The following is a 72,089-nucleotide window of genomic DNA, read 5'->3' on the forward strand; positions in this document are numbered from 1 at the left end:
AAAATTAGAATCATGCGAAATAGTTTCTTCTTGAATCCCTTGTTCGTCGCATAACCTGTTTATCGTATGAATAACCTGCCAGATACACCTATGCAACACCTTTCCTCCTGACCCACCACCATGTCAAAGCTTGTTTCATGCAAATGGCAACCTTCTAATATTTCTGACACCACACTTCAGCAGTATATGACTTTAGGGGTTTTGTCACGAAAAGAAAAGATTTGTTGGCGAGCCGCCTTTGGGGAGGAACATCCACAACCAGGCGAAGGAGAAGTAGTAGTCTTCACAGATCGGCTTGAGCGAGGCTTTACACCTCCCTCATCAAAATTCTTTCGAGATGCCCTACACTTCTACAACCTCCACCCTCAAGATCCAGGCCCTAACTCTATCAACAAGTTATGTAAATTCCATGTCGTCTCTGAGGTGTACTTGGGAATATAGCCCACAATTATTTTGTTTAGGGAATTCTTTTACCTCAACTGCCAAACAGAGTTTGCTAATGGGCCCAGTTTGGAGCTTGGTGGAGTGACAATTCAGAGGTAAAGAGATTGTGGTTTTCCCGCTGTCGCCTTGCCCAGTCACCCTAAAGGTTGGGGAAAGACTTGGTTTTACTGCAAGAACATTACTGATGAGAACCCTGTGTAGGGTTTTAGAGTGGAACGCCTTCCTAAGTATTTCGTCCTCCTCGACTCACTAACTTCGGAAGAACGTGCCACCATGGCCCCCATATTTCCCAAACTCAGAGCCCTAAAAGTGAATGGTTTAACCGGGATTGATCTGACCCGGTGTTGTGTGGATTGGCGGATCATGCCCCTGATTCATTATGGCGCCTTGATGTGTGAATATGATGGCGACTTGAACAATACGCAACGCTTCAAAAACATCATAATTGAGTTGGATGAAGTCAACAAAATTGTAAAGAAGCTATCGGGTGAACCCAAAGAAATCTGCAATAAAATTGGACTGAAACCGTTCTATACTCAAAATCCGGCTCCTGAGGTAAATAACTTTTAACATCTTTCTGCTTCGCTCATGCATTCCTTTAGTGCTTTAAAACTCGTCTTTGTTTGTCAATGCTGTTGCAGAAGAAATCGTCCTCCTGGAAATGGAGGCCCAAAATGTGACTACCGAGAAAACCAAAGCTGCCTCAAAAAAGAAGAAGAACAAGGCAGTCATTGAAGAGTCATCAGCCATGGGCGAGTCACAAACCGTTGATGACCACTCTGAGCTAAACCATTATCTTCACTCTGTTTCTAACTTATACTTACTAATCACTTATTTAGTCTTAGGATGATGATGCTGATAGCCAAGACGAAGATGCTGAGGTAATTTCAGTCCCCTCCGATTCATATATGTCCTTTCCAAGGCCACCAAGGTGGGTTGTTAGGAAAATTCCATTGTCTCACCCGGAAGCTTATTTGGCTCCCGATTTCCTTTTGAAGAAGACTTTACTTTACCCAAGGCACGTTTACCTGAGATACCCTCCACTCGTAAATGACGAACAAAGGTACATGATAACTCATTCCTTTCTTTTAAGATAAACTTATTCAATAGCCTCTGGAATCTCTTGTATGAATTTACCAAGAGTTGCCACATTCATAGGACGGCTCAACTGTGTCAAAATTGCCACCTCTTGTTTGCCTTCCAGGGTAACTTTGCTTTTTTGTGTCTAATACTTTCCTTAGCACTCTTAATCCATTGTATATGTCTAAACTTCGATTTTTCAGGGACAAGGCTAAATGCAAGAAGAGGAAAATTGGCGTGTCAGCAAATAATTCTGAAGCACCTGAACATGAAGAATTGGATTATTCTATTCCCGAGACTCATGTTGAGCCGGTTGACACACATGTTGATCTTCCTGAAACTCATCAAGGCACCGTTGGTGATCTTGCTATTGTTCATGCTAGTCTGGCAGGTGCTAATAACACAACCATGGAGACAAGTCTGAAGGCCAACCCTAACCCGCCCAGTCCTTAGAAAACAACCAATGATGCTACATCTGACGGGGAAAGGGTTGTTATTACGGGGACGGGTTACACGAAACCAGTCTTCGCTGTGTTAGCTATGCATACTGCCAAAGGTGCAGCACCGGACTTAGACAAAGGGAAAGCTAAGATGGAGATTCCAAATATTGAAAAACTTAGGTTCAAAGAATTGCATTCTGGATATCTAAGCTGCCTAACTATGAGCCGGGATATGGAGGCCAGCCTAGTTGGCATGATGAAGAAAAGATACGAGGTATATTGAACTCAGTCATGTACTCCATATATCCTTATGTAGCCCCCAAGGGTTGGTTCATATTTTTGAAGATGAGTCGGGTCTTGATGATTTTGTAAAAAAGCAACTTGTAGCCCCCAAGGACCGAGTCATCTTCTTGAAGATGAGTCGGGTCTTGATGAATTTGTGAAGAAGCAACCTGTAGCCCCCAAGGGCTGAGTCATCTTCTTAAAGATGAGTCGGGTATTCTTGAATTTGTGAAGAAGTAACATGTAGCCCCCAAGGGACGAGTTGTGGGGACCCCGACTTACGGGTCGAGATCGCCATGCTTAGTGATCCCAAAGATCAATGCTCACCGAACACAGATATCGAATAAAAGAGTCTTACGTCCAAGTACCAATTATTACAACACATGACCGAACGGTCAAGTTCAAAAGGCAGGGCCTAAGGCCAAACCACTTTGATACAACTAGTAGCGGAAATCATAGGGGCTAAGCTGGTGCCCATGCCATCAAGCCTACACGGACAGGCATTCTGACTCGGAAGCATCCTAGTTCGCAGGGGCGTCTCCGAAGATGTACTCATCTCCAAACTCTAGTCCTTCCATGTCTCGTCAATAACATAACCTGTGGCAAGCCAGTGAGTACATTGAATGTACTTGCAAAGAGCCCATGACAGGATAACAATAACATGCATCTTCGGTGGAATTCATCTTGGTGGAATTATAATGAATATACATCAAGTTAAAGAATTACTTTTGAAGAACATGTTACAGATATCAATATATCTGTCGAGGGCGGAACCATCCGGGCTCACCCTATATGCCAAGTCACCAAACTTGGTCATATAATTACTTTCATAACGACACCTTTTTGAACACCACACACACACACACTTGGTTTGTGCAGAAACAAGTGGACATAGTTTAAGCAGGACTACCCAAATGTCCTTGACTGTGGACATGGCTATTCGAATAGTTTTGCACTCTGAAGAGGTAGTACGCTGGACCCATAAGATCCGGGAAACTTCCATGTCATCCACGACTCGCGATATATAACTTACCCGAGGTAAGTACCCGATCAATGCCTTTCCCCTGACGATACTAGACAAAGAGGTCCACTTGATTGGTACCCAGCCCACAAGTTGTACGCCTTACGAGCACCGAGTCTAGACAGTAACAACCATGCGGGGACCAACGGTGTGCCTGGAACTCATAAAAATGGCATAGTCGTCCTACCTTGCACGACCCCATCATGAGAGTGACCATACATCACTCCCGCCACTAGTAATGTGGCTCTTTGCTAGCACCGACCAGAGTAATCAACATAGCCCTGTCCCGTAAGGGGTAACATGGTCGTATTGGTAAGGTTGGGATGGTCGACACATCACAAATCAAATCCCATTTCTGAAACCATACCCACACAAATACCGTGTGCACCACTTCACCAAAAGTGGCCACCTAACTCATCATCACCCTCGGGCATTAGTGGCACCCGACGGGGCTTTCATAAACTCTAGATTTATACCAACAACATGCTCATGATAATACTACTTCTAACTTTACTTGTCAACACGATATTAGCATGACCCTCAAGCGGTAGGGTCAAGCTCAATCATGTGCTCCGAGGGAGCCATCGATAAAATCATATCAACTGATTACCGACATTTATGATCATATGCAACAGAAATACTTTCTATCTTAACATGCAAAGTAACATATGCTCAGTCATGGTCAAAGGGCTACTTGCCTTGGTCAGCTAGGTATCCGGGGTCTTCGAGGTCTTCCGTTCCGATTCCCTCGTCACACGGATTTTCTATCGTCCATAAAACAATAAATAAGAAATAGCTCACATAGAAACAGATCACAAATTCATTTTAAATTTTTTTCTTGATTACTGATAAATCTAAGTTGTCATTTTGAAAAATATTTGCCACAAATTCTCTTGAAGGAACATTTTTAAAATTAACCAAAGAGAAGCAAAACTATTCCAATTTAGTTCTTTTTATTATTGTAAAACAGAATAATTGGAGAAAAATTCATCCAATCATATTATTAAATACTACATATTTTTAGAAGAATAAAAGTGGAAAAATATTTTTTTACACTGGCTAAATATTTTTATAAAAATCTTTAAAATCAACTTAAAAAAAAGAAAAATGGGCTAAGCCCCTGGCCTGGCTCGGCCTGGAGTTGGGTTGGCCCAAGGCCAGCTGACAGCCTGCCCAGGTGCGCGCGCCGTCAGGTTTGAACCTGACGTGCGGGGCCCTGCAGTCAGTGGCTGTGGACAGCGCGGGGGAGGAGGCTCGGCCATCGTCAGGTGGGGCACACCTGTCGGGGTCGTCTCCTACCTCTGGCTAGAGAGGAGGAGGATCACGCCGGCGAGGCTGCCAACGCTCTCAAGACCCAACATGGACTGGAATGGGTTCTCCATGACGTCGCCTACCTGCTGGTGTTCGGAACAACGTTGGAGAGGTAGAGGTTCGTCGGCGACGAGGAGGCCATGGCGGAGGAGTTTCGGGAGGTTGTCGAGGAGGTGGCTAGAGACACGGAAATGCTTGGGTGAGTTGGGGGAAAGCTTCCTGGGGTTGAGGGGATCAGTTTGGTGGGTCGAGGGGCGCATGAGCCGTCGTGTAGCCGGAGATCAACCGGAGCTCCGAGGCGGAGGGGCCTCGGTCGATCTCGAGCACCGGGGCTCTGCTGATTTGCTGGGGTGGTTAGGGAGGTGCTAGTGGTTGTGGTGAAGGTATCTAAGGGGTGTAGGAGAGAGGGGGAGGGCTATTTATAGGTTCGCGACGGTGAGCCGATTCGGGAGCGCCGGTGACTCACCCTGGCGCGCATGGGGGTGCAGAGAGGGGCTGGGGTCGAAACCACGGTCTCATGACATGGTTTTGGACTGCCAGAACCATCTGCTGCAGAGGGAGAGTGGGAGGAGTCGAGCATCCGTGGTCGCGCAACCTTGACCGGTTCTGGTACGCGCGGGCACGCGTCACACGAGCTCTAGTGCGGGGAAGGAGGGGCCCTGAGGGTTTCACGATGCAGAGCGGTTGTCGGGGAAGAGGTTGGACACCTCGGGGGAGGCTGGAACTGGCCGAGAGCGTCGCCCCCACCTTGGTGGCTTCATGTAGCGCGCACAGAGCGCAGTTTTGGCATGCCATGGCATGCTGGTGCGTTCTGAGGCACTTTGGACGTATCTAGCATGTCCTGGCACTGGCAGGGAGTGTGGCTAGCCGTTGGGGTCTCGTGGAGCTTCGGTTGCTCAAGGGAGACAAGAAATACTGGTGTTGTCAGCCTTGAGCTGAAGCCTAAATTGGAGTTTTTGGCCTTTCCACTTTGAACCACTGAGGGGCCAGTTGACTGGGGTTAGATAGGGATCCTGGCCACCTAATCTATGAGTTTGGAGCAAAGGGTTTGGGTTTAGCTATGGCTAAGGTGGCTTTCCCCTATCTGTTAGAATGTGCTCGAAAGTGGCTTGAGGGGGTTGCAGCCCACCATTGGTGCTGCACTTAACAGGTTTGGGTTTGTGCTAAAACATGGGATTTCACCAAGGTTGAGCTCCATTGGACAAGTTTAGCTTTGTAAACTTGAAAACTCTTCAATTTGACCAGATCTGTCCCTTCCAAAGAGAGTGTGGGCAAACTAAGTCCCACAAATCCCATTTTTGGTGTGGAACCCTCATTTGAGGTATTAGGCACTCCTGCAATGTTTCAGCATCATTGGATAAAATTTGCTATGTAGAGTTCCTCTAACTTCAATCTGGACAGAAGGGGTTTTGAGGTTGTTTGGAGACCTTAATCCCGTTCGATCAAGGTGAAACTTTATGTGGACACCAAATATGGCTTAGGGATACTACTAGAATTTTCTAGGATTTTAATGAGAATATTTCCTTTGGAAATATTTCAAAAGCTCAAAACAAACAAAAATGGCTTTCAGGGTTTTATTCAAATAATTATAATATAAATAGGGGCTTTAAACCTTATGTATAGAAAATATATCTCCTTGTGATCATCTCCAAATTTAATCAGATTTTTCTAAGGCAGAAAAGTATTTTTCCATGTAGGAATACCAATTCTGGCCTCAAAAATGGACATGCAATTTAATGAGGAAAATAATTATAAAAATAATTATTTTTGTGGTTTTGGAAAATAAAGACAAGTTAAAATCAGATCACCAACTTCGAGTAGAAGCACTCCTTGCCATCAAGGGCATGTAGTGCATCTCAAGGTAGGGTTTTACCTTGATCAGAAACAAGTAAAGGTTCCTAGAAACAATTCAATATTGTGAAATGGGTTTTTATCATCTCATGATCACACACACAAGCATACAATGACAATTATGACACTCGCATCATTAGTTTTGAAAAAGTTTTAACAAGCTCAGATTTTCACAATACAAAGAATGGGGTAGTAAAAACACGGTGTGACACGAGTCATCTTCTTGAAGATGGGTCGAGTCTTCATCACTCATATTTGTGCAATTTCGACTTGTGCCCCCAAGGGCCGAGTCATCATTTTGAAGATGAGTCGGGTCTTCGTCAATGTTTATTTCTGAAATTTCGACCTGTAGCCCCCAAGGGCCGAGACATCTTCTTTTAAGATGAGTTGGGTCTTCACATAGTATATATGGTTTGAAAAACTGATATGCACTAACCCCCAAGTGTCAAGTATATTGCTTGCAATCTTCTTGAGACTTGATAACAATCTTGTTGGCACCCTTAAAAATCCTTGGCGACTTAGAGCTTGACTAATATCCACAATGTCATTTTATTGTATAGGAAACTTTAAACCAAGCCGATGATGATTTAAGGGAGATAAAGAAAAGTTTCCTTAGAAGAAATTTGAATTTCCTTAGAAGAAATTGAGAAGATCAAAACTGAGTTCAAATCATATAAGGAAGCTGCCGAAAGTGAAAAAGACGAGTTGGTTAAAGGTGTAGAAGACACCGAGGGTCAATTGAAGCTGGTTACTGAAGAGTTAACTAGCCTCAAAGGTCATATTTCCAGGATGAACACAATTGTTTTGGTAAGCCTTTGTTTGCAAGACTTTCATTCTTAACCTTTGTAGGAGACATGACCCATCGAGCGACTCATATTCTCGATTTATGTGCAGGCCCTCGATCTGCCAACCTTCAAGACAATTGTGTACAAAATATGAAATCTTTGTATACTTTAAGAGAGAAACTTTATGCCCGAGGTTTGTTCACCATCAAGGTTGTGATGGGAGAAACGAACCGCTGAAATTCAGCAGTGATATGCTAAGGCACCTCTCAACCACGTCTAACCAAATTAAAGAGTTGAAGGAATCATCTGCTCGTAAAGGGGTGATCACTGCTCTGAGTCAGGCTCTCGCTTATGCACCAGAACTTAACCTAGAGGAGATAGCTGGCAGTTTTCCTGAATATAAAGGCGATGGATCAGCGTTCACCCAGGAAGACTACGCCCGTTGCATGAGGGCGGCTCATCTACCGGCTAGTCAATTTGCTCAAGGTGTTGATCTGATGAAATATTAGGCGGCTTATGATGAGAACAACAAACGTGTGCCTCCACCCACTTTTGAACCTGTGGATCTAACTCCTCGGCGTGTTAAGCATATTTTTGCCCCTGATGTTAACTCGTTGCCCATCTTGAATGAAGAATCTGAATTCCACGCTTTAACCCGGATACGGGCGACCTCCAGATCCAGGATCCAGAAGTCTCGGCGCAGGATAACCTCGGGGCATCTTGAACAAGAAATCTGCCCAAGATTGACCCGGAAGATTCTAACTCGGATGAATTGTCAACCTGGTTAATATATCGATTATTGAAAGACTTTAGCCCCATGCAGCCATGTAATACCTTTAGATGTAAAGACTATTATTTTGTGTCATCCCTTCGTGCATGATGAGCCTTTTTGTATCACGTTATTATAAGCCGCCTTTCTAAAATTTGTCATCTTGCAACTTATTTTCCTTTTGTAAGGCAATGGCGTGATAGCCCAAATACTCTGCATGAGCCGGTATAGAATATTGAATCCTTCCATGAAAAGGAAATACCATAGTATGGAACCAAGTTATTTTCAATAAGCCGGCTCAGTGAGACATAGCAGGGATACAAGCTCGCAAGTCTCCAGTCGTACCCTAAGATAGGTTTTTGCAATAACCTTTATAATTTAGAATAGCGGATCAAGCTCAAGTTAGGCTTCAGTGAAGCGTGTTCTATCAACCCATGGTTTCTGTATTTTCCATATGCCGGCTCTCACACGAAACCTCAATGTTTTAATCTTGGTAAGTTCAGGGTCCATGATGGATTGACTCACCAAGAGTACACGGGGTTAATACGGGGAGTTTCTCAAACATACAGTCCAGTATAACCATTGTAATCTAGTAATTTTCACAGACCAAGAGGGTGAGAAAGCTAAACACGGTGAGCTGGAAGCCCCCAAGTGACCTATGATCAGGAAAAAGCCAAGCATAGGATTGTATAATACAATGCTATTACCACTAAACAATACAGGGACTAGTAGCCCCTAGATAAGTCGGCTTGATACTCCTGAACACAATTGGCGTCTATGTTTGAATCATGCATCATGGCAACTGGTCTTCTTTGGCTTATCAGCATCCATGTTTGAACGATTGCAGCGTGATGGCTAATACTCTTTGATCCTAATAGTGTCCATGTTTGAATGACTTCCTCACGACGGTTCATCCTCTTTAGCAGCTTACGAGAAAACAATAATGACTCATGGTTATCATATAGGTTGAAACGGCATAGACCCTGAATTTTTTGGGCGCCTTCTTTATTGTCTTAAATAAAAGGGTACAAAAAATTGAACTATGTACATAAATAAGGAGCCAATGGCTTTGAGTATAATAAGGCCGAAGGTGAGCAATGTTCAATGTCGGGTTGTCTCCTCCTCCAAAGTTGTCTTATCTAGACGAAGGTCTACCAGATAGTATGAGCCATTATGAAGACTTTTCCTCACGACGAAGAACCTTCCCATGGTGGTGACAGCTTGTGCATGCATGTATGATCCTAAATCAATCAAAGCACTAAGTCGCCCTCCTAAAAGACCCGACTTTTAACCCTACGGCTGTGATAGCGACGTAGGTCTTGTTGATATATAGCTGATCGTGATGCTACCAAATCACGCTCTTCCTCTAAGGCATCCAAGGAATCCTGACGTGCCTGCTCGTTGTCAACTTCAAGATAAGCGGTGACTCGAGGAGAATCATGCCTTATTTCACTTTATCAAACTACCTTGGCTTCGTAAATGAGGAAAAAGGGCATGTAACTAGTGGATCTGTTTAGCGTCGTCCTGATGCTCCAAAGCACCGTGGGGAACTCCTCAACCCAGCAACCCAGAGTATGCTATAAGAGAACCATGAGCAGGGGCTTGATCCCATGCAAAATCTCCTGATTAGCTCGATCGGCTTGTCCATTGGACTATGGATGCGGTACTGCGGACACATCAAGTCAGATATATTCCTGCTGGCAAAACTGCTTCATGGTGCCTATTGATAAATTGTTGCCATTATCAGTGATAATAGTGTGAGGATATCCAAATAAAAAAATTAGCTTTTTTAGAAACTTGACTGCTGTCTCTGCTTCACAATTCCCGAGAGGCTCTGCCTCCACCCACTTGGTAAACATTCAACCGCCACCAGCAGATGAGTCTTTTTATCGGAAGACATCTTGAACGGGCCGACCATATTAAGCCCCCAGACCGCAAAAGGCCACGTCATTGGGATCCTACACAATTCCTGAGTCGGCACATGAGCCTGACGGTCGAACTTTTGACACCCATCACACTTGCGCACTATGTCCACTGCGTCTGGATGAGCGGTCAACCAATAAAAACAAGGTCGAAAGGCTTTGGACACAAAAGATTGTGAGCCAGCATTGTGGCCACAGTCGCCAGCGCGAATCTCATTAAGGATCTATCGACCTAACTCAAGGGAAACACAACATTGAAAAAACCCGCTAACACTCCTCTTATGCAACTCACCCTAATGAATATCCATGTATTTGCATCATCGTATTATCTGGCGAGCAAAATTTTTTTCAGCCCGAAGCTCCCCTCGAGTGAGATAAGAAAAATATGACGTCGTCCAATCATGGGTCGTGTGGAGAGACGCCACCAACAATAGTTCAGGGTAACGGATTGATATATCTTCCTAAGTTGGTAACTTGACCGATGGGTTGTGAAGGACATCGAGGAAAACATTAGGCGGAACCGGCTTGCGTTGAGATCCAAGTCGTGACAATGCACCAATCGCCTCATTTTGCCATCGATCAATGTGATCAACCTGATAGCCATGAAAGTGAGCCACCACGGTATAGACTTCCCGTGTGTAAGACTCCATCTAGGGGTCCTTTGAGTCCCAGGTTGCAAACACCTGTTGAGCCACCAAGTTTGAGTCGCCCAAGCACCTGACCCGGCTAAGGTTCATCTCCTTAGCTATCCTAAGCCCATGTAAGAGAACCTCATACTCATCTGCATTGTTGGTACAGGGGAACATATGCCATAGAACATAAGAGAACTTGTCACCCTTTGGAAAAGATAAAACTACTCCAACCCCTGAGCCTTCCAATTGCCTGGAGCCATCAAAATGTATAGTCTAGTAGGTGTTGTCTGGCCTATTGATACGTCTCCAATGTATGTATAATTTTTTATTATTCCATGATGTTTTATATGCATTTATATGTTGTTTTATATTATTTTTGGGACTAACCTATTAATCTAGAGCCTAGTGCCCGTTTCTGTTTTTTCCACGTTTTTGAATATTGCAGATAAGGAATATTAAACGAAGTCCAAACGGAATAAGATATCTAGAAAGCTTTTTTTCTTGGACCAGAGGACACACAACATACTTGGAGTATGGGGCACAACATACTTGTAGCATGTCTTCTAACCCTTATTCTTGGCCTATAAATTCCCAAATATTCCAATATCACAAAAGAGAACAACGAAAATATTTTTGTGCCGCTGGGAGCCGCTGGTCCCGAGAGATCCAATGTGGGAGCCTTTTCCGTGAATCTTCCAGAGAGGGAATTTATCACGGAGGGCATCTACATCAACTCCATTTCCCCTCCGATGATGTGTGAGTAGTTTACAACAAACCTAAGGGTCCATAGCTAGTAGCTAGATGGCTTCTTCTCTCTCTTTGATCTTCAATGCCATGTTCTTCATGATCTTCTTGGAGATCTATCTGATGTAATACTCTTTTGCAGTGTGTTTGTCGAGATCCGATGAATTGTGAGTTTAGGTTCAGATTAGCCATGAATATTATTTGAGTCTCTTCTGAATTCTTGTATGCATGATTTCATATCTTTGCAAGTCTTTTCCAATTATTTGTTTGGTTCGGCCAACTAGATTGGTAATTCTTGCAATGGGAGAAGTGCTTAGTTTTGGGCAAAATCTTGCGGTGTACTCACCCAGTGACAGTAGGGGTAGCGAGGCACGTATTGTATTGTTGATAACAAGGGTAAAAGATGGGGCTTTCATCATATTGCTTGAGTTTATCCCTCTAGATCATGTCATCTTAACGCGTTACTTTGTTCTTCATGAACTTAATACTCTAGATGCACGCATGAGTCGGTCGATGTCTGGAGTAATAGTAGTGGATTCAGAATCGTTTCGGTCGACTTGACACAGATGTGATGCCTATATGCATAATCATTGCCTTGGATATATTCATAATTATTTGCTTTTCTATCAATTGCTCGACAGTCATTTGTTCACCCACTGTATTATTTTCCTTTATGAGAGAAGCCTCTAGTGAAACCTATGCCCCCAGGTCTATTTTCCTATTATATTTTCAGATCTATAAACCAAAAATACTAAAAATACTTTACTACAATTTATTTGCTTTAGTTTTACATTCAGATTCATCAATATTTTATATCTATTTCTATCAGATCTCATCCTTGCAAATAACTCTGAAGGGATTGACAACCCCTTTATAGCGTTGGGTGTAGGTGTTTGATTATTTGTGTAGGTACTACTATTGGAGACTTGCTTGTTCCTCCTACTGGATTGATACCTTGGTTCTCAACAAATTGAGGGAAATACTTATCTACTTCGTTGCATCACCCTTTCCTATTCAACGGAAGACCAACACAAGCTCTAGAGGTAGCACCTATCTTCCGGGCGATGAAGCTCGGTCCAATCATTGATGAAATCCACTAGCTCTTGGGACTTGATGGATGTGCGAGGCACGTACTTCACATGATGGGGGCCAAGTTTGATTGCCCACTTAGTAATACAACCCTTGGCTCTCTGTTTTGTATGATGTCCCCAATCGGAGCTGAGCTAACCATAGAGATTGGATGCTCCTGGAAATAGTGATTCAGTTTCGTTTTGCAATAAAAATTCCACGGACAAGTTTTTGCCAATGTGGAAACCGCTGCTTGGACTAGGTTACCACTTCACTAACCAAATATACTGCCCGCTGAACCAGATATTCCTTACCCTCTTACCTGCGCTCAACAACTGCCACACTTACCTCCTTGGAATTAGCATCGACGTAGAGGATCATGGGCTCTTTGCCAAATAACGGGCGGCTCAGCCAATTGTTTTTTGAGAGATTCGAAAGCTTCATCGGCCGCCTCTGTCCACACGAAATCGTCGGTCTTACTGAGAAGTTGATAAAGAGGAATCTCCTTCTCACGAAGTGTAGTATTGAAGGTATGTCTAGAGGGGGATGATTGGACTACTTGACAAGATAGTTTTTTGCCGTTTCCCAATTTTAGTTGCGAGGCAGCTATGGAAGTTACAGCAAGTCAAGTACACCCTACACATGCAGTTCTAAGAGAATAGCAGCGGAATGTAAAACATGCAAGTGTAAAGTAGAGGAGTAAGGTAAGGAGATCAAACGCATGAGGTTGACATGGCTATTTTTGGCATGGTTTCGATAGGTGGCGCTATCGTACGTCCATGTTAGTGGATACTTCAACCCATGGAGGGTAACGGTTGTGAGTGTCGTCGGAGGGCTCCACCCACGGAGGGTCCACAAAGAAGCGGCCTTGTCTACCCCCCCCCCACGGCTTCCATCCACGGAGGACTAGCCTTACTCACGGTAGATCTTCATGAAGTAGGCGATCTCCTTGCCATTACAAATATCTTAGTTCAACTCCACAACACGAAGTAGGAGGCTCCCAAGCGACACCTAACCAATCTAGGAGGCACCACCCTCCAAAATGTAATAGATGTCGTAGATCAATGAACTCCTTGCTCTCGTGCTTCTAAAGATAGTCTCCTCAACACAAAATTACTCTCTCGCAGAATGTGCATGGGTAGGAGAGGTTGATTTGGTGGAAAGATGTTTGGGGGAGTCTAGAGATCAAGTTTCAAATGATTGGATTGGAATATCTTGGTCTCAACACATGACTAGGAGGTTCTCTCTCAAGAAATGTATCTGGCAATGAAGTGTGTGTTCTGAGTGCTTCTCCCACGAATGAGAGGTGGGTGAAGGGCTATATATAGACAGCAGACAAAATCCAAGCGTTATACAGAAAGTGGCAAACTCGGTGACACCAAAGAGAAAAACTTGGTGGTACCGATTAGCACAATGGTACCACCTTTTGAATCTCAGTGACACCGATATATGAAACTCGGTGGTACCGAAAAGGTGTCTAATGGTCAGATGGCCAAACTCGGTGGCACCGACAGCGAACTCGGAAATTTCCGATTTGTGTACCGAGGCATCCGAAAGTTGGTCACGCAAACTCGGTAGCACTAATATGGATTCACTTGAACCGATTTTGTGGGAATGTCTAGGGTTTCTGTCTGAGGTCAAACCTGGTGGGTCCGAAATATGAAAGTTGGTGACACCGAAGTTTTGTATATGGAATTTGAAAGAGTGGATATGTGGAAAAAATGACTGAGTTTGGTAGCTAACTTTGAACATTTTGAGCAATCAATTCATTTTACTACCTCACCCCCTTTTAATAGTATTGGCTTTCCTATGGAATCAAAAGTGATTTCTCAAAAATATAAAATTAAGAGTCTTCTATCTTGTTGAGCCAATACTATTCCTTTCTTGCTTGAGGGGGAATCTCCACATAAGCCTTTAGCCATAGCATGTTTTGAACTTTTCTGAAATATACAGGGAAAACATATTAGTCCAATGATGCTTATGATATTGCTCGATTTACTAAGTGAAGTGATTTCCTTGATCTTATCAGTGTTAGCCTCGATGCTTTGCTTAGACACCAGAAAACCTAGTACCTTGCCTGCAGGAACACCAAAAACACACTTGGTCGGGTTAAGCTTCATCTGGTACACTCGAAAACTATCAAAGTCTCCTTAAGATCCCCCAAGAGCTTCTCCTTCTGAGATTTCACCACAATATCATCAACATAGGCACGAACATTGCGCCCAATCTGACCGTGCACACAGTTCCGGATGCAGCGTTGATTAGTCATGCCTGCGCTCTTAAGGCCAAAGGGCATAGAGACATAGCAGAAAGCGCTAAAAGGGGTTATGAAAGCCGTCTTCTACGGATCCTCCTTAGCCATCTTGATCTGGTGGTAACCCGAGTATGCATCCAGAAAACATAAGTTCTCACAACCCACCGTAGAATCAATGATTTGATCGATACAGGGAAGAGCAAAAGGATTCTTAGGACAACCTTTGTTGAGATCGGTGTAATCGATACACATACGGAAGGTGTCGTTCTTTTTCGAAACTAAGAACGGGTTAGCCAACCATTCCAGATGGAAAAATTCAATGATGAACCCGGGAGCTAGGAGCCGGGCAACTTCTTGTCCAACAGCCTTGTGTCTCTCCTTGTTAAAAAGAAGGTGGTACTGCCGAACTAGTTTCATCTTTGGATCCACATTAAGGTGGTGCTCAGCAAATTCTCTCGGTACTCCAGGCATGTCAGAAGTCTTACACCCGAAGATGTCCCGATTCTCACGGATGAATTCGATGAGTGTGCTTTCCTATTTGGGATCCAAGTCAGTCCTAATAGTGAATTGCTTAGAAGATTCGCCCGGGGTGAAGTAGACTTCCTTGGTATCGCCCGTCGGCTGGAACTTGAGAGGCGCCTCGGCATCAATATTATGTTTCTTGAGAGGTCTCATGTAGGCCGGGTCAACATTGGCTCTGCAAAAATTCAACTCTTTTGCCGCACATGCCGATTTAGCATATGCAGCGTCTCCTTCCTCGCACTCTTGAGCTATCTTTCGATTCCCATCAACCGTGATGGTACCATTGAGACCCGGCATTTTGACCTTGATATATACATAGCTAGGTCGGGCCATTAAACAGTTGTAAGCCGGCCATCCAAACAAAGCATGGTAGGGACTCTTGATTTTGATCACCTAAAACATCAAAGCCTCACTCCGATAGTTGGACTCGTCACCGAAAGCAACATTTAACTTAATTCTCCCAACTGGATATGCCGACTTGCCTCGGACTATGCCATAAAAAACCATCGTCGAAGGCATCAGGTCATCCTCAAAAAAATGCATTGGCCGAAAGGTGTCATAGTATAGGATATTAATGTTGCTCCCCTCATCCATGAGAACCTTAGAAAGGGTGTACCACCCCAACCTAAGGTGCCACTACCAGCACCAAGTCGCCGGGGTTATCAACTCGGGGCGGGTGATCGTCCCAACTCCAAGTGATGGGTTGTTCTGGCCAATTGAGATATCTCGGAACTGGCGGCTCTGCACTATTGGGTTCCCTCTCTCTGACCTTCTTATCCCGGCTGCAGGTGTTGGTGGTGAAGATGTTGTACTGACCACTCCTTAGTTGCTTAGGATTGCTCTGGAAACCGCCTTGGTTATTATGATGTTGATTACTTTTGCTAGAGTGTTGTCCATTATCGTTTCTCGAGCCGCCCTGCCCATGAGATACAAATACTTGGAACCCATCAGATGAGCCCCCGTGTGACCCGCCAGAAGCAAACTAAACTGGGTGTCCTCCGTCGTAACCCCCTTGGTGATCCCTAGTGGCGTGTAGATGAAACTCCTGCATCACATATCAATTTTCCGAAGCATGAATAGACGGGGCATCTGGGGTGCTATGATTAGGGAAATGTACATTGAGCATCTCCTCGTAATTATGCGGTTTCTTTTCACTCAAGCCTCGAACCGGACCAGTATTCCGGCACTGATTTCTGAACCTCGTGTTGGAGTTAGCAACAAAATCTGACCCGCCATCTTGCTGCCTTCTCTTTACTTGACTTCCCAAGTTAACATTGCATCCAGGGGTTTGAGAATGGCCCTTGCTACCATTTCCCTTTTTATTCACGGTGGGTTTGTCCTCGTCCGAGGCGGCAACCTTCGTGCCATCCGACTCAGCATATTTGGTGAGGGTGTCCATCAACCCACCCATGTCTTCCACCTTTGGTTTCAAATGGCCAACTTTTAAAACCAGAGGTTGAAAGTGGCAATTCTTCTCCAAGATTAGCACGGCTTGAGCCGCCATGATGCTATCCGACGAATGGATAATTTCTGCAACCCGGCAGGTCCAGTGGTGTGTTGACCCATCGCTGCGTTAAACGCAATGATGTAGATCCAGAATCGTCATTGGGCGCTTGCAGGTTCTTCAAAAAAATATTGTAAACCACCCCTTCAACTCCACCCAAGTGTTGATAGAATTGGGAGGTAGGTTCTTCAACTCTGTTCGAGCCGGCCCTTCCAACATCATCGTGAGATATTTGGAGCATATTGCATCCCTCACATCGAGCATATCCATAGCAAGCTCATAACTCTCAATCCACGTGGCCAACTCTAGATCTGCTATGTAGTTGGGCACCTTGCAAGGTCCTTTGAAATCTTTAGGCATGCGCTCGTTGCGTAGAGGGAAAGACAAGTAGGGGACCCCTACGATCCTGCCACCCGATTCACTGTATGCGGGCGTTGGCTAGGTGTCATACCCTGTGTTTTAACTCTCCTGACAAATTAGCATTTCTCATAAATTAGGACCAATTGATTTTTTGTGAATGCTTGTGATGCTTGATGTGATGGTTGCTTGCTTGCCTATTGATTGTGTTTGAATCCACTGTTCGTGCAACTCTCCAAACTCATATCTTTGACCCAAATCCTTGCCTTATGATCATGCCCTGTGTTTAGGACCAGAAACTATTTTTACCAAACATTAGTTCGACGAAAAATCATTTCCTTGATTTAAGCTTTCAAAAAAAAACTGAGTTGGGATTTCTACTACAAGTCCCCAAATTAGGGACCTTGTTTTGCACCAAATATTTTATTTCAATCCCATTATCAAAATGGCTTCCCAAAACCACAATTTTATTATTTTAAAAGTTATTTTACTATTTTATTCAAATACCTATCTCTGAGGCCAGGAATGGTCCCTTATAAAGGAAAGTTATTTTTATTGCTTTCAAAATATTTGGAAGAATTTAGGGAAACTGGGTGGACATATATTTTCCACATATATGAGTTTTGGCACATGGTCATGTTCAGAATTCTGGACAAAACCCTTCAAAACCCTTCCTGCCTATTTCAAGCTTTCGAAATATTTCTATAAGAAATTTTCTCAATAAATCCGTGTAAAGTTTTAGCATGTCACATATGATATATGTGATGGTCTTGCCAAGTTTCATCTCAATCCAAGTTGATTTGTTTCACTTAATTATTCTAAAACCCTATCTGTCCAGATCCAAATTTGAGCAACTCTACATTGCGAGTGTCTCCAATTATGCTCAAATTTGTTGGACATGTTGTGATACTCCAATAATGCATCCACACCAAGTGGTGCATCAAGGAGATTAGAACAACTTGTCCCAAACCCCTCAAAACCTTCTGTGTTGATTTCTAACTTTGGGAAACTTTACATTATAGATTTTTTTCAAAAATCCAAAAAGCCTTCCATTCTAGATTTTTTTCAAAAATCCAAAAAGCCTTTTCTATTTATCCATTTTAATTTCATCATTAAATAGAAACACTTTTGGATTTTTTTTTCATTGTATTGAAAGAATTTTTATAATTTAAATGGTAAATTAATTAGAAATATTAGTTTCTCCAATGAATCCCAAACTTTTTGGGCATGCTTTAATGCTCAAATAATGCCCCTACACCAAATTGTGGATCTGTGGGAATTTATGTGCATGGTTTTGTATGCAGAAAGTCATTTCTGACCATTTCATGGGGTTTTCAAGTCTACAATGGAAACTTTCTCCACCAAATCCAAAATTTGGTGTCCAAGCTTATTTTCAACTATTCTGTGATCCGGTTAAGTTTCATATCAATTGGAATCCATCTGGTAGCCCTAACATCAATCAAACACCTTTTGTGCATATACAAAAGTTGCTGCTTTGGTCCCTTCCACTATTTCCCTTGATCTTAAATATTTACCACATCCTTCCTTAGTTACCTTTTACCTCGAGTAACCTTTCCATGACCACAGGCAATTATTGGAGGATAACTCCATGTATCTACCTCTCAATTTCTACCTTGGCAGCATTGTTTTACCCTCTTGCTATACTTCTGCTTAATCCAAAGCCCCAAGTTTCTTCCAGGGCATCTCTAGCATGCTAATGCACCATTAAAATCAAAATATAGCATGCTCATGTGGGAAAAATGACCAGCACATCTAAAACTTGCTTTTTGGTAGAATTGTAGCCTTGCACTACAACTACTAGCTAAACTCATCCCCGTGAGCTAAAACTTTGCAGATCTGTAGTCCTTCCATGCCTAAGACTACTAGAAATCGTTTCACCCCATTATCTCTCCACTAAGTGCCCTCATTATTAGCCATAAGTTTGCTGATCCAAACTAAACAGCAGCCAAAACCAATTCAAACCAGCCCCACTTGGGGCCAAACTCCACCAGTGCTTCGTGGCTTGCAAGCCTTGCATACTTGAAACCTTACTCTACCAAGGGGTGGCTTTAGAAACATAGAGGGGTGGTGACCACCACCCTAGCGTGCAGAAATGGTTCGCTGCACCTTGTCTTCTTCATCCAGTCCTTTTCCAGCCGTTGCAGCGTGTCTCAGCGCGCCACAAAGCTCCCTTTGACCAGTCTTGCCCCTCCTCTATGCCAGCTCACCTCCAAAACGCTCATGGCATGCGTGGCCAACGTGCCCAAAGTGCACTCGAGAGCTTTCAAGATCCTCCTCGTCGCCCCCTCGTTTTTACTTTTCCCCCAAGTGCCCTGACCCTCTGATCCACCCCCTTCCTCCTAAGCTAATTCCTAGACCAGCCCTCAGCTCCTCCCGAGCCCTCTGTCCTCCCCAACGACCAGCATGGCCGCCGCCATGGCTACGCGCGCGACGCGTCTTCCCAAGCTCCCCCTCTCCCTAGCACCCTCTGGACTCCCTCCTAGCCTCCCTCCGCTCCCTAAATATCCCTCTACATGGCCAGGGTGACGTGCCCAGCACCGCCGACGGCCACCTCCGCGTCGGCTAGCACCACGATGGACCAGGGCCTTCCCTGCGGTCTGAAGCCACCCCTCCGAGTGCGGTAGGCCTTCCTGAGCTTGCTGGTGGCCGGAGCGCCACCGTAGGCAGCTGGAGCCGCTAGGGCAAGCGCCTGGCGCTGCTCAGTTCTATCACCCCGCACCATCACCGTTTAAGCTCAGGAGGAAGAAGGCCCTACCTGGCGGGGCCGAGGCGTCAGCGACCCGGCTAGTCGGGCCCAGCCATAAGTGGAGGCGGGTGCCCCTCCTGGCCATCTCTCTACTTGTAAGACATAAAGCCACAAGGAGCCTCATGCATCACTCACTCCACTGTTAGCCAGGGCAAGCTGGGCTGGCCCAACTGCCCATCCTGCGCACTAAGCGCCCTTCTGCTGATGGTATGGACTTCTCCTTTTTATTTTGTTGGGAAGATTCAAAAATTCACAATAAATTCATATGGACTCTAAATCTGATGATTCAAACTTTTAAAGGTTCCTAAATTCAAGATCTACACAGATATGTGCATTGCACATTTTTCCATAAGACTTTTTTGTGGGGTTAATATTCAAATGCCCATTTGAATATTTTAACCACCACCTTACAAAAATACTAGAGGATTCAAATCAACTCCAAATGGAGTGATTCCAATTTCTGTAGACATATTAAATCATTCCCTAATTTCCTAGACTAGGTGAACATTTTTCTCTGAATTTATTCTGTTGCATTAAATAAATATAGCCTATTCCTGTTTATTCCATATTGTAAAATCCCTAGAATATTCATACCAACTCCAAATCCCGTGAAACAAGTTCCTAAATGTTTCTAAAACCATGCTCTGCCAAATGAGTGCCTCCACTCATTTTTAGCAGAATCTTTTCTGTAGACCACTTAAAGGATAACTTATTCCTCCTTTCATCCGTTGAAAATCCCTGATGGTCCAAATATCCTAGAGAAAGCTTCAGGTATTTTTCTTATGACTAGAGAGGTCCAACAAAATAAAACTCCTATTGATATAACACTTTTGTTTCTGCTTGCTGTGTGGCTTACTGTGATTGTTTCCGACGATAGTTGACGGAGTAGACGGAGTACTCCAAGTTGGATCGGAAGACCTCAAAGACCCCGAGGACTTATATGAGCAAAGGCAAGTAACCCTTTGAACATGTCTGAGAAAATGTTTTATGCATGTCATGTTGATTATTTTATTCCGATGCGTATAGTCTAGATTACTCGGTACACCCCAACATTGTGTTATCGATGGCTCCTCCGGAGCACTTGTATTTGAGCATGACCTTACGATCTATGAGGGTCCCGCTGATAAAAGTTGACAAGTAGTATAGTGCTACGCATAGGATGAGCATATGCATGGTGATCGTAACATAGAGTTAATATCAAAGGTTGATGAAAACCCCATAGGTTGCCACTAATGCCCGAGGGTAATGGTGTTGAGCTAGGTGACCACTTGAGAAAGAAGTGGTGTACCGGAAAGGTTTTGTGTGAGTGGTTTCGGAAATGGGATTAGATTTATGATGTGTCGGCCGTCCCAACATTATATGTGCGACCACGATACCTCTTTATGGGACGGGGCTTTGTTGATTATTTTGGTCGGTGCTAGCAAAGAGCTGGCATTACTAGTGGCGGGAGTGATATGTGGTCACTCTCATGACGGGGTCGTACCAGGTAGGTCGACTATGTCGTTTTTACGTGTTCCAGGCACACCATTGGTCCGTGCATTGATGATATGGTCCAGAGTTGGTGCTCATAAGACGTACATCATGTGGGTTGGGTACCAATCGAGTGGGTTGGGTACCAATCGAGTGGACTCTTTGATGATATGTTATATACCGCGAGTCGTCGATGACACGGAAGTTTCCCGGATCTCGTGGGTACAGTGTACAACCTTTGTAGAGTGTAAAACTATCCGAATAGTTGTGTCCATGATCAAGGACAGTTGGGTAATCCTGCTTCAACTACGTCTAGTCGTTTGCTCACAAACCAAGTGTGTGTGTGTGTGTGTGTGGTTGAGAAAGATGATATTGTCAAGTTCGGCGACTTGGCATATAGGGTGAACCTGAGGTGTTCAGTCCTCAGCAGATATGTTATAAAAAACATGCTTTCCGCAAAGGCTGCATTCTTATGCTAGTGCATGTTCTTTTTTACCTTGTTCCACATCATGGGTTGTTTTCGAGTACATTCAAAGTACTCATTGGCTTCCCACTGGTTATTTCATTGACTAGGTATCAGAGAATTGGAAATACTGAAGAGTAACTTGGTCACGTTCCTGTGAGCTAGGACACATCCCAGTGAGAATGCACGCTTTTGACCAATATTTCCACTATTAGGTGTGTTGGCCTTCAAGGCCCTGTCTACGTAAGACTTGACCGTAATGGTCATTTATTGTATGAAACAGTATGTATGGATGTAAGATTGTTGTTATTCAGTTTCTATGTGTTCGGTGAGCATTGATTTCTGAGGTCACTGAGCAAGTTCATTCGGCAATCTCTACTCGTAAGTCGGGGTCCACACACTGGGCGTAAGTCGGAACCACCTAAGACGAGAGTGCTCCCGCCGCATATGCTTCCCCGTGTCCAGCGGCACGGGCCGCGTTTACAAGCGCCTGGGCATTGGACATCGGTGGTACGGGTGGGTTGGTTTGAGGCTATTGTTAATGAGTGCTATTGGACACCGCCGGAGACTCAAATGGCGAATCTTAGTGCGGCTCGCGTGGGGCGTGGAATATAACCGATCACGGGTGTAAGAGAAATGCGCCTATTGAACCACATCCGTCTTTAGCATCTAGATGGCGTTCCTGGCTTCCACTTCGATCGGGGTGTTTCCTTGGATGGGAGAGACTCCATGTTACGTGTAGCAGCCAGAATGTTATCTATGGCGTTGGAGAAGTGGCCATGCGGTGTCCGGAGATGCTAAGTGGGCTACCGGGTTAGCGGAGGCTTAGCCGAGTCAACCTGTACATCCGTTTGTCGGGGCGGGGGGGGGGGGGGGGGTCTGCTGCACACCTCACGTACGCGGGCTATCAAACAAATGATCCGTGTTAAGGTTGGCCGGAAGGCGACTCTGATGCATCCTCTGGTGCACCGCATTGAAGACGTTCTTATGATGCTCAAGCTGCCAAGCCTCAACATTCAAACATTCCATCTAATCATTTATTCGAGCCAGTTGTTCCGTCATCCGGGCGTTTTCAACATCAATCTCCCGATGTACCTTGCCATCTCCTCATGATGTTTTACCACCTCTGCATAGATTTCCTCCTGATTCTCGGCAGTAACTGCGGTTGTAACGAGTTACGACATCTCCCCTATCAAATCCATCATGGCTTGGGTCGGCGTCTTTCCAGATCGACTGGCTCCATTGGCAGCTGCTTCTCCCGGCTGATCCTTAGCCGGCGCGGTCCTTGTCATGTAGATGGTGACCTAGTGAGGCGGCTCTTGAGGTCCTTCAGAGATCATCGCCTTGGGGAAACCCCAAGCCCCCCATCATGGAGAGGGTAGATTGATTCCTTGTCTCCGATTTATGAACCGCTATCAGAGTTAACTGGGGTATCTCCACCAGTTGCCGGCTCATCCGGGAGGCTGACCCCCTGCCTGAAACCGACGAAGGTGCGACGTCGGCCGATCTGACGCTGGCCAGGTCAATTGATCTGATCCGGCTCGATGATGTCGGTGCATATGTCCATCCTGGGGATGGACGTACCGATTTTGCTGATGAACACGTGAATCTTGCCAAAGGGGACCCAATAACCAGATTCGATTGAATCAGCCTCGGGACCCCATCTCAAATTGTCGAGGTAGCGCTTTCCGCGGCGGCTCTTGGTTATCAAACCAACCGCGTAGCTCCCAAACCATGGAAGGGCTCCCTTTGAGAACTCAACTCCACCGGGCGCAGGCCCCAAGGTGGGCGCCAACTGTCGTGGTTTTAGCTCGGCAGATGTTCTCATGAAAGGACTTAGTGATGAGGCCCTCGCAACTCTGTGGTGACTCAAAGGGATTAATAGGGAGCAGGAAGCGAGTTTATCCAGGTTCAGCCCCTATGATGGAGGTAAAAGCCTACGTCCTGCTTTGCGTGTATTGATGATGAAATCGATTACAAGGGTGCGGATTCGCCTGACCTAACACTCGATCGATTGTTACTTGAATCTATTGGCCCTAGAGACTCGCCTTTATATACAGGTCGAGACCCTAGGTTTAGAAGAATCCGGTCATGTTATGATTCGTCACCCAGTATGTGTGTAACTCGCCTTAGCTTTGAAGCAAAGCCTATCTCCTGCCTATCTTCTACCTCATGGGCCTTGAACCGCCAACTTCATAGTGAGAGCCACTAGGCGACTTGTTGGAACAAGCCGCCTTGCACCTTTGGTATTGTTCATCTAAGCCCATCTTGAGTACAATCTTAAGCCACCATAATCATGACCCGACCCCATAGGGCACGTCATATGACGGGGTAATATCCCCAACACCAGCCAAGTTCAAGCACCGATCCCTGTGGGTTCTAGCCTTCGATAAATCTAGTCAGGGAGGCTGTGGGCATATGACCTATTGTTCCTCGAAGGGGTCCATCGCCAGGCTGCCCTTCATGCGGCAAGGTACCAGCAGGTATTGGCTCGCTATCATAACTACAACATACGCCCCCACACCCTTGAGGCAAGTGACCCGGTACTACAACAAATCCTCTTCAGACAGGGAGTCCACAAACTCTCACCTATGTGGGAGAGCCGCTTCAGGGCTACACACATCTCCAGGACCGACGCGACGCGACTCAAAATGGCGGAGGGTATTCCGGTACAAAACACATGGAACATCTAACATCTCCACAAGTTCTACCCGTGACCCCACGGATATGAGAAAGATTGAGCTCTACACACTCCGGAGGTATCTCTACCAGCTCTTCCTTTGGCACGCGGGAGCTCCCTCCCACTCTCGTGGAAGCCCCATGATCCATGCTGGTGGACGCTCCTACACACTCTCATCGAAGCCCCATGCTCAGTGCTGGTGGACGCCCCATACTCAGCGCTTGGCCTACTTAACCGAGGGGCACTTGGCCATCAAATCCTCGGGCTGACCCATGTCGGACACGAAAACATGTATCTTTCTGTTATGTAATGAACCTGCTTCATGCATTAGTAAAGAACTTGCTTCATGCATTAGTAAAACTTACCTCCTTTAGAACTCTTTGTTCTTGCAGCTGCGCAAGTGTCACGAGGGGTGCGCGTTCATGATCTCGACCGTGTCTATCACACGAGTGGGAGCGGGTGTCTGTGCTCGGGTGAGTCCATGCAGCACTACGAAACCCAAGTGAATGCGCTCTGGCTCGCAGGACTCCTCTCATGTATGTCACCTCACTAGGTCCTTGTTGATATTGCCTCCTCGCATAACATCCACATACGACCTCGCCAGCGTGCCCCACTACATTACTTGCAGAAACTCAAAATTTTGATGGTGCATGACATCAAAGGCCTCGTGAGTGGAACCATGCGGCCGGAAGGCCTTACCAGGGACCGCACCTCCCAAACCACACCTAGAGCCACGGGTCGCGCTCCTCAAAGGAGTTAAGTCTAAAAGACTCCTCGGGTTTACTTTTATTTTTGTTCCCTTCTCTAAGCGTCCCTATTTCCTTGGCGCGAGTCACTTGCGTGTCAAAGGGGGCCCGACGCATCACGCCTCAGGGGATCCTACTAGCCCCAAGAGCTTTACACCCACTCCCTTGCCGAGCACATGCTCCAGGCATACCAGCGACGGTCACTGCCAGTCTCAGGGGTTGGGTCCCGGTGACACAGGGCACGAAAGCAATGCAAGGGGGAGAAGGGCATCAGGACGAAAGCGGAAACGTGTAAAGATATCCACTGCTTAAAGCATAATAGTGCCATACAAAATATTTTTTATGCCCCATCATGCTACATAGATTATGCAGGAGAGAAAGAAAGGGATCGTCCTCCACCATGGGCCCATCCTAGGCACCACCCGCGCCTAGCCAGAATCCAATTCTTCACCCTGAACGCTCCGGGGCTCCCATCACTTTTGCTCCCGCTGGACGAGTCGAAGCCACTTCCACTCTCACTCTCCGCATAGTAATGCACGCGGCCACCGGCGACCCTGAAGAACTTCACAAAGAATATCACGGCTCTGTCATACTTGAACTACAGCACCTGCCCGCGCTTCGGTTTGTGGGAGCGGGCGATCGACTTCCATACCCGGTCCAGGAACATGAGCCCCTAGGGAGGGGGAACTTCAATGCGACCCAGGAGGGGCCATTGCACTATCCGTCCACCTGCAACCACAGGCCCAAGGGCGTGACATCCTGCATCACCCTTACAAAGGAGTCCTGAAGCCGGAGCCAACTGCGAGGCCGGCAATGTAGCACCATAATGAACTCGTGTGCAAGCTCGGCCTCTTTCCCATGGGCATCCGTGTACGGAGAAGTTGTCCGTGTGATACGTCTTCATCGTATCTACTTTTCCAAACTCTTTTGCCCTTGTTTTGGACTCTAATTTGCATGATTTGAATGGAACTAACCCGGACTGACGCTGTTTTCAGCAGAATTGCCATGGTGTTGTTTTTGTGCAGAAATAACAGTTCTCGGAATGACCTGGAAATCTATGAGGAATTTTTCTGGCATATAGAAAAAATACTGGCGCAAGAATCAACTGGAGGGACGGAGCCAGGAGCTCACAAGCCCACCAGGCTCGCCCCCCTAGCCGGGTCTGGCAGGCTTGTGAGCCCCTCGGAGCTCCGCCGCCCCCAATTCTAGCTCTATATAACCTCTTTCGACCGAAAAAAATCAGAGAGAAGAGTTCATCGCGTTTTACGATACGGAGGTGCCGCCACCTCCTGTTCTTCCTCTGGAGGGCAGATCTGGAGTCCATTTTGGGCTCCGGAGAGGGGACATCGTCGCCATCGTCATCATCAACATTCCTTCATTGCCAATTCCATGATGCTCTTCACCGTTCGTGAGTAATCTCATCGGAGGCTTGCTGGACGGTGATCGGTTGGATGAGATCTATCATGTAATCGAGTTAGTTTTAATGGGGATTGATCCCTAGTATCCACTATGTTCTGAGATTGATGTTGCTACTACTTTGCCATGCTTAATGCTTGTCACTAGGGCCTGAGTGCCATGATTTCAGATCTGAACCTATTATGTTGTCGCCAATATATGTGTGTATTAGATCCTATCTTGCAAGTTGTAGTCACCTACTGTGTGTTATGATCGGCAACCCGGAGTGACAATAGCCGGAACCCCTCCCGGAGATGACCATAGTATGAGGAGTTCATGTACTCACCAAGTGTTAATGCGTTGGTCCGGTTCTCTATTAAAAGGGGAACCCTAATATCCCGTAGTTTCCATTAGGACCCCACTGCCACGGGAGGGATGGACAATAGATGTCATGCAAGTTCTTTTCCCTAAGCACGTATGACTACATTTGGAATACATGCCTACATTAGATTGACGAACTGGAGCGAGTTACATTTCTCTCCGTGTTATAACTGTTACATGATGAATCACATCCGGCATAATCATCCATCACCGATCCAATGCCTATGAGACTTTCCTACTGGTCCTTGTTACATTACATTGATGCTACTGCTGTCACTGCTGCTGCTGTTACTTTGCTGCTACTGCTGTCACTGCTGCTGTTGTCACTCTGCTGGTACTGGTTACTGTTGCTACTGCTGCTATCACCCTACCTTGCTACTGATACTTTGCTGCAGATACTAAATCTTTCAGGCGTGGTTAAACTCACAACTCAACTGCTAATACTTGAGAATATTCTTTCGCTTCCCCTTGAGTCGAATCAATAAATTTGGGTTGAGTACTCTACCCTCGAAAACTGTTGTGATCCCCTATACATGTGGGTTATCAAGACCTTTTTCTGGCGCCGTTGCCGGGGAAGCACAACTATATTCTCTGAGTCACTTGGGATTTACGTCTGCTTGTCACTATGAGGAATCCAATAGATCCAAGAACTAAAGTCTTGCCCTCCCCTACGAGGACAGGTAAGGAACAACCATCTAGCTCTGCACTTGATTCACCTTCGGTTATGAGTAAGTTTGCGACATCACCTCCTGCTTGAAATCTTTATATGTTGCCTGTGCTTGATGATGCTACTTATGCTGCCCATGATGCTTATGATGATGCTATGCTTGGTACTGCTTTTCCTGATGATGCTATGCTTGATACTGCTTTGCCACTAGGTGCATTCCTTGATGCACAAATTGCTAGAGTTGCTGCTAGATGTGATGATACTTCTGAAACTGCTCATACTATTGAAGTGGAACCTGCTATTTTGCCTGCTAGAATTAGCTCTCCTAGACCTGATATGCCTGAGCGTTATGTTATGGAGGGAGAGATAGCTGAGGATTTTCTTGCGTGTAAGGATACCTATGATGTTGAGAAACTACTGCTCAAGTGGAAAGAAAAATCCTTGAACACTAGGATGAAATATGAATCGAAGTTTGCTACTTCGCCTATCTTTGTGACCGATAAGGATTATGAATTCTCTCTCGACCCTGAGTTAATCACTGTGGTTGAATCTGATCCTTTTCATGGTTATGAGTCTGAAATGGTTGTAGCCCGTCTTACCAAAGTACACGATATAGGCACCCTATTCACTAGTGAGACAAAGATCCGCCACTACTATATCCTCGAGCTGTTTCCTTTCTTGCTAAAGGTTGATGCTAAGACTTGGTTAACTTCTCTTTCTCCTGGTTGTGTGCGTAGCCCCCAGGATATGGTTTACTACTTCTTTGAAAAATATTTCCGTGCCCATAAGAAGCAAGCTGCCTTGCAGGAACTATACAACTTTGCTGAAGCTGGAGAAGAGAGTCTCCCACAAGCTTGGGGGAGGCTCGTCCAGCTAATGAATACTTTTCCTGATCACCCTCTTGAGAAGAATGGAATACTTGATATCTTCTATAATGGACTTACCGATGCTTCTAGGGACCACCTAGATAGTTGTGCCGGTTTTGTTTTTAGGGAACGAACCGTAGAACAAGCTAAGATTCTACTGAATAACATCTTCTGCAAGGAGAATGCTTGGACTATTCCCGAACCACCTCCTAAGGCAACTCCGAACAAAAGAGGTATTCTATTCCTCAGTCCCAAAGATATGCAAGAAGCTAAGAAATCTATGCGAGAGAAAGGCATTAGATCTGAAGATCTCAAAAATCTACCACATATCGAAGAGATCCATGGTCTCGATAACTCGATATAGGTAGTAGAAGTAAGTTCTCCGCGTAGTTTTCATGAGAGTGATATTCCTTTTGATAAACCTGTTAGCCTATTCCTGGATGAATTTGATAACTTTGTTGCCAAACAACAGAGTTTCAACGATTATGTTAGCACACAATTGGAACAGAATGCTCGTATGCTTAGTCATTTAAGTGCTTGTGTGGACACAAACGTCAATGATCTTAAGCTTCTGAGTAAACATGCCTCTATGGTTACTACTCAAGTAGAACAAGTACTTAAAGCTCAGAATGACTTGCTCAATGAGTTGAATGACAATTCTGTCAGGGTCGTCACTAGAGGTGGTAGAATTGAACAAGATTCTCAAGGAGTTAGCACTAGCATCCCTGTTGCTGCTACACCTGAGAGTCCAAACGATGCCTCTGTCTCTGATGCTGAAACACAATCTGGTGATGAACATGAGCCTAATCATAATATCAATAGTGATGTTCATGTTGATGCTCAACCTAGCAATGATAAGGTTGTGGAGATTGAACCTGTTGATCTTGATAACCCACAGCCTAAGAATAGAAGATACGATAAGAATGACTTCACTGCTCGGAAGCATGGTAAAGAAAGGGAACCATGGGTTCAGAAACCCATGCCCTTTCCTCCCAAACCATCCAAAAAAAAGGATGATGAGGATTTTGAGAGCTTTGTTGAAATGATTAGACCTGTCTTTCTGCAAATGCGTTTGACACATATGCTGAAAATGTCTCCCTATGCTAAGTACATGAAGCATATTGTGATTAATAAGAGGAGGATACCTGAGGTTGAGATTTCCACCATGCTCGCTAATTACAGTTTCAAGGGTGGAACTCCTAAGAAACTAGGTGATCCTAGTGTGCCCACTATACCTTGCTCCATTAAAGGAAACTACGTTAGAACTGCTTTATGCGACCTTTAAGCCGGTGTTAGTGGTATGCCTCTCTCTCTTTATCGTAGAATTGAATTGGATAAGTTGACACCCACTGAAATCTCTCTGCAAATGGCCGACAAATCAACTGCTTTCCCTATCGGCATTTGTGAGGATGTGCCTATTGTGGTTGCCAATGTCACTATCTTGACATACTTTGTTATCTTGGATATTCCCGAGGATGATGCCATGGCGGTCATCCTCGGAAGACCCTTTTTAAACACTCCAGGGGCTGTTATAGATTGCAACAAAGGAAATGTAACTTTCCATGTCAACGGTAATGAGCATACGGTGCACTTTCCGAAGAAACAATATCGAGTACATTGCATCAATGCCATCGAAAAAACTTCATCGATTCTTATTGGGAGCTTCGTATGCCCTATACCTCCAGTCAAGATGAAGTATGATTTGCTTGTTGGGGAGATACACATCCCCATTGAGGTGACCTAGTGACTATTCGAAAATTCTCCATTCTCTGCGATTCGAAAAGGTTTGTTGAGGAGACTTGATCAATCTAATTGACGGATTTCTTTCGATGACCATGAGATGGATGAATCGAGGAGTCACAAACCTCTGTTCCGAGCTTTCACCTTCAATTGCTTAGAACAGAAATGATAGGTTTAGTTTAGTTTTCCCTATTTTCTGTTTTAGCGTCCCGTAGAAAAGTACCCTGAAAATAAAAGTTCTCTGAACGTCCTGAAAATGAAGTATGATTTTTTTCTGGAATTTTTGAAATATACTGAGACGAATAGCTAGTCTGGGGGATGCGCTAGTGGGTCACAAGCCCAGGAGGCCCTGCCACCCCCCTGGCTGGGCCTGGCAGGCTTGTTGGGCCCACATGCACCCCCTCCAATCATTCTACCTCTCATCCACTTCTCCTACCACCAGAAAAATTCATTTCACAGCTCAAACCCGTGTTCTTGCTCCTCTTGCTAGGATTTTCGATCTCCTTGCTCAAAGCACCATTCTTCGAACTGTTTTGGGGAAATTACTCCTTGGTAAGTGACTCCTCCATTAGTCCAATTAGTTTTTGCTCTAGTGCCTTATATTTTGTGTATTTTTGCTGCCTTGGTGACCATATTCTTGAGCTTTGCATGCTAATTTTAGCTGGTCCCAAGTAGTTTTGATGCGTAATATGGCCTCTAGGCACTTGTGGGAGTAGTTGCTATGAGTTTAGTTGAGCCTTGTTCACTTTTCCTTTGGGTCGCTGAAATTTAAGAGACGGAAGATGTTCAGGAGAAACCATCATGGTGGTTCCCCAAGCAAGAGAGGTCCCCGTCTTGTGATTCGGGAGCCCAATCCTTACCAACCGAGGAACGCACCGGTACAACCATGTCAATGGCCTTCTGATGAATTCATGATTGAGGCAGGTTTCAAAGACGATTTGATACACTTGTTTACAACGTCGGACTCAAAGAATTCATCTCCGATAAATGTGAACAGTATGCTACGCTCACTTCCTCTTTTGTTCATCGATTCAAATTTTCAGTTGGCCGTGATACATCTGTACTGTTTGATCTCAATGACAAATCGTATACCATGGATTTAGAGGATTTCAATAGAATTTGCAAGATACCTATTTGGGGTAGTCTCAATGATCCTCCTAAATCTTCGGTTAGAGATTTTTTTTCTCTAGTATAACTGTTGGAGAAACTAGAGATATTTCGCAGGCTACCATGGGGAGCATTCATTTTCCTGCCTTGCATTACTTTGCCCACTTCATAGGTAGATGCATTAATGGCAAGATCCATCAGTGTCATCTCTACGCACCAAACCTTAGTATTCTTAAGAGCACAGTAACGGGTAATAGACGTTTCAACATGGGAGCTATAATAGCGAGGAGGCTGAATAATAATGCTAATGAAGGTGATTTCTTTGGTGGGATCTATGCCACTCGCATAGCGAATTTCCTTGGAGTACCCATGCGCGAAGGAGATCCCCCGCTCCATACAGCTTTCCTTGGCCGCGTCGCTTTGACACGCTACCAGTTCCTTGAGAGGGATGATGAATCCCTCCTATATTGTTTAATATTTAACCGGCAGCATGTTTTCCATATTATCCTTCCTGCTCCTGCCTTCTTTGACTTTCACGTAAAACGGAGATATTACATAACCAGAGGAGAGGCAGAGGAGTATGAGAGGGAGGCAAAGGCTGCTCGTCTCCGAGAGGCAGCTAATCAGGCAGTGGATGCAGCGCTCCCGTACAACCCCCATTATGATTTCGGATATCGTGCGAACCATCCATGGGAGTAGACCAACTTAGGTCAAAAGCCTAAGCTTGGGGGAGTACGTGTTTCTCACCGACTTTGCATTCTTGCTTATGCTTTAACTTTGTTCGTCGGTTTTCACACTTTGCCACTGTATCATCCATGCTAGTTTATTTCTTTTTCTCGTTTACTTTTTGTTTGTCTGTCTAGTTTGAGAAAACCCAAAAATATTTTCTTTTTCTTTTTTGCTTGTTGGGAGCTTTCCCGTGTAAATAGTTTTCTTTTTCTTTTGGTCAAGGTAGAAGTTCATAGTTACAATGTTTAGTGGCTCTCGCATGCACACATGTTTATCCGTCAAAGAGCCCTATTACTTTGTCTTCTCCTTTGAGATTGCATGCAGATTCCATCTTTAGGCCAAAGCACGAGCACTCTTATTATTATTCACATCGTTCAGTCGTGCAAGTGAAAGGCAATAAAGACGATATATGATCAAGTGACTGAGCGTGGAAAACCTGGTATGGACTCGATCTATTTTGTTTTTGTAAATATGACTAGCTCATCGTTCCTGATTCATCTTTGTTGTGAGAGAAACATGTTTGCAATGACAACTTAGAGATCATAGTTGACGATGCCATGCTTAATTAGCTAGGAGCTTGTAATGGTTTGTCTTGGATGTCCACATGAATGTTGAGATGACTATGATGTAGTATGATAGGATGGTATCCTCCTTTGAATGATTCAAGTGGCTTGACCTGGCGCAGGTTCACACATGTAGTTGAAACAAAATCAACATATGCTCTATGATATTCATGTTCATGGTGATTTATGTCCTACTCATGCTTGCAGTCAATGTTGGTTAATCTCAATGCATTTTGATGAGTGTTTTCGCTCTCTAGTTGGTCGCTTCCCAGTCTTTTGCTAGCCTTCACTTGTACTAATTGGGCATGCTGCTTGTGCATCCACTTCCCTAAATCCAAAGTTGTTCCATATGAGTCCACCATACCTACCTATATGCGGTATCTACCTGTCGTTCCAAGTAAATTTGCATGTGCCACTCTCTAAACCTTCAAAAAATAATATGTTTTGCTTGCCCGAACTGCTCATGTGATGACACGGGGCTATCAGTATCTTCCATGCTAGGCGTGTTATCCTCGATATGTGTTTATTCACTATCATTCACGAGAAAGGGGCCCGTAATTGGAATGCCCAATTCCATGCTAAAATCAAAAAGATAATTGCAAACCAAACTCCCCGTGGATTGATGTTGGTATGGACGGCAGCCGAGTATTCGGCTAGTCATGGAGTGTGATTGGTTGGTTGTGGGGGAGTCAAAACTTTACTTTTCTATTTGGGAACCGCCTATAGCATGTGTAGCGTGGAAAATGTTGAGAACTCTTAGTCATTGCGTTGAAATGAAAGCATGCCACCCAAAATTATTATCTCTGCTTTCAAAGCTTGAGCTCTGGCACCTCTGCAAATCATTGCTTCCCTCTGCGAAGGGCCTGTTTATTTATTTTCCTGTTGAGTCATCCTCCTCTTATAAAACCACCAATTAGAGAGCACCTTTGTCATTTTTATGCTTTGGTTTTAACTGTGTTGAGTATGACTTTGACTGGATTTTCTTTGCCATGAATTACAATGTTTAGTCAGCCCTTGGTCTTTGAATGTGCTCTCCATTTATGTTTTGGGTTCTCAGATAGAGCTAGCGAGATACGATCCATTCGTTCTACTTCATGATTGTTTTGATTGAAGTGTTGAGACTTATTATTATTTGCTCGCTAGTTGATTATGCCATTGGTATGAGTTTACCGTAAGACCTAGATGTGATTTTCTTTTGTGGTTTGCTTGTGATCTTGCTGAAATTCTGGATATGAGTTAGACATAGTTGCCACAACAAGATTAAACAGAGTTCGTCAAAGTTTTTCTTTTGTCTCCTTCAATTTGTCAACTGAATTGCTTGAGGACAAGATTCTCAAGGAGTTAAGCTTGGGGGAGTTGATACGTCTCCGTCGTATCTACTTTTCCAAACTATTTTGCCCTTGTTTTGGACTCAAATATGCATGATCTGAATGGAACTAACCTGGACTCACGCTGTTTTCAGCAGAACTGCCATGGTGTTGTTTTTGCATAGAAATAAAAGTTTTCGGAATGACCTAGAAATCTACGACGAATTTTTCTGGAATATATAAAAAATACTGGCGCAAGAATCAACTAAGGGACGGAGCGAGGAACTCACAAGCCCACCAGCCCCCCCCCTCGGCCGGGCATGGCAGGCTTGTGAGCCCCTCGGAGCTCCGCCGCCCCCAATTCCAGATCTATATAACCTCTTTCGACCGGAAAAAAATCAGAGAAAAGAGTGCATCGCGTTTTGCGATACGAAGGTGCCACCACCTCCTGTTCTTCCTTTGGATGGCAGATCTGGAGTCTGTTTCGGGCTCCAGAGAGGGGAGATCGTCGCCGTCGTCGTCATCAACCTTCCTTCATCGCCAATTCCATGATTCTCTTCACCGCTCGTGAGTAATATCATCGTAGACTTGCTGGACGGTGATGGGTTGGATGAGATCTATCATGTAATCGAGTTAGTTTTGACGGGGATTGATCCCTAGTATCCAGTATGTTCTGAGATTGATGTTGCTACTACTTTGCCATGCTTAATGCTTTTCACTAGGGCCCGAGTGCCATGATTTCAGATCTGAACCTATTATGTTGTGGCCAATATATGTGTGGTTTAGATCCTATCTTGCAAGTTGTAGTCACCTACTATGTCTTATGACCCGGCAACCCCGGAGTGACAATAGCCGGAACCACTCCCGGAGATGACCATAGTATGAGGAGTTCATGTATTCACCAAGGGTTAATGCGTTGGTCCGGTCCTTTATTAAAAGGAGAACCTTAATATCTCGTAGTTTCCATTAGGACTACGCTGCCATGGGAGGGATGGACAATAGATGTCATGCAAGTTCTTTTCCCTAAGCACGTATGACTACATACGGAATACATGCCTACATTAGATTGACGAACTGGAGGTACTTACATATCTCTCTCTGTTATAACTATTACATGATGAATCACATCCGGCATAATCATCCATCACCGATCCAATGCCTACGAGTCTTTCCTACTGGTCCTTGCTACGTTACTTTGCTGCTACTCCTATCATTGTTGCTGCTGTTACTTTGCTGCTACTACTGTCACTGTTGCTGTTGTTACTCTCCTGCTACTGGTTACTGTTGCTACTGCTGCTATCACCCTACCTTGCTACTGATACTTTGCTGCAGATACTAAATCTTCCAGGTGTGGTTGAACTGACAACTCAACCGCTAATACTTGAGAATATTCTTTTGCTTCCCCTTGTGTCGAATCAATAAATTTGGGTTGAATACTCTACCCTCGAAAACTGTTGCGATCCCCTATAGTTGTGGGTTATCAGCGTGCTTTGTTGCCCCCCTAGCCGTGAGCACCGCGTTGCCCGCTCTCGCGGGCTGAGCATGCGCCGGAGACACTGGGACTGGCCTCCGCGGTAGTGACTATCGAGCGTGTCCGACCCATGTTGGGAACCCTCGCTGCCGCGACCGAGGTGTGGCCCCAACCTCTGCCCCTCGACGGTGCCGGCTGTGGGGACCCGGACTTACGAGTCGAGATCACCGAATGAACGTGCTTAGTGATCCCAAAGATCAATGGTCACCAAACACACAGAAACTGAATAACAAGAGTCTTACATCCATACATACCATTTGATACAATAAATAACCATTGCGGTAAAGTCTTACATATGTAGGGACTTCAAGGCTAGCACATCAAACTTGACCAATAGCGGAGGTATTGGTCAAGAGCGTGAACACATGCCATCACCTTAACCTACACGCATTCTGACCAGCAAGCGTCCTAACTCGCATGAACATCACCAAATTACTCTTCACCATTTCCTGTTCTCTCATAGCTCGTCAATGAAATAACTAGTGGCAAGCCAATGAGTACTTTGAATGTAGTCGCAAACATCCCATGACGTGGAACAAGGTAATAAAGGAACATGAACTAGCAGAAGAATGGAGCCTTTGTGGAAAGCAAGTTTTTTCTTAAATTGCAGTAACATGGTCAAGTTTAGGTATAATCATGCATCATAAGGTAGATGGTAATCATAAGATCATGTTATAGACATCAACATATCTGCTGAGGGCTGAACACCTCAGGTTCACCCTATATGCCAAGTCACCGGACTTGATAATAACATCTTTCTCAACGACACACACACTGTGTTTATGCTGAAACGACTGGACGTAGTTTAACCAGCACCACCCAAGTGTCCTTGATCATGGACATGGCTATTCGAATAGTTTTACACTCTGCAGAGGTTGTATGCTGTACCCACAAGATCCGGGAAACTTCCGTGTCATCCACGACTCACGGTATATAACATACCCGAGGTAAGTACCCGATCGATTCCTTTCCCCTGACGACACTAGACAAAGAGTCCAATCGATTGGTACCCAGCCCACATGATGTACGTCTTAGGAGCACCAATTCTAGACCGTATCATCCATGCGGGGACCAACGGTGTGCCCGGAACACGTAAGAACGACATAGTCGACCTACCTGGTATGACTCCATCATGAGAGTGACCATATCATTCCCGCCACTAGTAATGCGGGATCTTTGCCAACACCGACCAAAGTAATCAACAAAGCCTCGTCCCATAAAGGGGTATCATGGTTGCACATGTAAGGTTGGGACGGTCGAAACATCATAAATCTAATCCCATTTCCGAAACCAGTCACACAAAACCTTTCTGGTACACCACTTCTTTCTCAAGTGGTCATCCATCTCAACACCATCACCCTCGGGCATTAGTGGTACCCGACTGGGTTTTCGTAAATCATATGATATCAACTCTGTGTTACCATTACCATGCATGAGCTCATCCTATGCGTAGCCCTACTATCTATTTGTCAACGTTTATTAGCATGACCCTCATAGATGGTAGGGTCATGCTCAATGCAAGTGCTCTAGGGGAGCTATCAGAAACACCCTACTGAGGGGTTACCGACTAATTCATGATTATATTCATCGGAGTAAAGTATTCAACATGGCATGCATAAGAATGTTTTCTCAGACATGGTCAAAGGGTTGCTTGCCTTTCCTCATATAAGTCCTCGGGGTCTTCAAGGTCTTCGAGTCCAACTCCGAGTACTCCGTCAACTATTGTCGGAAACAATCACAGTAAGCCACATAGCATGGAGAAACAAAAGAGCTATCTAAATAGGAGTTTTTTTCTTGGACCTCTCTGGTCATAAGAAAAATACCCGAAGCTTGTTCTAGGAGATTTGGACCATCAGAGAATTTTTGAATGGATGAAAAGAGGAATAGGTGATCCTTTGAGAAGCCTACAGAAAACATTCTTCTTAAAATGAGTGGAGGCACTAATTTAAGACAGCATGATTTTAGAAGCATTTAGGAAGTTGTCTCACTGGATTTGGAGTGGATATGAATATTCTAGGGATTTTCTAACGTTGGATAAATAGCAAAAAGGAGCTATTTATTTAATGCAACAGAAACATGCCAGATAAAAATGTTGACCAATGCTTCAAAAATAGTGCATGATACTAGAAGACTCACGAAATTGGAATGACTCCTTTTGGAGTTGATTTGAATCCTCTAGGATTTTTGTAAGGTGGTGTTTAATATATTCAAATGGGCCTTCGAATATTAACCCCACATAAAAGTCATTTGGAAATATGTGCAATGCACATATCTGGATAGATCTTGAATTTAGGAACCTGTAGAAATTTGAATCATCAGATTTGGAGTCCAAATGGATCTATTGTAGATTACTGAAGTACCAAGAAAAACAAAACAAAGGGCTATACCGGAGGGCTATCCTGCGCCCACAGGCACTCAGATGGAGGAGGGCCTGCCTAGTGGCTTGGGCTAGCTAGCGTAGTGGCCACGCTGAAGGCGTATTCCACCGCTTACGCTTCACGCGTAGGGACACGGTTTCCACGAAACCCGCCTCCACTTAAAACCTCGCAGGACCGGCCATTGGAGTTGACATGGTGCCTCGCCTGTTGGACCTTTCTTCTTCCTCCCGCTACGGGAGGGAGGAGCAAAGGAGGACGATGGGCGTCGCGGTCCTAGCCACCCCCGTCGTACCGGAGACGCAGCCAGGGCCCTAGGTGTGTGCCCCATCCCACTCCATGCTCGGGAGGCCTTGTTGGCCACAGGGGTGCCCGGAAGGGAGGAGCCTGACGAAGGGTGGTGGGCGGATACGGCCCTAGCTAGCAAGCTCGATATGGCGGTGGAGACTAAGCCCTCGAGCACCGGGAAGGATGGTGGAGGCATAGGAGAGTCTAGGTGAGGCTCTTAAGGGGGGAGAGTGGGCTTGGGAGAGCCGAATCCGAGCGAGATCACCGCGGCACCGCACTTCCATTGTTGTGATGGAAGGGAAGGAGAGGGCAAAGGGGGAGCTCCGGGGGTTCCTGCTAGAGGGAGAGAAGGATATGGGAGGTAGCGGGGGCTGGAGAGGGAGGCTAAGGTCGAGGGGCACCGAGAAGGACCCCGGGCACACCTCAGATTTTTTGTGGGCACGGGTGCATGCAAGCCAGAGGTGGTTTGGATCCAAGCTGGCGTAGGGGAGGGGCATGGCTGGTCAAGGGAGGCTCTGCGGCGCTCAGTGACACGCTGCCCTCGCTAGACCCGAGTTGCAGCAAGAGCCCAAGGTGCAGAGCACCATTTTTTGCATGCGAGTGGTGTGGTCACCATGGCCACTCATGCCTATAGTGGCCTTACGACAAGTCAAACATGTCCTAGACGCAAGGCACACATGCAAGAAGGTGACTGCGTTTGGTTGTATATGGGGCTTATTTGAATTGGTTTTGACTGTAGTTTAGTTTGCAGCATCAATCTTAAGGTTGGAAATGAGGGCACTTACTGGAGGTCTTGTGAAACAAAACCTTGTGTGGCAGCCTTATTCATGGAACAACTACAAGACCTCCAATTATGAGCTCAGGGGGATGAGTTTAGCTAGTAGTTGTAGTTCAAGGCTACAATTCTGCCAGAAATTAAGTTTCAGACGAGCTGCTCATTTTTCATACATGAGCATGCGATATCTTGGTTTGAAATGATGCATTAGCATGCTAGGGGATCTCTGAAAAGAAGTGGGGGCTTTAGATTAAGCAGAAGTATAGAAAGAGGGGTGAAACAGTGATGCGAAGGTAAAAATGAGGGTAGATCCATGGAGTCAACCACCAGTAATTGACCATTGGTCATAAAAAGGTTACTCAAGGAAAAAGGGAACTAGGGAAGGTTGTGGTAAAACTTTAAGCTCAAGGGAAAAAGTGGAAGAGGCCAAAGCAGTAACTTTTCTACATGGACAGAAGGTGTTTGATGGATGTTAGGGCTACCAGATGGATTCCAATTGCTATGAAACTTAACAGGATCATATAATAGGTGATAATAGGCTTGGACAACAAATTTGTGGTTTGGTGTATAAAGTTTCCAATGTAGACTTGAAAAACCCATGCAATGGGCAGAAATGGTTTTCTGCATATAAAACCATGCAAATCAATTCCCACAAATCGACAACTTGGTTTCGCATTATTTGAGCATTAAGGCATGCCCAAAAAGTTTGGAAGCAATTGGAGAAACTTTATAATGTGAAGTTTCTCAAAGTTAGAAATCAACAGAGAAGGTTTTGACTAGTTTGGGACAAGTTCTTATATTCTCCTTGATGCACCACTTGGTGTGGATGCATTATTGGAGTATGAGAACATGTCCACCAAATTTGAGCACAATTGGAGACACTTGGCAATGTAGAGTTGCTCAAATTTGGATCTGGACAGATAGGATTTTAGAATAATTAAGTGAATTTAATCAACTTGGATTGAGATGAAACTTGGCAAGATCAACACATATACCATACGTTACATGCTAGAATTTTACAGGAATTTATTGAGAATAGTTCTTATAGAAATATTCAAAAAGCTTAATATAGGTAGGAAGGGTTTTGCCTAATATTTTGAACATGACCATGTATTGAAACTCTTATATATGAAATTTATATATCCACTGAGTTTCCCTAAATTTTATCAAATATTTTGAAAGTAATAACATTAACTTTCCTTCATAAGGGACCAATTCTGGCCTTAGAGAAAGGTATTTGAATAAAAGAGTAAAATACATTTTAAAATAATAATATTGTGGTTTTGGGAATACATTTTGATAATGGGATTTAAATAAAATATTTGATGGAAAATAACCACCCTAATTTGAGGACTTGTAGTACAAATCCCAACTCACGGGTTTTTGAAAGCTTAAATTAAATAAAAGCTTTTTGGTCAAAATAGTATTTGGTCAAAATAGTTTATGGTCCTATTCACATGGCATGATCATTAGTCATGAGTTTTGGGTTAAGGAGGTGAGTCTATAGAGTAGAAGGAACATTTGGATTCAAACACAAGCAAACAAGAAAGCACAACCACATCAAACATCACATTCAGTCATAATTTTTTTAATTGGTCCTAATTTTTAAAATAAGTTAATTTAGTGAGGAGAGTTAAAACACACGGTGTTACAGACCTTACCCCCTTAAGAAAATCTCGTCCCGAGATTTCTAGGCTAGGTGTTTGAGAGGCACACAATCTTGGGTCGGAGGTGGTCTCCATGTTCCGATCTTGCTCGTGTGGGTCTTGAAGTACCTGATGACATAACTTTGAGTGTTATGCTCGTCTTTGCGTGGCCGTTAGTGGGGTTGTGGCAATAAGTTAGGCTTGACTGAGGGTCAAGGGCTTGGTGCACTAAGTTCTCGCAAGTGTCTAACTTGCATGTGTATCCCAAGGTCGGAATACCTGTCTGGGTTGGGTCTCGTCCATGATTCTAAGCTCACAGACTCAGTGTTTAGAACAGGTTCTTCCATCTCGGAAGGTTCTTGAGGGGTCCTGGATAACCTGGCTTCCCAAGAGTATAGACTAGTCATCCACTCCCAAGGTCTACGGCTCGGCACGCAGGTGAATCACCTTTACCAGGTTTTCACCATGATCCAATTAGGACTCTCATCCTTTGTTTGGACTAAGAAGAGGCTCTGTGATTTCTCTCGCTGTCCAAAGGCTTCATCGACTTGAATCATTGAGGCTTCTTGACATCGTTGATGTAGTCGGTGCAGGACTGGTGGTTGACTTCTACTACTTCTTCCTCATCGTCGTTGTTTCCCTAACCACTACAGTTCTTCGCCTTGTAATTGGAAGGATAGACTTCTGATGTCTTGAGGTCCCTTCAAGAAACCCATCCTCTTGAGATAACACCTTATTCCCGAGAGGCATATTGATCGATGTTCCTGGGGCTCATCCAAACATGACTGAAGTGGTCCTCCTCTTATTGGGTGGATGGGTATGTCATCCATGAGGATAAAAACATACTTCCCCAAGCATCACATAAGCACAGTGCTCATGAGACACGTGAGGAGAATGGGAACTTGCTATGGGTGATCATTGACCGAGAGGTTCGTGGTCCAACATGATCTAGTCCTTCATGCCCATGTTCATGATAGACACGATGGCTGGTGGTCGGGCGGAGTACTGGCCATATTCCAACGACTTAGAGCCATTTATTATGGTCATAATCCGATCACCTTATGGCTCGGTGAAGCTTTGGGTTTTCAAGGAACTTAGGATGCGAGTGAACATCTATCATCTTATCCTAAGCACATTCCTTAGATGCCAATAGTCTGACCTCTCAACATGTACAAAAATCACCCTATTTCATGAAAGATACCATCACACATAAGTCAACTCCACACCACTCATGCTAGTCGACTCCAGGGTTGAGGGAGGGACTAAACCCAACACCACAGGTATGATATAGCTACGTTGGACATGCATTCCTCTGCAAGAACCTCGGGGAGGCATACACGCTCCTAAGCTTGAATTAAGACACCACAAATCCAAATGTCGAGGTAGATCATTTAATGGACAGGGTACTGCGTTTATATATTAAGGAAACACGTAGTATACCAATCCAAGATATTGTTTCCTTTCTACGAATCCGATTAAGTGGTCCATCAATCTGGCCAATCATCACTGCACCCATCACTAATACAATTCCAATACCGATGGGGTTCTACATGATCACTTAAAGTCCTCATGTTCCATATATTATCACCAGGACTACATCATAGTGTATCCACCAACTTTCAATATCATCGCCAACTAATATCCGAAACTGGCTTATATAGGTTTGTAAATCAATTCGATGACTCCAAGTACTTGTACTTGTTATCCGCCGAAAAACATGGTATCGCGATCGAGATCGATGGGCTAAATCCAATTTACTTCGAACCATGTGGCCTCATACATCATTGATACTCCATTAAGGTTACCTATTTAACCCTAATCTCAAGTCCAATAAGAACTTTTACTCGTTACTCAAAGTATTTATGGTAAAATCATCAAACCATGTCATCTACTTGATAAATCAATTATACCACAAAGAATTATTGCTCTTGATCATAATCGTCCTACTGAATCCAAACTTACTCCAGGAACATGTAGGTTATGCTACTTATCAACTTGTTCCATCAAGTTCACCTACCTTTACAAGGGTCTTACGTTCCACCAAGATAGTCTAACTATGTCCTCAGTACACTTACCTTCATCACAACAAACCATAGTCTAATATTCTTATATCCGAGAACGGTCCTCGGGGTTTTGGTGCTAATTTAATATTGAAGGATACTTGTTCACCGTGATCACTTGTTCCATGAAGAACCCTGTGCTAAGTGGGGGTTTATCGGGGCTCAACGGTGCTGTGGCATATCCGTGTGTGAGACACGTGACCAGAAATTTGAGTTGGGAAATATTGTGGAGGTTAGGTTGGCCTAGGAAGGGGTTTAACACGTTATAGTCAGTGTCTTCAGTGTCGCTCAACTGTCAAAGTTGATCCTCGGTGCATCTTGTTTGGCTGGTCTCGAGTTGTCGAGAAAGGTGGGGGAGAGGAAGGAGCATAGAGGGGAGTGCCAAAGGAGTGCTATAGTGGAGGTGCAATCAAACTAGTGTTGAAAAGTCAACTCAACATCAAGATAAGGCGGGTGATATTGTCGCGTACTCATGGCATGGGCAAAAGCGCGACTTATATCAAAGCACAACCACCAAAAACAAGCAACACCCAACATGGTCCTATCCGAACCATTTCACGGACTCGACTTCACATAGGGGATTCATGAGTCATCCTACCCTAGGGGTTCTCGGACTTGACAGTTGTGCTTGCTTCGTGCTTCGGAGATGAGTCCACTCAATCTTCTCAGTCTCCTTATGGTGTTGCCATGCGTCTTGTTGTTCTTTGCCAAGACGACTCGGGTTGGGCTGAAAAGAGTTCTTGATGACTTCTCGTGTGGTGAGCTGCCGATGAAGGTGGTTCCTCATGGTTGTTATTGACAGGGTCTTATGTGACTTTGCAATCTTATCATTGTCTTCTTGTCTTCTAAGGCTTCGAGAATTCCAAGTGGACAACATTCATGCAATGACATTGGCAAGGCATGATAGAGTTCCGACCCGTCAGTCATGTCGATCACAATATTGAAACCTATGGATGGGAATAAAGTGAACCGTTTTCCTACTCACTAGGGTGAGGCGGACCAAATGGCGAGGTTCTTATCCGCCGGTGGTGGTCAACACAACATCGATAATGACAGGGTTGCTCTATTAGTGATGCACATCATGGTCTTGCACATCTTATGTCATCTTCATCGTAGTTGAAGGTTGCATCACTCTGGAATATTGTCGAGGGTGTCACCATCTTCTAGGCCTCGATGTCCTTGTTCTGTTGGTGTCATCTGGTTGTAGCGTTTCCATCCTTGTCTTCCATGTATGTGGGTGATTGCTCGGAAAGGTTGTTTCCTAACAAGTTACCCACGAGGATGTGAAGTAATCGAGTGATCAGGGCACAAGGTTTCTAGCGACCATTTGCAAGTTTTTAAAAAATGGATGAGGAGTGTCAAGAGAATAGGGATGGAAATGCCAACGTAAACCCTTGCTTCCTTTGATGATTTCGGAGAGGTGAGTAAGATACAAGTTTGCAAGTACTTTCGAAAGGTCTAGAAAATAGTTTGTCCTAACTAACGTCCGTGCTAACTAAGGGCTTCCTACAGTCAGGATGGCTCTGATACAAGCCATGTGGGGACCCCGACTTACGAGTCGAGATCGCCGAATGAACGTGCTCAATGATCCCAGAGATCAAAGCTCACCGAACATAGATAAACTGAATAACAAGAGTCTTACATCCATACATACCGTTTGATAAAATAAATGACCAAAGCAGTCAAGTCTTACATATATAGGTCCCTCAAGGCCAGCACACCAAACTTGACAAATAGCGCAGATGTTGGTCGAAAGCGTGAACCCATGCCATCAGTCTTAACCTATAGGCATTCTGACTGGGAAGCATCCTAGCTCGCAGGAATGTCACCAAGTTACTCTTCACCATTTCCTATTCTCTCATACCTGGTCAATGAAATAACCAGTGACAAGCCAATTAGTACTTTGAATGTACTCGCAAACAGCCCATGATATGGAAGAAGGTAATAAAGGAACATGAACTAGCATAAAAATGTAGCCTTTGCGGAAAGCAGGTTTTTCTTTAATTGAAGTGACATGGTCAAGTGTAGGTATAATCATGCATCATAAGGTACATGGTAATCATAAGAACATGTTACAAATATCAACATATCTGTTGAGGGCTGAACACCTCAGGTTCACCCTATATGCCAAGTCATCAGACTTGACAATAACATCTTTCTCAACCAGACACACACACACACTGGGTTTATGCGGAAACGACTAGACATAGTTTAACCAGCACCACCCAACTATCCTTGACCGTGGACACGGCTATTCAAATAGTTTTACACTCTGCAATGGTTGTATGTTGTACCCACGAGATCCGGGAAATTTCCGTGTCATCCATGACTCGCGGTGTATAACATACCCAAGGTAAGTAACCGATAAATGCCTTTCCCCTGAGGACACTAGACAAAGAGTCCAGTCGATTGGTACCTAGATCACATGATGTACGTCTTATGAGCACCAACTCTAGACCTTATCATCCATGCGGGGACAAACGGTGTACCCGGAACACGTAAAAACGGCTTAGTCGACCTAACTGGTACGACCCCATCACGAGAGTGACCATATCACTCCCATCAATAGTAATGCGGGCTCTTTTCTAGCACCGACCAAAGTAATCATCAGAGCCCTGTCACATAAAGGGGTATTGTGGTCGCGCATGTAAGGTTGGGACGGTCGACACATCATAAATCTAATCCCATTTCCAAAACCACTCACACAAAACCTTTCTGGTACACCACTTCTTTCTCAAGTGGTCATCTATCTCAACACCATCACCCTCGAGCATTAGTGGCACCCGACGGGGTATTCGTAAAACCTTGGATATTAACTCTGTGTTACCATTACCATGCATGTGCTCATCTGATGCGTAACAGTACCCTCGAGCATTAGTGGTACCCGACGGGGTATTCGTAAAACCTTGTCAACATTTATTAGTGTGACCCTCATAGATGGTAGGGTGATGCTCAATGTGTTGGGGAACGTTGCATGGGAAACAAAAAAAATCCTACGCACACAAAGACCTATCATGGTGATGATCATCTACGAGAGGGAGATCGGATCCGCCTACCATTGTAGATCGCTAAGTGGTAAGCATTAGTAAACGCGGTTGATGTAGTCGTACATCTTCACGATCCGTCCCTCGAACCGTCCCACGATCCGTCCCACGAACTGTCTCACGATCCGTCCCACGATCCGTCCCGATCAAGTGCCGAACGGACGGCACCTCCATGTTCCGCACACGTACATCTCAATGATGATCTCATCCTTCTTGATCTAGCAAGAGAAACGGGGATGTAGATGAGGTCCCTGGCAGCATGACAGCGCTCCGGTGGTGGTGGTGATCTATTCCTGCAGGGCTCCGCCCGAGTTCTGCAGAAATCCGATCTAGAGGAAGAACTACGAAGTAGAGGTTTAGGGTTGCACGTGGCAAAGTTGTGTCTCAAAAAGCCCTAAACCTCTAGTATAGAAAGGAGGAGGGAGGGGCAGGCCTTGCTCCACAAGGGAGCAGACCTTGGGTCTGCCGAAGTGGAGGAGGGAGGAGTCCTCCTCCAATCCCACTTGGATTAGGACTCCTTCCTTAATTGCCGATTGATAACCCACAAGTGTAGGGGATCGAAACAGTTTTCGAGGGTAGAGTATTCAACCCAAATTTATTGATTCGACTCAAGGCGAAGCGAAAGAATATTCTCAAGTATTAGTAGCTGAGTTTGTCAGATTCAACCACACCTGAAAGATTAGTGTCTGCAAGCAAAGTATCAGTAGCAAAGTAGTATGATAGCAACGATGTCAGAAAAAGATCTGTTGACGGCAGACTATTCCTAACTATTGTATCAATGGCGCTAGTAGGTTGCATGTGGACGGGGAACTATTCTTCCCAGGCAATGGTGTTGAAAAAGTATTGCAACAAGTAACGACGAATTAGCAAGGAACAACAGTAGTAGCAACAACAGAGTAACAGCAGTAGCAACAATAGTAGCAAAGTGGCCCAATCCCTTTTGTAGCAAGGGACAAGCCTGGACAAAGTAACATAGCAAGGACCAGTAGTAAAAGACTCGTAGGCAGTGGATCGGTGATAGATGAGTATGACGGATGTGATTCATGATTTAACAGCTATAACACGGAGAGATAAGTGACTAGCTCCCGTTCATCAATCTAATGTAGGCATGCATTCTGTATGTAGTCATACGTGCTTAGGAAAAAGAACTTGCATGACATCTATTGTCCATCCCTCCCGTGGCAGCGGGGTCCTAATGGAAATTACGGGATATTAAAGTTCTCCTTTTAATATAGAACCGGGCCAACGCATTAACATTTGGTGAATACATGAACTCCTCATACTATGATCATCTCCGTGAGTGGTTCCGGCTATTGTCACTCCGGGGTTGCCGGGTCATAACACATAGTAGGTGACTACAACTTGCAAGATAGGATCTAAAACACACATATATTGGCGACAACATAATAGGTTCAGATCTGAAATCATGGCACTCGGGCCCTAGTGACAAGCATTAAGCATGGCAAAGTAGTAGCAACATCAATCTCAGAACATAGTGGATGCTAGGGATCAATCCCCGTCAAAACTAACTCGATTACATGATAGATCTCATCCAACTCATCACCGTCCAGTAAGCGTACGATGAGATTACTCACGAACGGTGAAGAGCATTATGGAATTGGCGATGCAGGAAGGTTGATGATGACGATGGCGACGATCTCCCCTCTCCGGAGCCCAAAACGGACTCCAGATCTGCCCTCCAGATGAAGAACAGGGGGTGGCGGCGCCTCCGTATCGTAAAACGCGATGAATCATTCTCTTTGATTTTTTTCAGGACGAGAAGGAAGATATAAAGCTGAGTTGGGGGGCGGTGGAGCCATGTGGGCCCCACAAGCCCTCACGGCACAGCCTAGGGGGGTGGCCGCAACCTAGGGGCTTGTGGCCCACTAGTCCACCTCCTCTGGTGGATCTTTGCGCAGGTATTTTTCTTTTATTCCAGAAAAATTCTCCGTAAATTTTCAAGACATTCCGAGAACTTTTATTTCTGCACAAAAACAACACCATGGCAATTCTTCTGAAAACAGCTTTAGTCCGGGTTAGTTCCATTCAAATCATGCAAATTAGAGTCCAAAACAAGGGAAAAAGAGTTCAGAAAAGTAGATTCGACGGAGACGTATCACCCACCTCTTTTGGATTTTCCACCTTTTTGCTCATGGGATTTCCTTGGTTGACTTGCGAGCCCACTGGTCCACTGATATGTGTCCAACGTATCTATAATTTTTTATGGTTTCATGCTATTATCTTGTCAAACTTTGGATGTTTTGCATGCCTTTTATATATTTTTTGGGACTAACTTATTAACTCAGTGCCAAGTGCCAGTTCCTGTTTTTTCCATGTTTTTGACCCCTTTCAGAGGAGATTTTGAAACGGAGTGCAAACGGAAGAAAATACCCGAAAAGATTTTTTCCGGAACGGAACAAGATTGGGAAGCTTGAGAGCCAATGTAGGGGAGCCTCAGGGGCCCCACAAACCCCCACCCTACAGCCAGGTGGGTAGGCCGTGGCCCACAGGCTTGTTGGTCCCCTGAGCGCCCCCTGACCTAGGGGTTGCGCCTATAAATTCCCTAAAAATCCCAAAAAAATCAGGAGATCATCAAAATTACTTTTCCGCCGCCGCAAGCTTCTGTCTCCGCAAGATCCCATCTGGGGCACGATCTGGTGCCCTGCCGGAGGGGGATTCGGACACGGAGGGCTTCTTCATCAACACCATGACCTCTCCGATGATGCGTGAGTAGTTCACCATAGACCTATGGGTCCATAACTAGTAGCTAGATGGCTTCTTCTCTCTCTTGGATCTTCAATACAAAGTTCTCCATGATCTTCATGGAGATCTACCCAATGTAATCTTCTTTTGCGGTGTGTTTGTCGAGATCCGATGAACTATGGATTTATGATCAGATTATCTATGAATCTTATTTGAGTTTCTTCTGATCTCCTTTAAGCATGATTTCATATCCTTGTAATTCTCTTCGAGTTGTGGGTTTTGTGTGGCCAACTAGATCTATGATTCTTGCAATGGGAGAAGTGCTTGGTTTTGGGTTCATAACGTGCGGTGACCTCACCCAGTGACAGAAGGGGTAGCGAGGCACGCATTGTGTTGTTGCCATCAAGGGTAAAAAGATGGGGTTTTCATCATTGGTTGGAGATTATCCCTCTACATCATGTCATCTTGCTTAAGGCATTACTCTATTCGTCATGAACTCAGTACACTAGATGCATGCTGGATAGCGGTCGATGTGTGGAGTAGTAGTAGTAGATGCAGAAAGTATCGGTCTACTTGTGTCAGACGTGATGCCTATATGTATGATCATTGCCTTAGATATCGTCACGACTTTGCGCGGTTCTATCAATTGCTCGACAGTAATTTGTTCACCAACCATGATATTTGCTATTATCAGAGAAGCCTCTAGTGAACACTATGGCCCCTAGGGTCTACTCCACACCATATTTTCAGCCTTACACTTTTTACTTCGTTGCACTTTTCCGCCTTCAGATCTCACTTTGCAAACAATCTTGAAGGGATTGACAACCCCTTTGAAGCGTTGGGTGCAAGCTTGTTTGTGTTTGCGCAGGTACTCTGGGCTTGACGAGGACCTCCTTCTGGATCGATACCTTGGTTCTCAAACTAATGAAAATACTTACTGCTCCTGTGCTGCATCACCCTTTCCTCTTCAAGGGAAAAATAGACGCAAACCAGAGAAGTCACAAGAACAATTCCTAGCGCCAAGGAAGGACTTCTGTTGCCGCAGCAGAATAATTTCTGGCGCCGTTGCCGGGGAGGATCAAGTCAAGAACTCATCCAAGTAGGTGTCGCAAATTCATCTCTTGCATTTACTTTGTTTTCCACTTGCCTCTCGTTTTCCTCTCCCCCACTTCACCAATTTGCCTTTTTTCGTTTGCCTTTTTCGCTCGCCCTTTTCTTTCGCTTGCTTTCTGTTCGCTTGTGTGCTATGTGCCTTCAATATGCTTGCATTTTTGCTGGCTGAAAATCTATTGATATAGATCCTCATCCACTTGCTATTCTCTTTAAGAGATCTAATTATGTTGATCTAATTGCTAGTGAGTTGAGTGCACTTGACTATCTTTATGGAGTTTTGCTTGAGATGCATGAATCTGAAAATCATGATGAAGAAATTTATGAAGTGATTCACGAGGGCTCCTTGAATGAAAAGCATGATTGCAATGATTTCATTATAAATTCTATTAATGACAATCATGCTAAAAATATGCAAAACCCTAAGCTTGGGGATGCTAGTTTTGCTTTGTCCACTACTTGTTGCAATGATATTTGCAATATTATTGAAAGTGGGTTTGGAGACGTCATGACTTTAGTTGATGATAATCCCAATATTTTTTAAGATCATCAACTTTGCATGCATGTGGATCATGAAAAGAATATCCTATGTGATAGCTATATCGTTGAATTCGAATATGATCCCACATATAATTTTTTTGAGAGAGGAAAATATGGTGGTAGAAATTTTCATATCACTAATTCACCTCTCGTTATGTGGAGATTGCTATTGTCTCTTTCTTCTTCCTTCCATATGGCAACTACTGGTTTTCTTGACAATCTGTTTTCCTATAAAATTCCTATGCATAGGATGTATGTTAGACTTAGATGTGATTTTCACATGCTTTATGATGCTCTCGTTGTGCTTCAATTCTTGTCTTTTATGTGAGCATCATTGAATTATCAATGCCTAGCTAAGGGCATTAAACAATAGCGATTGTTGGGAGGCAGCCCAATGAATTTATCTTTTTCTTTCTGTTTTGTTGTGTCCACACTTTCATGATTCTTTTGTGATATTGTTTTTTGTGTTTGAGGCAAGCAAAGCCATTGTGACTAGTCTTGGTAATGGTTGTTTGATCCTGCTCGGAAAAGACAGAAACTTTTCGCTCACGAGATGATTTTTCATTTTTATTCAGAAAGAGCTTTTGAGTTGATTCTTTTTTGCTTCTGGTTGATATGATTTTTAACCAGGCCGTCGTAATGTTTCAGATTTTTGAGGTACTAGAAGTATACGAAGTATACAGATTGCTACAAACTGGTCTATTTTTTACAGATTCTGTTTTTGTTGAGTTGGTTGCTTGTTTTGATGAAACTATGGTTAGTATCAGGGGGTACTAGCTATGGAAAAGTGAGAATACAGTAGCCCATCATCAATATAGATAGAATTCAAGTTTTCTATAGTACCAAAAGAAGTCGTAGTTTGTTTTCTTGTGCTAATGTTATCACGAGTTTTTGTTTTAGTTTTGTGTTGTGAAGTTTTCAAGTTTTGCGTGATGTTCTCATGGACAAAGAGATAAGGAGTGGAAAGAGCTCAAGCTTGGGGATGCACAAGGAATCCCAATCCAAATTCAAGGACACCAAAAAGCCTAAGCTTGGGGATGCCCCGGAAGGCATCCCCTCTTTCGTCTTCAATCCATCGGTAACATTACTTGGAACTATATTTTTATTCACCACATGATATGTGTTTTTGCTTGGAGCGTCTTGTATCGTAGGAGTTTTTTTCCTTCTGTTGTGTCACAATCATCCTTGACGCACACCTTTTTTGAGAGAGAGAGATATGCACTCATCAGGATTTTGCTAGAATGCTCATAGTGCTTCACTTATATCTTTTGAGCTAGATACTTTTTCTCTATGTGCTTCACTTATATCTTTTAGAGCAAGGCGGTGCGTGATTTGGTAGTTGGCTTATGCTATGAAAGTAGTCCCAAAAGTGATAGATACCCAAAGAGGATGCAAAAAACCTCCATCTTAATGTGCATTGAGTAGAAAGAGAAGTTTTGATTCCTTTGAAATAGTTTTGAAAGTTATGTTAGTAGGGTGTTGGGAATCTGGAAATACTTGTGTTGAAGTTAGTGATTCCCGTAGCATGCACGTATGGTGAACCGCTATGTTAGGAAGTTGGAGCATAATTGATCTATTGATTGTCATCCTTTGTGTTGAGGTCGGGATCGCGTGATGGTTTACACCTACCAACCCTTCCCCTCGGAGGATGCGTTTAGCACTTTGTTTCAATTACTAATAAAAACTTTCGCAACAAGTATGTGAGTTCTTCATGACTAATGAGAGCCCATGGTATAGATGCACTTTAACTTTCCACCATTGCGAGCCTCTCTAGTGCCGCGCAATTCTCGCCAGTGCACAAACCCACCAAATTCCTTCCTCAAAAAAGCCACCATATCTACCTACTATGGCATTTTCATAGCCGTTCCGAGATATATTGCCATGCAACTCCCACCGTTCCGTCTCATGACTTGTGTCGTCACTCTCATATTGCAATTGCATGATCGTAAGATCGCTAGCTAGATGTTTCAGCATCATATGCCATACTAGATCGCTGCACATCCCGGTACACTGCCGGAGGCATTTCCTATGGAGTCATCATCATTGTGATCTTTGAGCTGTGAGTAAATAAAAGTTTGATGATCATCATTATTAGAGCATTGTCCCATGTGAGGAAATAAAAAAAAGAGGCCAAAGAGCCCAAAAACAAAAAAAGGGGAAAAGAAAAGAAAAAAGAGAGGCCTAAGAGCCCAAATGAAAAAAAGGAGAGAAAAAGAGAGAAGGGACAATGCCACTATCTTCATGATAGCACCATGTTATTCATGATTGAAAGCTTCTTGCTTTGTCACTACCAAATGCTAGTGGGAATCTTCATTATATAACTTGTCTTGTATATTCCAATGATGGGCTTCCTCAAAATTGCCCTAGGTCTTCATGAGCAAGCAAGTTGGATGCACACCCACTAGTTCTCCTTTTGAGCTTTCACATACTTATAGCTCTAGTGCATCTCTTGTATGGCAATCCCTACTCTTTCACATTGATATATATTAATGGGCATCTCCATAGCCTATTGATACGCCGAGTCAATGTGACTATCTCCTCCCTTTTTGTCTCACAACCACCACACTCTATTCCACCTATAGTGCTATATCCATGGCTCGCGCTCATGTATTGCGTGATAGTTATAAAAAGTTTGAGAAAGTAAGAGTGCGAAACAATTACTTGGCCAATACCGGGGTTGTGCATGATTTACATTAGCTGTGTGAGGATGATGGAGCACAGCCAGACTATATTATTTTGTAGGGATAACTTTCTTTGGCCTTGTTATTTTGAAAGTTCATGATTACTTTGCTAGTTTGCTTGAAGTATTACTGTTTTCATGTCAATAGCAAACTATTGTTTCGAATCTTACGGATCTGAACATTCATGTCACAGAAAAGAAGTTGCAAAGGACAACTATTCTAGGTAGCATTCCACATCAAAAAATCGTTCTTTATCACTTCCCTACTCGAGGACGTGCAGGACTTAAGATTGGGGATGCTTGATACGTCTCCAACGTATCTATAATTTTTTATGGTTTCATGCTATTATCTTGTCAAACTTTGGATGTTTTGCATACCTTTTATATAATTTTAGGTACTAACTTATTAACTCAGTGCCAAGTGCCAGCTCCTGTTTTTCCATGTTTTTGACCCCTTTCAGAGGAGATTTTGAAACGTAGTCAAAACGGAAGAAAATGCCCGAAAAGATTTTTTTCGGAACGGAAGAAGATCGGGAAGCTTGAGAGCCAAGGCAGGGGAGCCTCAGGGGCCCCACAAGCCCACACCCCGCGACCAAGGGATTAAGCCGCGGCCCACAGACTTGTGGGCCCCGTGAGCTCCACCTGACCTAGGGGTTGCGCCTATAAATTTCCTAAAAATCCCAAAAAAGCCAGGAGATCATCGAAATTACTTTTCCGCCGCCGCAAGCTTCTATCTCCGCAAAATCCCATCCGGGGCATGTTCTGGTGCACTGCCGGAGGGGGGATTCAGACACGGTGGGCTTCTTCATCAACACCATGTCCTCTCCGATGATGCGTGAGTAGTTCACCATAGACCTACGGGTCCATAGCTAGTAGCTAGATGGCTTCTTCTCTCTGTTGGATCTTCAATACAAAGTTCTCCATGATCTTCATGGAGATCTATCCGATGTAATCTTCTTTTGCGGTGTGTTTGTCGAGATCCGAGGAACTATGGATTAATGATCAGATTATCTATGAATCTTATTTGAGTTTCTTCTGATCTCTCTTATGCATGATTTCATATCCTTGTAATTCTCTTCGAGTTGAGGGTTTTGTCTGGCCAACTAGATCTACGATTCTTTCAATGGGAGAAGTGCTTGGTTTTGGGTTCATACCGTGCGGTGACGTCACCCAGTGACAGAAGGGGTAGCGAGGCATGCATCATGTTGTTCCCATCAAGGGTAAAAAGATGGGGTTTTCATCATTGGTTTGAGATTATCCCTCTACATCATGTCATCTTGCTTAAGGTGTTACTTTGTTCGTCATGAACTCAATACACTAGATGCATGCTGGATAGCGGTCGATGTGTGGAGTAATAGTTGTAGATGCAGAAAGTATCGGTCTACTTGTCTCGGACGTGATGCCTATATGTATGATCATTGCCTTAGATATCGTCATGACTTTGCGCAGTTCTATCAATTGCTCGACAGTAATTTTTTCACCCACTGTGATATTTTCCATTATGAGAGAAGCCTCTAGTGAAGACTATGGCCCCCAGGGTCTACTCCACACCATATTTTCAGCCTTACACTTTTTACTTCGTTGCACTTTCTACCTTCAGATCTCATTTTGCAAACAATCTTGAAGGGATTGACAACCCCTTTGAAACGTTGGGTGCAAGCTTGTTTGTGTTTGCGGAGGTACTATGGACTTGACGAGGCCGTCCTTCTAGATCGATACGTTGGTTCTCAAACTGAGGGAAATACTTAATGTTCCTGTGCTGCATCACCCTTTCCTCTTCAAGGGAAAAACCGACGCAAACCAGAGAAGTAACAAGAAGAATTCCTAGCACCAAGGAAGGACTTTTGTTGCCGCAGCATCCACCTCCTTCGGTGGATCTTTGCGCAGGTATTTTCCTTTTAATCAAGAAAAATTCTCCATAAATTTTCAGGACATTCTAAGAACTTTTATTTCTGCACAAATACAACACCATGGCAATTGTGCTGAAAACAGCGTTAGTCCGGGTTAGTTCCATTCAAATCATGCAAATTGGAGTCCAAAACAAGGGCAAAAGAGTTCAGAAAAGTAGATACGACGGAGACGTATCAACTCCCCCAAGCTTAAAGCCTTGGTTGTCCTCAAGCAATTTAGTTGACAAACTGAAAGAGACAAACGAAAAACTTTCACGAACTCTGTTTGATCTTGTTGTTGCAACTATGTCTAACTCATAACCAGAATTTCAGGAAGATCAGAAACAAACCACATAAGCAAATGACATCTAGGTCTCATGGTAAACTCATATCAATGGCATAATCAACTAGCGAGCAAATAATAATAAGTCTCAAACGTCAACACTTCAATCAAAACAACATGAAGCAGTACGAACATATGGTATCTCGCTAGCTCTTCCTAAGACCGCAAAACATAAATGCAACGCACCTTCAAAGACCAAGGGCTGACTAAACATTGTAATTCAAGGCAATGAAGATCCAGTCACAGTCATACTCAACACAGTTAAAACAAAGCATAAAAATGACAGAGGTGCTCTCTAATTGGTGCTTTTATAAGAGGAGGATGACTCAACAGGAACATAAATAGACAGGCCCTTCGCAGAGGGAAGCATTGATTTGCAGAGGTGCCAGAGCTGAAGCTTTGAAAACAAAGATAATTATTTTGGGTGGCATGCTTTCATTGTCAACGCAATGACTAAGAGTTCTGAACATATTCCACGCTACACATGCTATAGGCGGTTCCCAAACAGAAAAGTGAAGTTTTGACTCCCCCGCCACCAGTCAATCACACTCCACGGATAGCTGAATCCGTCCATACCAACATCAATCCTGGGGGAGTTCTGTTTGCAATTATCTTTTCGATTTGAGCATGGAAGCGGGAATTCCAATTACCGTCCCCTTTGTCGTGAATGATAGTGAATAAACACATATCGAGGATAACACGCCTAGCATGGAAGATACCAATAGCCCCCTGTCACCTCATTAGCGGTTCGGGCATGCAAAACAAATTATTTCTTGAAGGTTTAGAGAGTGGCACATGCAAATTTACTTGGAACGGTAGGTAGATACCGCACATAGGTAGGTATGGTGGACTCATATGGCACAACTTTGGGTTTATGGAAGTGGATGCACAAGCAGTATTCCCGCTTAGTACAAGTGAAGGCTAGCAAAAGACTGGGAAGCGACCAACTAGAGAGTGACAACAGTCATCAAAATGCATTGAGATTGACTAACATTGAGTGCAAGCATGAGTAGGACATAAATCACCATGAACATGAACATCATAGACGCTATGTTGATTTTGTTTCAACTACATGCGTAAACATGCGCCAAGTCAAGCCACTTGAAAAATTCAAAGGAGGATACCATCCTATCATACTACATCATAGTCATCTCAACATTCATGTGGGCATCCAATACAAACCATTATAAGCTCCTAGCTAAGTAAGCATGGCATAAGCAACTATGATCTCTAAGTTGTCATTGCAAACATGTTTCCCACACAACAAAGCTGAATCAGGCATGATGAGCTAGTCATATTTACAAAAACAAAATGGATCGAGTTCATACCAGCTTTTCCACGCTCAGTTACTTCATCATATATCGTCATTATTGCCTTTCACTTGCACGACCGAACGATGTGAACAATAATAAGAATGCTCGTGCATTGGACTAAAGCTGGAATATGCAGGCAAAGACAAAGGAGAAGACAAAGTAATATGGCTCTTTGAGAGCTAAACATGTATGCATGCAAGAGCCACTAAACATTGTAACCAATATCTTCTACGTTGACCCAAAGAAAAAGAAAACTATCTACACGGGAAAGCTCCCAACAAACAAAAGAAGAAAAATAAAATCTTTTTGGGTTTTCTCAAACTAGACAGACACACGAAATGAAAACGAGAAAAGGAAAATAAACTAGTATGGATGATACAGTGGAAAAGTGTGAACACCGGCTAACAAAGTGAAAGCATAAGAAAGAATGTAAAGTCGGTGAGAACACGTACTCCCCCAAGCTTAGGCTTTTGGCCTAAGTTGGTCTACTCCCAAGGATGGTCCTGGCAATACACAAACTCATAATGGGGGTTATACGGGAGCGCTCCAGCCACTGCCTGAATAGCTGCCTCATGGAGACGAGCAGCTTTTGACTCCCTCTCATACTCCTGTGCCTCTCCTCTGGTTATGTAATATCTCCGTTTTCCCTGAAAGTCAAAGAAGGCAGGAGCAGGAAGGGTAATAAGGAAAACACGCTACCGGTTAAATATCAAACGATATAGGAGGGATTCATCATCCTTCTCAAGGAACTGGTAGCGTGTCAAAGCGACGCGGTCAAGGGAAGCTTTATGGAGCGGGGGATCTCCTTTGCGGATGGGCACTCCAAGAAAATTTGCTATGCGAGTGGCATAGATCCCACCAAAGAAATCCCCTTCATTAGCATTCTTATTCAGCCTCCTTGCTATAGTAGCTCCCATGTTGAAGCTTTTGTCACCCGTCACTGCGCTCTTAAGGATACTAAGGTCGGGTGCGCAGAGGTGATAATGCTCAATCTTTCCATTAATGCATCTGCCTATGAAGAGGGCAAAGTAATGCAAGGCTGGAAAATGAATACTCCCCATGGTAGCTTGTGTAATGTCTCTAGTTTCTCCGACAGTAATACCAGAGCAAAAATCTCTAACCGAAGATTTAGGAGGATCATTGAGGCTACCCCAAATAGGTATTTTGCATGTTCTACTGAAATCCTCTAAATCCATGGTATACGATTTATCATAGAGATCAAACAGTACCGATGTCTCACGGCCAGCTAAAAATTAGAATCTATGAACAAAAGAGGTAGTGAGAGCAACATACTGTTCACATTTATCGGAGATGAATTCTTCGAGTCCGACATTGTGAACAAGTGCATCAAACTCATCTTTGAAACCTGCCTCAATCATAAATTCATCAGAAGGCCATTCACATGGTTGTACCTGCACGTCCCTTGGTTGGTAAGGATCAGGCTCCCGAATCGCAAGACGGGGACCTCTGTTGCTTGAGGAACCACCATGAAAGTTTCTCCTGAACATATTCCTTTTCTAAAATTTTCAGTGACCCAAAGGAAAAGTGAACAAGGCTCAACTAAACTAGTAGCAACTACTCTCACAAGTGCCTGGAAGCAATATTACGCATCAAAACTACTTGGGACCAGCTAAAATAAGCATGCAAAGCTCAAGAACATGGACACCAAGACAACAAAAATACGCGGAGTATAAGGCACTAGAGCAAAGACTAATTGGACCAATGGAGGAGTCACTTACCAAGGAGTAATTTCCCCAAAATAGTTCGGAGAACGGTGATTTGAGCAAAGAGATCGAAAATCCTAGCAAGAGGAGCAAGAACACGGGTTCGAGCGGCGAAACGATTTTTTCGGGAGGTATGAGAACCAGATGAGAGCAAGAATGAGTGGAGGTGTTGCCTGTGGGCCCCACAAGCCTGGGTGGCGCGGCCAAGGGGGTGCCTGCGCCCCAAGGGCTTGTGGCCCATTGGTGCAGCCCCCAGACAAGCTCTTTGTCTCAGAATTTTTCAAAAGTTCCAGAAAAAATCATACTTGATTTTCACAGCGTTCGGAGAACTTTTCTACCGGACGCTAAAACAGAAAATAGGGAAAATGAACTAAATCTATCATTTTTTTTCTAAGCAACCTAAAGTGAAAGCTTGGAAGAGAGGTTTGTGCCTCCTCGATTCATCCATCTCATGGTCATCGAAGGAAAATCCGTCAATGAGGTTGATGAAGTCTTCACGACAATCCTTTTCGAATCGCAAAAGAGAACGGAGAATTTTCGTATAGTCACTAGGTCACCTCAATGGGGATGTGAATCTCCCCAACAAGCAAATCATACTTCATCTTGACACGCGGAATAGGGCATTCAAAGCTCCCAATAAGAATCGATGAAGTTTTTTTGATAGCATTGATGCAATGTACTCGATATTGTTTCTTCGGAAAGTGCACCGTATGCTCATTACCGTTCACATGGAAAGTGACATTGCCTTTGTTGCAATCTATAACAGACCCTAAAGTGTTTAAAAAGGGTCTTCCGAGGATGACCGCCATGGCACCGTCCTCAGGAATATCCAAAATAACAAAGTCTGTTAAGATAGTGACGTTAGCAACCACAACAGGCACATCCTCGAAAATGTCGATAGGAAAGCAGTTGATTTGTCGGCCATTTGCAGAGAGATTTCAGTGGGTGTCAACTTATCCAGTTCAAGTCTAACACCGGCTCCAAGGTCAAATAAATCAGTTCTAACGTAGTTGCCTTTAATGGATCAAGGTATAGTGGGCACACCGGGCTCACCTAGTTTCTTAGGAGTTCCACCCTTGAAGGTATAATTAGCGAGCATGGTGGAAATCTCAACCTAAGGTATCCTCCTCTTATTAGTCACAATATCTTTCATGTACTTAGCACATAGAGACATCTTGAGCATATCTGTCAAACGCATTTGCAGAAAGACAGGTCTGATCATTTCAAGAAATCGCTCAAAATCCTCATCATCTTTTTTCTTGGACGGTTTGGGAGGAAAGGGCATATGTTTCTGAACCCATGGTTCCCTTTCTTTACCATGCTTCCTAGCAGCGAAGTCATTCTTATAATATCTCTTATTCTTAGGTTGTGGGTTATCAAGATCAACAGGTTCAATCTCCACATCCTTTTCATTGCTAGCTTGAGCATCTTCATGAACATCACGATTGATATTATCATTAGGATCATGTTGATCACCAGATTGTGTTTCAGCATCAGAGGCAGAGGCATCATTTTTACTCTCAGCTGTAGCAGCAACAGGGTTGCTAGCGTGCAGGTTCCTATAATATTTCTTCTTCTTTCTAGGATGACTAGGTGCATCAGTGCTAACTCCTTGAGAATCTTGTTCAACTCTCTTCGGATGACCCTCAGGATACGGTGGTTCCTGGGTCATTCTACTGCCTCTAGTAACAACCCTAACGGAATTGTCATTCAACTCATTGAGGAAGTCATTCTGAGTAGTAACCATAGAGGCATGTTCACTCAGAAGCTTAAGATCATTGAGATTTCTGTCCACATAAGCACTTAAATGACTAAGCATACGAGCATTCTGTTCCAATTGTCTGCTAACATAATCATTGAAACTCTGTTGTTTGGCAACAAAGTTATCAAATTCATCTAGGCATAAGCTAGCAGGTTTAGCAAAAGGAAGATCACTCTCATCAAAACTACGCAGAGAATTTACTTCTACTACCTGTATCGGGTTATGGAGACCATGGATCTCTTTGATAGGTGGTAGATTTTTGACATCTTCAGATTTAATGCCTCTCTCTCGCATAAGTTTCATGGCTTCTTGCATATCTTCAGGACTGAGGAATAGAATACCTATTTTCTTCGGAGTTGGCTTAGGAGGTGGTTCGGGAATAGTCCAAGCATTGTCATTGCACAAGATGTTATTCAACAGAATCTCAGCTTGTTGTAGTGTTCGTTCCCTAAAAACACTACCGACACAACTCTCTAGGTGGTCTTTAGAAGCATCGGTAAGTCCATTATAGAAGATATCAAGTATTTCATTCTACTCAAGAGGGTGATCAGGCAAAGCATTCAGTAGCTGGATGAGCCTCCCCCAAGCTTGTGGGAGCCTCTCTTGTTCAGCTTGAGCAAAGTTGTATATTTCCTGCAAGGCATCTTGCTTCTTATGGGCAGGGAAACATTTTTTAGAGAAGTAGTAGACCATATCCTGGGGGCTACGCACACAACCAGGGAAATATTTTTTAGAGAAGTCTTAGCATCATCCTTTAGCGAGAAAGGAAACAGCTTGAGCATGTAGTACTGGCAGATCTTTTCCTCACTAGTGAATAGGGTGGCTATATCGTGCAGTTTGGTAAGATGGGCTACAACCGTTTCAGACTCATAACCGTGACAAGGATCAGATTGGACCAGAGTGATTAACTCAGGGTCGACAGACAATTCATAATACTTATCGGTCACAAAGATATGCGAAGTAGCAAACTTCGGGTCGTATTTCATCCTAGCGTTTAGAGATTTTTCTTTCCACTTGCGCAGTAATTTCTCAACATCATAGCTATCCTTACACGCAAGAAATTCCTCAGCTATCTCTCCCTCCATAACATAGCGTGTATCAGGCATAACAGGCAATTCAGGCATAGTAGCAGGTTCTACTTCAATAGTATCAGCAGTTTCACAAGTATCATCACGTCTAGAAGCAACTCTAGCAATTTCTGCATCAAGGGACCTAGTGGAAAAGCAGTATCAGGCATAGCATCATCAGGCATAGTATCAGGCATAGCATCATCACGCATAGTATCAAGCATCGCATCATCAGGCATAGTATCAAGCATAGCATCATGAGCAGCAGAAGTAGCATCATCAAGCACAAGCGACATATCAAGATTTCTAGCAGGAGGCGAAGTCGCAAACTTACTCATAACTTAAGGTGAATCAAGTGCAGAGCTAGATGACAGTTCCTTACCTCTCCTCATAGTGGAAGGCAAGATTTTAGTTCTTGGATCTTTCAGATTCCACATAGTGACCAGCAGACGTCAATCCCAAGTGACTCAGAGAATATAGTTGTGCGTCCCCGGCAACGGCGCCAGAAAAAGGTCTTGATAACCCAGAAGTGTAGGGGATCGCAACAGTTTTCGAGGGTAGAGTATTTAACCCAAATTTATTGATTCGACTCAAGGGAAAGCGAAAGAATATTCTCAAGTATTAGCAGCTGAGTTTGTCAGATTCAACCACACCTGAAAGATTAGTGTCTGCAAGCAAAGTATCAGTAGCAAAGTAGTATGATAGCAACGGTGTCAGAAAAAGATCTGTTGACGGCAGACTATTCCTAATTGTTGTATCAATGGCGCTAGTAGGTTGCACGTGGACGGGGAACTATTCTTCCCCGGCAACAATGTCAAAAAAGTCTTGCAACAAGTAACAACGAAGTAGAAAGGAACAACAATAGCAGAAGCAGCAGAGTACCAGCAGTAGCAACAGTAATAGCAAAGTGGCCCAATCCCTTTTGTAGCAAGGGACAAGCCTGGACAATGTAATGTAGCAAGGACCAGTAGTAAAAGAATCGTAGGCAGTGGATCGGTGATGGATGAGTATGACGGATGTGATTCATCATGTAACAGCTATAACACGGAGAGATAAGTGACTCGCTCCCGTTCGTCAATCTAATGTAGGCATGTATTCTGTATGTAATCATACATGCTTAGGGAAAAGAACTTGCATGACATCTATTGTCCATCCCTCCTGTGACAGCGGAGTCCTAATGGAAACTACGGGATATTAAGGTTCTCCTTTTAATAAAGAACTGGACCAACGCATTAACACTTGGTAAATACATGAACTCCTCATACTATGGTCATCTCCGGGAGTGGTTCCCGCTATTGTCACTCCGGGGTTGCCAGGTCATAACACATAGTAGGTGACGACAACTTGCAAGATAGGATATAAAACACACATATATTGGCGACAACATAATAGGTTCATATCTGAAATCATGGCACTCGGGCCCTAGTGAGAAGCATTAAGCATGTCAAAGTAGTAGCAACATCAATCTCAGAACATAGTGGATACTAGGGATCAATTCCCGTCAAAACTAACTCGATTACATGATATATGTTATCCAACTCATCGCCGTCCAGCAAGCCTACGATGAGATTACTCACGAAGTGTGAAGAGCATCATGGAATTGGCGATGAAGGAAGGTTGATGATGACGATGGCGACGATGTCCCCTCTCCGGAGCCCAAAATGGACTCCAGATCTGCCCTCCAGATGAAGAACCAGGGGGTGGCGGCGCCTCCGTATCGTTAAACGCGATGAATCCTTCTCTCTGATTTTTTTCGGACGAGACGGAAGATATAGAGCTGAGTTTGGGGGCGGTGGAGCCACGTGGGCCCCATAAGCCCTCACGGCACAGGCTAAGGGGGTGGCCGCCGCCCAAGGGCTTGTGGCCCACTGGTCCACCTCCTCTGGTGGATCTTTGCGCAGGTATTTTTCTTTTATTCCAGAAAAAATTTCCATAAATTTTCAAGACATTCCGAGAACTTCTATTTCTGCACAAAAACAACATGATGGCAATTCTGCTGAAAACAAAGTTAGTCCGGGTTAGTTCCATTCAAATCATGCAAATTAGAGTCCAAAACAAGGGCAAAAGAGTTCGGAAAAGTAGATACGACGAAGACGTATCACCCACCTCTTTTGGATTTTCCACCTTTTTGCTCATGGGATTTCCTTGGATGACTTGCCAGCCCATTAAGCCTTATTGAGCATCCAATAAACCCATGTGGACCCCTTGGGCGTGGTGGGCCCACCTAATGGGCCCCCGGAACCCATTCGTCACTCCTCACACATTGCCGACAATGCCCGAAATCCTTCGGAATCCAAACACCAACTTCCTATTTATCAATCTTCGTCTCCAGACCATTCCGGAACTCCTCGTGACATCCGTGATCTCATCCTGGACTCCGAACAAAACTTCGGTCATGAACACATATAACTCAACTATACCAAAACGTCACCGAAGATTAAGTGAGCATACATTACGGGTTCGAGAACTATGCAGACATGACCTGAGACAGTCTCCGGTCAATAACAAATAGCTGGACCTGGATGTCCATATTGGCTCCCACATATTCCACGAAGATCTCTATCGATTGAACCTCTTTCTCAAGGATTCAGTTAATCCCGTATGTTGTTCCCTTTGTCCCGAAATTCGATCGTCGGTACCTCCATACCTAGTTCAATCTCGTTACCGGCAAGTCTCTTTACTCGTTCCGTAGTACAAGATCCCATAACTAACTCCTTAGTCACATTTATTTCAAGGTTTGTTGTGATGTTGTATTACCGAGTGGGCCCCAAGATACCTTTCCGTCACACGGAGTGACAAATCTCAGTCTTGATCCATGCCAACCCAACAGACACCTTTGAAGATTCCTGTAGAGCACATTTATAGTCACCCAGTTAAGTTGCAACGTTTGATAACCCACAAGGTATTCCTCTGGTGTACAGGAGTTGCATGATCTCATGGTCATAGGAAAAGATGCATTGACATGCACAAAACAGTAGCAATAAACTGACACGATCATATGTTACGTTCATAGTTTTGGGACTTGTCCATCACATCATTCTCCCAATGATGCGATCCCGTTATCAAGTGTCTATGGTGAGGAAACCTTGACCATCTTTGGTCAATGAGCTAGTCAACTAGAGGCTCACTAGGGACAGTGTGTTGTCTATGTATCCAGACATGTATTTGAGTTTCCAATCAATACAATTCCAGCATGGATAATAAACGATTATCATGAATAAATAAATTTAATAATAACCAATTTATTATTTCCTCTAGGTCATATTTCCAACACAACGCAAGTGCTCCAGGGGAGCAATCAGAAACACCCTACCAAGGGGTTACTGACTAATTCATGATCATATGCATCAGAGTAAAGTATTCAACATGGCATGCATAAGAATGTTTTATCATACATGGTCAAAGGGTTGCTTGCCTTTGCTCATATAATTCCTCGGGGTCTTCGAGGTCTTTCGATCCAACTTTGAGTACTCCGTCTACTCTGTCAACTATCATCGGAAACAATTAGAGTAAGCCACACAGCAAGCAGAAACAAAAGTGTTATACAAATAGGAGTTTTATTTTTCTTGGACCTCTCTAGTCATAAGAAAAATACCTGAAGCTTTCTCTACGAGATTTGGACCATTAGGGATTTTTGAATGGATAAAAGGAGGAATAGGTGATCCTTTAACAAGCCTACAGGAAAAATCTGCTAAAAATGAGTGGAGGCACTCATTTAATAGAGCATGATCTTAGAAACATTTAGGAAGTTATTTCATTGCATTTGGAGTGGATATGAGTACTCTAGGGGTTTTCTAACATTGGATAAATATCAAAAAGGAGATATTTATTTCATGCAACAGAAACATGCCAGATAAAAATATTGACTAATGCTTCAAAAATAGTGCATGATATTAGAAGAATGTGGAAATTGCAATCACTCCATTTGCAACTGATTTGAATCCTTTAGGATTTTTGTAAGGTGGTGTTTAAAATATTCCAATGGGCATTTGAATATTAAACCCGTAGAAAAGTCTTCTGGAAAAAGTGCAATGCACATATCTGGATAGATCTTGAATTTAGGAACCTATAGAAATATGAATCATCAGATTTGGAGTCCAAAGGGATTTATTAAGGATTATTGAAGTACCAAAAAATCAAAAAGAACGAAGGGCTATACCGTACGGCTATCCTGCGCCCACTGGCGATCGGGAGGAGGTGGGTCGGCCAAGTGGCTCTGGCTGGACAGCGGAGTGACTACACCGTAGGCGTATTCCACAGATTACACTTCACGTGCATGGACACGGTTTCCATGAAACCCGCCTCCACTTAAAACCTGGCGGGCCCGTCCATTGGGGCTGACTTGGGGCCCCGCCTATCAGACCTTTCTTCTTCCTCCCGCTCGGGCGGGGAGGAGCACAGGAGGACGACGAGCGTCGCGGTCCCAGCCACCCCCACCGTAGAGGAGAGGCACCCGGGGCCCTAGGTGTGTGCCCCATCCCACTCCGCACAGGGCAGCCGAAAGGGAGGAGCCCGACAATGGGTGGTGTGCGGCGACGGCCCTAGCTGGCAGGCTTGATATGGCGGCGAAGACTAAGCCCTGGAGCGCCTGGAAGGATGGTCGAGGCGTACAAGGGCCTAGGCGAGGCTCTGAAGGGGGAGAGTGGTCTCGGGAGAGCCGAATCCGAGCGAGGCCATGGCGGCACCTCACAGCCATTGTCGTGATGGCAGGGAAGTCGAGGGCAAAGGGTGAGCTTCGGAGGTTCCTGCTGGAAGGAGAGATGGATATGGGAGGTAGCAAGGTCTCGAGAGGGAGGCTAAGGTGGAGAGGGCACCGAGAAGGACCCCAGGAACACCTCGGAAATTGTGGGCACGGGGTGCCGCGTGCCAGAGGTGGTTTGGATGCAAGCTGGCATCAGGGAGGGGCATCGCTGGTCAAGGGAAGCTCTACGCCGCTCAGGGACACGCTGCTCTCGCTAGACCCAAGCTGCAGGAAGAGGCCAAGGTGCAGAGCACCGTTTCCGCATGCAAGTGGTGTGATCTCCATGACCACTCATGCCTTACGACCAGTCAAACATGTCCTACATGCAAGGCACGCATGCAGGAAGGCGAATCAGGAGTTTGGTTGTATATGGGGCTTATTTGAATTTGTTTGGACTGCAGTTTAGTTTACAGAATCAATCTTAAGGTTGGAAATGAGGGCACTTATTGGAGGGCTTGTGAAACAAAACCTTGTCTAGCAGCCTTATTCATGGAAAAACTACAAGACTGCCAACAATTATCTAAGGTGTGAGTTTAGCTAGTATTGTAGTTCAAGGCTACAATTCTGCCAGAAATCATGTTTCAGATGTGCTGCTCATTTTTCCTACATGATAATGCCATATGTTGGTTTGAAATGATGCATTAGCATGCTAGGGGGTCTCTGGAAAGAGGTGGGTCTTTAGCTTAAGCAGAAGTATAGCAAGAGTGGTAAAAACATGCTCTGAAGGTAAAAATGAGGGGTAGATACATGGAGTCAACCCCCAATAGTGGACCAGTGGCCATGGCAAGGTTACTGGAGAAAAAAGGGAACTAGGTAAGGCTGTGGTAAAAATTTAAGCTCAAGAGAAATAGTTGAACAGGCCAAAGCAGATGGATTGCAATTGCTATGAAACTTAACAGGATCATATAATAGGTGGTAATTGGCTTGGACATTAAATTTGGGATTTGGTGGAGAAAGTTTCCAATGTAGACTTGAAAAACCCATGAAATGGGAAGAAATGGCTTTCTACATATAAAACCACACAAATCAATTCCCACAAATCCACAACTTGGTTTAGTCTCATTACTTGAGCATTAAGGCATGCCCAAAAAGTTTGTAAGCAATTGGACAAACTTGATAATGTAAACTTTCCCAAAGTTAGAAATCAAGAGAGAAGGCTTTGAGGGGATTGGGACAAGTTCTTCTATTCTCCTTGATGCACCACTTGGTGTGGATACATTATTGGAGTATGAGAACATGTCCACCAAATTTGAGCACAATTGGAGACACTTGGCAATGGAGAGGTGCTCAAATTTGGATCTGGACACATAGGGTTTTATAATAATTAAGTGAATCAAATCAACTTGGATTGAGATGGAACTTGGCAATATCTTCACACATATGTGACATGCTAGAATTTACAGGAATTTATTGAGAATATTTCTTATAGAAGTATTCCAAAAGCTTGAAATAGGCAGGAAGGATTTTGAAGGGATTTGCCTAATATTTTGAACATGACCATGTGTTGAAACTCTTATATATGAAATATGTATATCCACTGAGTTTCCCTAATTTTTCTCAAATATTTTGAAAGCAATAAAAATAACTTTCCTTCATCAGGAACCATTTCTGGCCTCACACAAAGGTATTTAAATAAAATAGTAAAATAACTATGAAAATCATAATATTGTGGTTTTGGGAATACATTTTGATAAAGGGATTTAAATAAAATATTTTGTGCAAAATAACCTCCCAATTTGAGGACTTCTAATACAAATCCCAACTTACGTGTTTTTGAAGGCTTAAATTAAATAAAAGATTTTTGGTAAAAATAGTTTATGTTCCTATTCACATGGCATCATCGTTAGGCAGGAGTTTTGGATTAAGAAGGTGAGTCTAGAGAGTAGAAGGAACATTGGGATTCAAACACAAGCAAACAAGCAACCACAACCACATAAAACATCACAATGAGTCATAAAAATTTAATTTGGTTCTAATTTTTAAAATAAGTTAATTTAGTCACGGGAATTAAAACACAGGGTGTTACACCGGCTTCGGCGGCTCCACCCTCTACGCCGCTTCATTCCCCGTCTTGGCTGCGGAGAACTTCCTCTTGGGAGCCATGACCACGACGAGAGCTGACTAAGGCCAGAGTGTCGGTCGCAATGGAGCTGGAGGTGAAGAAATGGGTTAATTTCATGTAGTTCCTCGTGTGGGCCGGCTTTATAGCCGTGTGTCAGTTATTGAGGCGTCAAGGAGAGTAGGGACATCCCACCCCGCAAAAGGCACCACGGATCACCTCCGGGCCCAGTAGGTCAATGAGCCCCGCATCATTTTGTCCCTAACAAGAGGAACTTGCATGCCGCGGGCCTAGGGGCTACTATCAACCCAACGGGAACCAGGGTACCACGGCTCGTCTATTGCTAGCCTTGAGGGCGACACTTGGGCCGGCCCATGAAAGACGTCCCTGGCTCGGTCGCTCCAAATAGAATTGCTCCCAAGGGGCAGGCTTCACAAGGTCTTTGCAGCCAGATGTCGGGTCGCTTGGCGAGGCTCATCACACGAGGCTATCTCACGACCCTTGGTGTGCGACGCGAACTACAAGGTTCCACGCCCATCACGTGGGCGACAGAGCCATGCACAAAAGGACGACATAGGCCGCGCCCGCTCGCACGGACAAGGAGCATCCCCTCTTTGGTGATTAAGGTGCAGTGCATGCTGCTCCTCCAAAAGAAGGTTCCCAAAGCTTGCCATTTCAGTGAAACAGGATCAGGACGAATTAAAGCGGTAGGATGGAGGTCATCGCTGAGCCCACAAACGCGTCACAAAGACTACTTTAGCAGGCAACGACCTCCTTTTGTCAGGATTAGTCTGAGCTCATGTCCCCCTTTGAATTGCCGCCTTGTGGCCACCCTTTCCTGCTGATGTTTTTGGGGAAGAGGACCAAGGCACTACAAGAGGGACGGGTCACTACCTTGTAAGGGGATCGATTTATTCCCTTCCCCACATCTCGTGTACTTGAGCTACATGATCTCCATAGTAGAGCAATTGAACACAGGCAGGAGTCGGGTTTTACACCGCACGGTGGCCCGAACCTTAGTAGCTTGCACATCCCCATAGATCCCGATGAGGAGTAAGTTCGCCACTGATCTTGCCGTGTTTACCATCGTGTTGCAGGTTACCAAGCCAAGTCCCCCAGTGTTTGAACCCTAGTTCTTGGAGGAGTTCTTGAGCACAGATCCCACACTCTGACATGTTGGTTAGTGTCTTCCATGCTAAGCAGGTTATTCTCTAGATGGGCATTTATTCGCCTTCCATTGCAAGGCAGTGGCTTGTAAAAACGATGTTGAGTCATTGCATGAAAGTCGATTGTTGGACGTCGCGTGTAAATTAGTCTAGCCTTTGCTTATGTACGTGTGGTGGAGGGAAGTAAACTTTACAGTTCTCTTGGGAACTACTAATAATGTGTTTTGCATGGAAGATAGAAAAACTATTTATCATCACATTGACAGGAATACCATACCACCCTAAATTATATTTTCATTTCTGTTTTAAACCACGAGCTCTAGCACCACTTCAAATCAATGATTCGTTTTGTGTAGGGCCTTTATATTTACTTTCATGTCATTTATTTTATTCTTAACTCATCATCTTCTCATGAAAGCACCAGTCGTGAGTGTGCTATTGTCATTTTGATGCATTGATTGTAGTTAACATTGGATATAAGCATGATTGGATAACATCAACCCTGAATTACAATGTTTAGTCGCTGCTTCAACCTCAGAGGTGCTTTGCATTTATGTCTTGCGGTCTCGGAAAGGGCTAGCAAGATACCATGTTATCACATTATGTCATGCTTGTTTCAAAAAATTATTGGCATCCTAGTTATCTTATCACTGCTCGCTAATTGGTTATGTTATTATCATGAATAAATATGAGACCTAAGTGTCATCATTTACATGGTTAGTTTATATTTTTTGTTGAAAACTTAAACACTTATTAAGCATATATACATCAACAAGAACAAAATAGTTTGTAAAAGTTCTCTTTATCTCTTTCGGTTTATCAGCTAAATTGATAATAAAGCAAGGTGTTAAGCTTGGGGAGTTTCTACGTCCCAAACATATCAACTTGACCAAACACTTTTGCTTTTCTTTTTTACTATAGTTTGCATGATTTGAATGAAACTGACCCAAATTGATGTTGTTTTTCGGAGAACTACCATGGTGTTATTTTTATACATAAATAAAAGTTCTCCGATTGGGGTGAAAAACTATAGATTTTTTGTCCATAACATATAACAAAATATTGGCATAATAAGTTCCACGAGAAGTCCCACCAGGAGTCCACAAGTCTCGGGGCACGCTCACCCCCTAGGATGCGCCCCTTGACCTTGGGGTCCCCCAAGCCTCCGGTTTGCCTAACTCCAACTTCATTAGTGAGGGATTCCTCGACTAAGGGGTTCCATCATGGAGAAGCACTTTGGATGCCTTATGATGAAGCGTGAACACTCCAGATTCTATCAAGTGCTTTGCGTGCACTCAATGGAAAGGATGATTTGTTCGACAAGCAATCCATAGATGGTAGCTGACATTCATGTAACCTGATGTTTGCTGTGTATCCCTGGCAATGGCGCCAGAAATACTTCTGCTACTACAACAAAAGACCTTCCAACGGCGCCAGAAATAGGCACTTCCATGGGAGAATACTTGGCTTGATCTTTCTGCTATGGCTACGCCTTAAGGGACTTCCTAGGCAAGTATGCAAAGTATTTCCCCCGTGGCGTTGGAGCCTTGCGTTGGTATTCCCTGGAAGCGGAAAGGGTGATGTAGCGTAGCAGTGGGAAGTATTTGCCTCAGTTTCAGAACCAAGGTATCAATCCAATGGAGGAGTATGTCAAGATCCTGCACAAACACAAAACTTGCTCCCAACGCTATGAAGGGGTTGTCAATCCCTTATAGATTGTTTGCCAAGTGAGAACTGAAAGCAACAAAGTAACAAAGCAAAGTAAAAGCGGAGATGTAAACGATGGATGTGAGTAGACCCGGGGGCCGTAGTGTTTACTAGTGGCTTCTCACATGAAAGAAAGTAGACGGTGGGTGAACAAATTACTGTCGAGCAATTGATAGAACCGCGCAAAGTCGTTATGATATCTACGAAATGATTATTTCTATAGGCATCACATCCAAAACAAGTAGACCAATACTGTCTGCATCTACTACTATTACTCCACACGTCGACCGCTATCCAGCATGCATCTAGTGTATTAAGTCCATAAGAACAGAGTAACGCCTTAAGCAAGATGACATGATGTAGAGGGATAATCTCAAACCAATGATAAAAACCCCATCTTTTTACCCTTGATGGAAACTACTTGATGTGTGCCTTGATGCCCCTACTGTCACTGGGAAAGGTCACCACATGGCAGAACCCAAAACCAAGCACTTCTCCCATTGAAAGAATCAAAGATCTAGTTGGCCAAACAAAACCCAAGACTCGGAGAGACTTACAAGGATATCACATCATGGATATAAGAAATCAGCAAAGACTCAAATATATATCATAGATAATCTGATCACAAAACCATAATTCATCGGATCTCGACGAACACACCGCCAAAGAAGATTACATCGGATAGATCTCCATGAAGATCATGGAGAACTTTGTATTGAAGATCCAAGAGAGAGAACAAGCCATCTAGCTACTAACTACGGACCCGTAGGTCTGAAGTGAACTACTCATGAGTCATTGGACGGGCGATGATGATGATGAAAAATCCCTCCAACTCCAAAGTCCCCTCCGGCAGGGCGCCGGGAAGGGTCTCCAGATGAGATCTCGCAGAAACGGAAGCTTGTGGTGGCGGAAAAGTATTTTCGAGGCTCCCCTGATTTTTTGCGGAATATTTGGGAATTTATAGGCCAAAGACCTAGGTCAGGGGGCGGCCAGGGAGGCCACAAGTCTGCCCACCGCCGCCTCCCCCCTGGTGGCGGAGTAGGGTCTTGTGGGCTCCCTGGAGCCCACGTGGCTTGGCCCAAAAGCCACGGGAACAAATCATTTCGGAGTTTTTCTTCCGTTTGGACTCCGTTCCAAAATCAGATCTGAAAAGAGTCAAGAACACCGGAAAAACAGGAACTAACACTTGGCACTGAATTAATAAGTTAGTCCCGAAAAACATATAAAAGGTACATAAAACAACCAAAGAAGACAAGATAACAGCGTGAAACCATCAAAAATTATAGATACGTTTGAGACGTACCATAACACTAGATACCCCTGATGCCTATATAAACCATGTGGTTTAGCCCATAGAACCCATCTATACACAACATCATAACCCCTAGGGTTTAGCCCACAAACCCATGATCTCGAGGTAGATCAACTCTGTAATCGCTACAATATAAATGCAACAAGAGCTAGGCGTAGGGTTTTACATCCATCGAGAGGACCAAAAACTAGGTAAAAGCGTTGTGCTCTTTGTCTCCTATTACCCTCGATATTATCTCATATCTTGAGCTCCCTACCCAAGATCTTCAGGTTTTGACACCGACATTGGTGCTTTCACTGAGAGATCATTGGGTGATCATAACGATAGATGGCTCGCCTATAGTTCAACAACAACATTGGCTATGGTGGCGCCTTCGTCCCCAGCCAT

This window comes from Hordeum vulgare, chromosome 4H, assembly GCF_904849725.1.
Source record: "Hordeum vulgare subsp. vulgare chromosome 4H, MorexV3_pseudomolecules_assembly, whole genome shotgun sequence".
In the NCBI taxonomy this organism is placed as follows: Eukaryota; Viridiplantae; Streptophyta; class Magnoliopsida; order Poales; family Poaceae; genus Hordeum; species Hordeum vulgare.